Source organism: Taudactylus pleione, unplaced genomic scaffold (assembly GCF_031769625.1).
Source record: "Taudactylus pleione unplaced genomic scaffold, aTauple2 ptg000644l, whole genome shotgun sequence".
NCBI classification, from domain to species: domain Eukaryota; kingdom Metazoa; phylum Chordata; class Amphibia; order Anura; family Myobatrachidae; genus Taudactylus; species Taudactylus pleione.
This window is the reverse complement of record NW_028285046.1, coordinates 2459254-2522389: the sequence shown is the minus strand read 5'-3', so window position 1 is coordinate 2522389 and position 63136 is coordinate 2459254. Positions and strand designations below refer to the sequence as shown.

Below are 63136 nucleotides of genomic sequence, written 5' to 3'. Positions count from 1 at the left end.
AAGAACAGTTTGCATCAAAACCATTTGGAAACAAATAAACTGTATAATGGTGCGTACACAATACACGATATGCTCCCTGAGTCGTTCACTTTATCGCCCAGTGTGTACGCACCATAAATCTTGAACAGAGCCTCCATAACAACAAAAACAAACACAGACAGAGGGAGGGGGGAAAGAAGGAGAGAGAGAGAGAGAGAGACTGACAAGGGTAAAAAAGGATAGTGATACAGTGCTGTAGAAAAGAATGTGGTGTACTGCACTTATGCGGCATGGAAACGCCACTGGAGGGTGGTGGTGCCGCCGCTGCCGCCATTGGTGGTGGTACCTCCACTGCCGCCATTGGTGGTGGTGGTACCTCCGCTGCCGCTGCCGCCATTGGTGGTGGTAGGACTGTGGAAAAAGAACAGTTTCCATCAAAACCATTTGGAAACAAATAAACTGTGTAATGGTGCGTAAACACTACACGATATGCTCCCTGAGTCGTCCACTTTATCGCCCAGTGTGTACGCACCATAAATCTTGAACAGAGCCTCCATAACAACAAAAACAAACACAGACAGAGGGATGGGGGAAAGTGAGAGAGAGAGAGAGAGAGAGAGAGAGAGAGAGAGACTGACAAGGGTAAAAAAGGATAGCGATACAGTGCTGTAGAAAAGAATGTGGTGTACTGCACTTACGCGGCATGTAAATGCCACTGGAGGGTGGTGGTGCCGCCGCTGCCACCATTGGTGGTGGTGGTGCCTCCACCTCCGCTGCCGCCGTTGGTGGTGGTGGTGCCTCCGCTGCCGCTGCCGCCGTTGGTGGTGGTAGGACTGTGGAAAAAGAACAGTTTCCATCAAAACCATGAAAAAGAGAGAGGGAGGGAGAGACAGAGAGGGAGAGAGAAAGAGAGAGGGAAAAAGAGAAAGGGAGGGGGGGAGGAGGGGGGGAGAGGGAGAGAGAAAGACAGAGAGAGGGAGAGAGACAGAAAAAGATACAGTACTCTACTTACGCATACAGAGGCCAGGGAGCTGTGGCTCCGGCTGCTCCTGTTTTAATTTTTTTACTGTGTGTTTAAGAAAAAACGATTATACGGTAGAAAAAATAACACCTCCATACTGTACATAACACCAATACAAACACACAAAAAAGAGAGTGATACAGTAGAAGACAATTTATAGTACTGTATACTGTAGTAGTGTAAGGTACAGTACTTACCCGGGCAAAAACCCTATTTTGGGTCAGTGGGGGACTGGCGCCGAGGCTTTCCTTGTTGCAGAACTGTGGTGGGAAAAAAAAGAATGTTCCTGTTATACAAGTACAGTAGAGAAAGAATTACAGTAGGGCCTGATTCAGATCCGCGCGCAACCGGGTCGATTGTCCGGCAGTGCGCACGCGAGCACCGGAGCAAGTGAGATGGGTCTTTGTAGTACGGGAGGGAGAGAGAGACACTGTGAACGTAAAAAAAAGGAGTGAGATACAGTAGAAGACAATGTACAGTAGTGGACGGTACAGTACTTACACAAAATTGATTTCCTCCTTTTCCAGTCATCCCTGGGAGGCTGGTGCCCTTCTGTGCCTTGCACTGTGGGTAAAAAAAAATTGTCATTTTGCATGAAAACAATATGGAAAAATGTCGCACACGCATCCTTGGTGATTTACTGCATACAGTACACACTAGATGATATGAACAACACTGTATAATGTACTGTACTATATCATTGAACAATATTGTTAGCGTTCATCCAAATCGTCTAGTGTGTATGCACCTAAAGACAGGTCACCGAAACATACTGTACAGTACTGGAAAATAAGAAAAACACAAGGAGAGAAATAATTAGTGTGTATTGAGAAGAGGTTGGAGATGCATGGAGAGATAGAGAGAGACAGTAAGTATATAGTGGTAGAACAATGTAATGTACAGTACACTACTGTACTTACAGATCGGGGCAGGGCTGCTGCCTGCCTCCACGATAAAGCAGTCATCTGTGTGTCAAAGAAAAACAAATGTTGACAAGTCAAAAAATTTATGAAAACACACGACAGAGAAAAAAAAGAGAGAAAGGGAGGGAGAGAGAGAGGGAGAGACAGAGGGAGAGGGAGAGGGAGGGAGAGAAAGAAAGAGAGGGAGGGAGAGAAAAAAAAGAGAGGGAGAGAGAAAGAGAGAAAAAAAAAGAGAGAGAGAGAAACAAAGGAGAGGGAGAGAGAGAGAGAAAGAGAAAGATAGAGGGGGAGAGAGGGATAAAGAAAGAGAGAAAGGGAGAGACAGAGGGAGAGGGAGGGAGAGAAAGAAAGACAGGGAGGGAGAGAAAGAAAGAGGAGAAAGAAAGAGAGGGAGAAAGAGAGAGAGAAAGAGAGAGAAAAAGAGAGAGAGAGAGAGAGAGAAACAAAGGAGAGGGAGAAACAGAGAGAGAGAAAGAGAAAGATAGATGGAGAGAGAGGGATAGAGAAATAGAGAAAGAGAAAGAATGGGAGAGAGAAAAAGAGAGAGACAAAAAGAGAGAAAGAGACAGAGAAAGAAAAAGAGAGAGAGAAAAAGAGAAAGAAAGACAGAGATAAAGAGAGAGAGAGGGGGGAGAGTGAAGGAGAGAAAGAAAGAGGTAGAGAGAAAGAGAGATAGAGGGGGAGAGAGAAAGAAAGAGAGAGAGGGAGAGAGAAAGAGACAGAGAAAGAAAAAGCAAGAGAGAGAAAGAGAAAAAGAGAGAGAGAGAACAATGTACTGTAGTGTACAGTACTGTACTTACGCAGACTCTCGCTGGGGCCAGCTGGGGGTATGGTCTCTGTAACTGTGGGAAAAAACATGTAAAGAGAGAGAAAGAGAGAGAGAGAGAGAGAGAGAAAAAGAGAGAGAGAAAGAGGGAGGGAGAGAAAGAGGGGGAAAGAGAAAGAAAGAGAGAGAGGGAGAAAGAGAGAGAGACTAGGGAAATAAAGCAGAGATTTACAGTACTGTACTTACATGGTATTACATTATTAATACAAAATGTCCTACAGTGTAAAACTGTATACAGTACTTACTTGGCTGGGGAGGGGAGTCTGGGTCCTCCTCTTGCCCTGGGGAGGGCTGAGGCACTTCAATGTCTTCAACTAAAATACACAATGACAGAAACAATTATTGTGTAAGGAGAAGGCGTTGGAGATGTTTTAAGAGAGAGAGAGAGAAACAGAGGGAGACAGGGACAGAAAGAGAGAGAGAGAGAAAAAGAAAGAGAAAAACAGGGAAAGAGAGCGAAAAAGAGAGAGAGAGAGGAAAATTAAAGAGAGAGAAATATAAAGAGAAAGAAAGAGGGAGAGAAAGAGAGAGAGAAAAACAGAGAGAGAGATAAAGAGAGAGAGAGAGATACAGTACTGTAGAAAAAAATGTGGTGTAGTGTACTTACGCGGCCAGATGAGGCCACTGGGCCCGGGAATGTAGGCTTCCGTTGCTGATACTGTTGAAAAAAAATAATGTTACTATTACACTAGTACAGAAAAGAGAGACACTGAGAAAGAGAGAGAGGGATAAAGAGAGAGAGAGAGAAAGAGATACCGTAGGTAGAGAGACACTGACAAGGGAAGAAAAGGAGAGATATACAGTGCTGTAGAAAACAATGTGGTGTACTGTACTTACAGAGCATGGGGCTTCATGCAGCCTCCTCATCAATGACGAGTCTGTCTGTGTGTACAGTATAAGAAAAAAAATATTATACAAAAAATCAAAAAGGCAGTAGCATTACACTATTGTGTCCATACTGTAACTGTTGTAATCATTACCACTGTCATTTGAGGAGGCTGCAGAAGGTGCTGGTGGTCGTGGAGGTAGGACTGTGGAAAAATAACACTGTACTGTCAGTTTCCCTCAAAACCATTTTTAAACAAATAAACTGTACAAATTTTGACCAGAGTCTCCATAACACCAAAAACAAACACACAAATGAGAGAGAGAGAGAGAGAGAGAGAGAGAGAGAGAGAGAGAACAGTGTAGAGTAGTGTGTACTGTACTTACTCCGAAAATTCAGCCCACTGGGCCCGGCTGCTGCCGGTGGTGGTGGTGGTGGTGGTGGCGGCGGTGGTGGCGCTGCCGGGGCAGGGGGGGCTTCTCGCCCTGTGGGGAAAAATACATGTCGTCATTAAGGAGAATTTGAAAACAAGAGTTCAGACCTCTATTCCAAATTGGAAAGGGATTACGGTACAGTACTGTAGATGGCCTTAGGGAATTAGCTATTGATTAAAATACAAACCAATACAGTACACTGTAGTAGAAAAACTACTGTAGTCTGTGAAGCTGGCATTGGGCCCAACATAAAAGAGTATGGTACTGTACTGTACTGTATATAAAAAAATATACAGTCCAGTAAAGTACTGTATGAGCAAGTGGTGCAACGTCACACATAGGCTATGTGGGTGGCACTGTCGCCACCCCACGAGCTGTACAAGATGGCACATGCGCATGACACTGGAGCCCGAACCCAGCGGAGGACCCCGCTGAGGACTTTGCGAGACCTCGCCGGAGGGGTAAGTACGGTATTAATAAATACAGTACCAGTGGAATTTTCGTTTGTATCACAGTGATACCAAACGAAAATTCCCCCTGGTATTTGCCTTCGTTTGTAAATGGAGCACAGAGTGAGAAGTGATAAGATACCAGCCAATAAGCTCCCAAATTTCATTTTTCAAACACAGCCTGTGAGATGACAGTTGGGAGCTGATTGGAGACCCCTGAATCTGTCCATGACGTACAGTAATAATGTCAGACAAAGGGGGCAGGCCCAGCACAGAAAAATAGTGTGTACAGTACTGTAGGTTAACATAGATTTGGTCGACAGACATTAGAATGGTGGATCAAGCAACTTGCCTTTTGTTACTAATTTATTAATCAAACAAGCCATGTCGACCAATAGTGTGTAACCCTTTAGTCCATGTACAGTACTGTAGATTTAATCAGCCTGTCAATCAAATGTCTGCCAGTCATGTCAGTATGTGTTAACAACTGTCAGTCATCGTCAGATACTGTAGTATCCAACACCCTACAGTGCAGTGTACAGTAATGTAGAGTATGTCAGAGTCGTGCATTGTACTGTATTCGTTATTGTACAGTATACTGTATTTCATGTAATTATACAGCAATGCTGTACTTATTTCGAATTATTCGCCTCCGAATTCGCTCTAGGCGAGGCCTGTCCCTCCTCAGCAGGTCCGACCACCTGTGCTGGAGTGAGCGTACTTTTCGCCGTACGCCATATAGGCGATAGATTTCTCTGCTCGTGCTTCTATAGGCGAGCTCTTTCTCTTGGTTTGTGGGGAACGCTTGGTCCCACCACTTCACCAAGACAAAGAGCTCGCCGGACGAGTAGCGTCTTGCCCTCATAGAAGGCATTTTCACTAGCCAGTGACGCACGTGGTACATCGCACGCCGTACATCGCACGACGCACGTCGACACTAATTCACTCGTTACGGCAGGCGTCTGTGGTGCACTGTAATGTAGTCATAACCGTAGTGGCAAAGTAGTGTGGGCATCACGGGATTGAAAAGTTTCTAAAGTCATGAAATCACTATCACTACATTGTCACAAGTTTGTGGTGTAATGCTATACACAGCACCGTCAGCCCTGTCTCTCATTCTAGACAGTAGATTCACTAGCAGTTTCTGCAGTTATGAAATCACTATTCTGTGGCACACTAGTTGTCCTAGCAGACGGGGGATGGTGTCCTTAGCAATGGTCACAATCCGTAGCATTTTTCAGGACACTAGGGCAGAGCTCACTGCTTACAGTAAATGGATTAACAAAGCTTCCTTTATTATGGTAAGGTGAGGCTCTTGCTTGCTTTGGGGGAAGGGACCTGATGCGCACTGTGTATGACTCTCGGCCCCACTGGGCATGCGCCAAAAATCCCATCGCAACCCTCCTACTGGGCATGCGCCCGCCAGAGATGGAAATTCAACAGCATACAGTACTGTACCGACTGCAGTAATACAGAAAACTGCGCATGCTCAGTGATAGCATAGCGCTACATGGCGTATGGCTTGGCGCCACAGATCCCATTGTACCCCCCTCCATTTCTAATCCATCGCAGATGGCTGACAGCCACCATAGCGCCAAACGTGTAATAAAGAGAGCTCTCTCTCATACAGATCCCACTACTACCGTACTTAGTGTGCATGGTCGGAGCAGCATCACCAATGTCATAAGTTTGCTGTGCAACGCTATTTTGCGCTTCAAACGCACTGTCAGCTTTGAACACAGAGCGCTCTCTCACAGTCGGAAACTACTCTCAGACACAGTCCAAGGGACATAGCCATGGTGCATAAGGCTGATACCGCATCTACGCTGTCGCATGTTTGCATTTTGCTTTTTGGGCGCACAGTTTGTGATACAGAGCCTTTCTCTCATTCTAGACAGTAGATTCACTAACAGTTTCTGCAGTTATAAAATCACTATTCTGTGGTGCAAAATTCAACGGCATCGTCAGTTTTTAATATTCAGTACAGGCACATTCATAGCGGCACACTAGTTGTCCTAGCAGACGGGGGATGGTGTCCTTAGCAATGGTCACAATTCGTAGCACTTTTCAGGACACTAGGGCAGAGCTGACTGCTTACAGTAAATGGATTAACAAAGCTTCCTTTATTATGGTAAGGTGAGGCTCTTGCTTGCTTTGGGGGAAGGGACCTGATGCGCACTGTGTATGACTCTCGTCCCCACTGGACATGCGCCAGAAATCCCATCGCAACCCTCCTACTGGGCATGCGCCCGCCAGAGATGGAAATTCAACAGCATACAGTACTGTACCGGCTGCAGTAATACAGCCAACTGCGCATGCTCTGTGATGGCATAGCGCTACATGGCGTATGGTTTGGCGCCACAGATCCCATTGTACCCCCCTCCATTTCTAATCCATCGCAGATGGCTGACAGCCACCATAGCGCCAAACGTGTAATACAGAGAGCTCTCTCTCATACAGATCCCACTACTACCGTACTTAGTGTGCATTCTGTACAAGGCATTCAGTACAAATTACAACAGTGGAGCACTCGCCACCCAGCAGTTAAGCACTGTATTACATGCAATTACAAAAGTGGAGCACTCGCCACCCAGCGGTTAAGCACTGAATTACATGCCGTAGCATATCCTTCGTTGAAGAATACCACAGTATTCCACAAGTCCATGGCGCGACTCAGAGGCCTGCACGCCACGCCACAAGTCCATGGCGCGACTCACGCCACGCCATGAGCAACAAAATAGCTGGGCAGATCTGTACTTATTCAAATCAATACATTTTGCTCCTTTGCCAACTTTACCAGCCTAATTCGTGCCCAAAACCTTGTTGGGCCAGGCAAAATATAAGTGGTTCATATGTAAGTGACCCTTCCATGTTGGTTGGAGGGGTTAAATTTGTGGCCCAAGGCTATTTAACCCTTTTAACTTTACAGTTACTTATTCAAAGTTGTATAATTTGGTGCCTGTGCCAACTTCGCCAACTTATTTCATGCCCAAAACTTTGTTGGGAAAGGCAATATACAAATGGTTCTTATGTAAGTGACCCCCTCTATAGGTTGCAAAAGCCAAATTTGTTGCCCAAGGTTATTTAACCCTTGCTACACTACAGCTACTTATTCAAATGAATACAATTTGTACCAGTGTCTACTTTGCCAGCCTATTTTATGGCCAAAACCTTTTTGGGCCAGGCAAAATAATAGTTGAACATATGTAAGTGACCCTTCTCTGTTTGTTTCAAGTGTAAATTGTGGCCCAATGCTATTTAACCCTTGCAAAACTAGAGCTACTTATTAAAATCAATAAATTTTGCACCTTTGCTACTTTGCCAGCCAAATTTGTGCCCAAAACCATGTTGGGCCAGGCAAAATATAAATGGGTCATATGTAAGTGACCACCCTCTGTTGGTTGCAAGTGTCAAATTTGAGGCCCAAGGCTACTGAAGTCTTGCAAAACTACAGCTATTTATTCAAATCAATACAATCTGCAGCTGTGCCCACTTTGCCAGCCTATTTCATACCCAAAACCTTTTTTTGGCCAGGCAAAACACAAGTGGTTCATATGTAAGTGACCCCCCTCTGTTGGTTGCAAATGTCAAATTTGTGGCACAAGGCTATTTAACCCTTGCAACACTACATGTGCATATTCAGATTAATACAATTTGTACTTTTGCCCATTTTGCCAGCCTATATCATGCCCAAATACTTGTTGGGCCATGCAAAATATAAGTGGGTCATATGTAAGTGACCCCCCTCTTTTGGTTGGAAGTCTCAAATTTGTGGCTCAAGGCTATTTAACTCTTGCAAAACTAAAGCTACTTATTCAAATCAATACATTTTGCTCCTTTGCCCACTTTGCCAGCCTAATTCATGCCCAAAACCTTGTTGGGAAAGGCAATATACAAATGGTTCTTATGTAAGTGGGGTCACCTCTATAGCGTGCAAAGGTCACATTTGTGGCCCAAGGTTATTCAACCCTTACTACACTACAGCTACTTATTCAAATGAATACAATTTGTACAAGTGTCCACTTTGCCAGCCTATTTTATGCCCAAAACCTTGTTGGGTCATGCAATTTTCAAGTGGCTCGTATGTAAGTGACCCTTCTATGTTGGTTGGAGGTATCAAATGTGTAGCCCAAGGCTAATTAACCCTTTTAAGTTTACAGCTACTTATTCAAAATAGTATAATTTGGTGCCTGTGCCAACTTCGCCAACTTATTTCATGCCCAAAACTTTGTTGGGAAAGGCAATATACAATTGGTTCTTATGTAAGTGACCCCCTCTATAGGTTGCAAAGGCCAAATTTGTTGCCCAAGGTTATTTAACCCTTGCTACACTACAGCTACTTATTCAAATGAATACAATTTGTACCAGTGTCCACTTTGCCAGCCTATTTTATGCCCAAAACCTTTTTGGGCCAGGCAAAATAATAGTTGATCAAATGTAAGTGACCCTTCTCTGTTTGTTTCACGTGTAAATTGTGGCCCAATGCTATTTAACCCTTGCAAACTAAAACTACTTATTCAAATCAATACATTTTGCTCCTTTGCCCACTTTGCCAGCATACCTCATGCCCAAAACCTTGTTGGGCCAGGCAAAATATTATTGGGTCATATATAAGTGACCCCCCTCTATAGGTTGCAAATGTCAAATTTGTTGCCCAAGGCTATTTAACCCTTGCACAACTACAGCTACTTATTCAAATATAAAAAATGTCCCTGTGCCCACTTTAATGCCCTATTTCATGCCCAAAACCTTTGAAGACCCCTCTGTGTGAGTTCCAAGTGTCACATTCAATGCCCAAGGCTACTTACCCTTACTACAGCTACTTATTGAAATGTATTAATTGGTGCCTATGCCCACTTTAATTCCCAAAACTTTGTTGTGCAAGGCCAATTGCAAGTGGGTCATATGTAAATGACCCCACTCTGTGAGTTCGAAGTGTCATATTTGTTGCTAAAGGCTATTTAACCCTCGCACAACTACAGCTACTTATTCAAATGTAAATTGATGCCTATGCCCACTTTAATGCCCTATTTTATTCCCAAAACTTTGTTGGGCAAGGCCAATTACACATGGGTCATATGTAAGTTAACCCGCTCTGTGGATTCCAAGTGTCAAATTTGTTGTCTAAAGCTATTTAACCCTTGCACAACTACAGCTACTTATTTAAATATATAAAAATCTGGTGTTTGTGCCTAAATTACCACCATATTTCATGCCCAAAACCTTGTTGGGCAAGAAAAATTGCATGTGGGTTATATATTAGTTAACCCCCTCTGTGGATTCCAAGTTTAACAATTGTTGCCCAAGGCTATTTAACCCTTGCACAACTACATCTACTTATTCAAATATAGAAAATCTGGTTCCTCTGCCCACTTTACCACCCAATTTCATACCCAAAACCTTGTTGGGCTAGGCCAATTGCAAGTGGATAATATGTAAATAACCCCACTGTGTGAGTTCCAAGTGTAAAATTCAATGCCCAAGGCTAATTACCCTTGCACAATTACAGCTACTTATTCAAATGTATTAATTGGTGCCTATGCCCACTTTAATGCCCTATTTTATGCCCAAAACTTTGTTGGGCAAGGCCAATTACAAATGGGTCATATGTAAGTTAACCCCCTCTGTGGATTCATATTTTGTTTATTCAATAAGCTTATTGATTCTCTTTGATAAAAAAATGTTTTAATATAAAATGTTCTGAATAAGAAGCAGGAAAGTGAAGAAGAAGCTGGAGCACGAATAAGAAGCTAACTGCAGCCTCGTCCAGATAACGCTACAGTAAAAGCAAACAAAAATTAGCAGTGTTCTCAGCTCTCCTGGGAAGATATGGGTGGCTCTGAAAAGAGCCTTTGTGGTGATAACAAGGAGCGAGGCTACAACAGCTCTTCCATTACTTCTTTGCCGCAGCTTTCTTAGGCTTAGCTGCCTTCTTGGCCGGGCTTTTTGCGGCTTTGGGCTTCGCTGCTTTCTTGGCCGAACTCTTGGCAGCTTTGGGTTTTGCTGCCTTCTTGGCCGGACTCTTGGCCGCCTTCTTAGGCTTCACGGCTTTCGGCTTCTTTGGGCTTTTGGCAGCAGCCGCCTTTGATGGTTTCTTGACCTTCTTCGGGCTCTTGGCTGCACTTGGAGCTTTCTTGGGCTTCTTCGGGGATTTGGCCACTTTTTTTGCCGCAAGTTTCTTGGGCTTCAGAGACTTCTGAGCGGCTTTCGTGCTTTCCAGCTGCTTCTTGTTGAGTTTGAAGGAGCCGGAAGCGCCGGTGCCTTTCACCTGGGTGAGGGTTCCTTTGGTCACCAGACTCTTCACACCCAGTTTGACGCGGCTGTTATTCTTCTCCACATCATAGCCTCCGGCAGCCAGAGCCTTCTTCAGGGCGGCAAGTGAAACACCACTGCGCTCTTTGGAGGCGGCCACGGCTTTTACGATGAGCTCGGAGACGCTGGGACCAGAAGATTTGGGGCTTTTCTTGACACCTCCTGCAGCTTTCTTCGGCTGCCGCTTCTTTTTGGCTGCGCTCTCTGATGGCGGGACAGCGGCGGCGGCTGGTGCAGTTTCTGCCATTGTAGACTACGACACAACGTAAGAAATATTAATACATTACCTACTGCTGCCGATGTCACTTATATACACTGTCGGCTGTGCTGTGATTGGCTGCTGAGCGTTGCGTGTATTGTGCTCCCATTGGCTGAATAAACAGCTGTGTAAATCCTTCCCTGTCTGTGTGTATGGCACAATCTGCCCTCAGCTTGTGTTTCCCTAGCGCAGAAAAAGAGTATTTTATACGGAACGAGAAGAACATAGAGCTGGCTCTCTGACCCTCACTCGTACGCCAAGATCTTTCCTTACCCTTTATGGCCAATGATGGCTTAGGCGCTGCGAAGGAGACCAGAAATAGTCATCGGCAGCTCACCCACACCAAGCTACATCTGCCAGGCATGTAACACATCTCTCTCTTTCGTGAGGCTAAAATGTCCCATCGTGGTTTTTTTTCTCTCCTCCTGACCCTGGAGATAATGAAGGTGCTCTGCGGCACAACCTGTGCAGAGCAGGCCACCCACTGAATCACATAAAGGTGATGTGTGGACTCTTGTACTCCCGGGGAGATAGCACAGACAGGCTGCCTCACAAGGTAATTGAAGTCTTGTCTAAGAACTGTAGTTATGTAAGTTACAGAGGTAAAGATACATAGCACAGTCAGTTAAAAGGTTAATCCTGCCTGGCATTCCCCTGGTTAGGAAGAATACTGGTGGCATTTCCCCAAAATGTTCTTATAGTGATCCATGTGGATGGTCATTTATGTGTATTTAATAAGACAGATGTGACTGTAAAAAGGATGATAGTGACATCATGGTCCCATTAATGTAAGATTTTAAAAGGAGTAAATGTGAGCAATAGGTAGAGGCATTGGAATATAGGGTAGACTAGGGAATGAAGGGAGATAGACTGAAGAATAGTGGAACCAGAGGAGTAAATGAGACAACACTATAAGGGGAGACAGTATGAATAGTGATAAAAAATAGAGAGAGACAGTAGTAATAAGGGGATAAATAGGATGACCGCTAGGATATGGTCTGGTCGGTAGTCAGAAGTGGGACAGGGAAAAATAAGGGAAGTATAGAGGTGATGGGGTAAAGGGCGTAACAGAGGAAAAATAAATGGAGATGGGAGGATCCTATGAAAAATAAAGGGAGACCTGATGGAACAGAGGGAAGAATAGAGAGCCAATCGTGTGAGATTTTGAGCTATCATTAAGATGGTTCTAGCTCGACTTAGGTATAGGGCACCCAGCAGAGGCATTTGTGCACCTGATGGATGGAAGAGATGAGATCCTGGACAATTGAGTCTTACTGGCTCATTCTCTGCTAAGACTGGCTCCAGAATTCAGAGAGTGGGTGACCGGAAGCAAACCATCCTCCCTAACTTACCCCTAGCAACTCCTGTGTAAGACAATCCACCTGTAATGTACCTTTGTGTCCATTCAATCAATTTTGTATTGGTAAAAAAGAAATTAGGAATTGGGTACTTCGATTATTTTGGTTCAGTCTGACTTCATATTTTCAAATTGCCGCTGTCAGATTGCAAATGAGGAATATTCCCTCACGTGCATTACATGAATCTGTGGGTCACTGGGGTCATGCTTGGCAACTTTTCTGCCATTCATGCAGTGTGACCCTGATCCTTGCTGGGTTCTACAGACCCTGAACCTTTGAGCTAGCTCGCTGGTTCGGCTTGTAACTGCAGAGTTTTGGACGTCAATTGATGATGGCACATCTCCGCCTGTGCAGAGGATCTGGGACAGAGGAGTCTGTCTGACCACAACGAGGTTGGGTAGGAGTCTGTCTGACCACAATGAGGCTGGGTAGGAGCATAGAAATGGAAGGGTGTGGGGGAGGAGGGGGGAGGTTGTAGAAAGGGCGGCTTTAACTGTGACAGGGAGATCTGATCATTTCTTTTGATGTGAGAGGGCCGGGGTGATAATTATTAATGCTATGTATTGTTCTACTGAGTACTAACTGAATGGGTAGTAAAGTGAAAACATCATAAAGAGTTACATAAAGCATTGTATGTTCATTTGGTCGCATGTTTATATGTTATATGATCTGTTGTATAACCATTTATCTTGTTTCCATTTTTCTCATATCATATAAAATTGCATTCCCTATTACTGCTTATATCTCAGTAATTGCATGTTTAAGAGTCATGGACAGTAGAACAAGTCAACAAGAACAATTGAAATAAATATATATATATATATATATATATATATATATATATATATAATTGAATGTGCAGAAATAAAAAAATCAGGGATTAAAATAGAAGAATAATAAGTAATTATCTGAATGTACTGAACCTTTAGTACTGTGTCTGAATTGTATTTCCATCGAGTACAGTATATTATGAGCCCCTACATGTAGTTTCTCAAATTTATGAGGTTTAGCTTGTGGTCTAATTTGGCACAGATTGTATCTACTATTGTTTCATAGAATTGTAACAATAGTAACTGTTTCTCATTAGTATCATATTGTATCTACTGCATGCAGAAGTTCTGATCATACTCCATTGAAAGGAGCAGGATGTGACGCATTGGTGAACGCCTCCCTCACAGCCCAGAGGTTTCCTACTAGGTCCGCTCGCACTGTATAAGAGGAGGACTTCACAGTAGTGAGGGCATTAGAGGTATTTTTTTTTGTTGTTCTTCGTGAAAGCAGAAAGAAACATGTCTGGCAGAGGCAAAGGTGGAAAGGGGCTCGGTAAAGGAGGCGCCAAGCGGCACAGGAAGGTTCTTCGAGATAACATCCAGGGCATCACTAAGCCCGCCATCCGTCGCCTGGCCCGGAGAGGGGGGTGTGAAGCGCATCTCAGGTCTCATCTACGAAGAGACTCGTGGCGTGCTAAAGGTTTTTCTGGAGAACGTTATCCGGGATGCCGTCACCTACACCGAGCACGCCAAGAGGAAAACGGTCACTGCAATGGATGTGGTGTACGCTCTGAAGCGCCAGGGCCGCACTCTCTATGGATTCGGAGGCTAAGCACCGATGCGCATCTAATTCCATTAAACCACACAAAGGTCCTTTTCAGGGCCGCCCATCTTTTCTATCAGAGAGCTGGAATAACGTTGCTGTATACACTCTGCATTATAGTCCTAGCAAGCTCGTCACAGTATGCACCGGCTCCGGACTCCTAATACTTCTCATGGTTGCACCTTCTATTTAGATCCGTGCAAGTAGGAAGTATCGAGTGCAAGGTCATAGTTGAAATCCGTGCCCACGCTGGCTGATGCCGTGTTACATAATACATATGATAAAGCTGCAGTTTAGGCTAGTGTCAGGGGAATTCGCCAAACACTGCGTAAAGGAATAATTCTATGGATAATGTGTGTTTTAAAATCTCACTTACCTTATAAATGCGTCAAAACTGCAATGAAATTGGCTGTGCAACCCACAATAAAACCTGGAAAAAAAACGTTTCATGTGTAGGGGTGATTTATATACTTTGTATTATTCTACTGGATAATAACTCTGTAATTGCATGTTCGGAAGCCAATCCGCCTGAGCTGTAACGCTGTGGTCATTTCCTTGGGGGGGGCAGATCCGTACCCATCAGTTGTTAGGAGGAACTTTAATATATCCCAGAAGAAATGAGAGCATCATTTATGCTGCTGAAGTTGTGATATGGAGGTGTCCCTTTTGTCTATTCAATCGAGTTGGACTTTAGAAAGAGGGATTTGGTTACTTCGATCATTTCGGCCTGACTTCTTCCCTAGGCGCTCAAGAATCACATGGCTCATATTGCCACTGTCAGAGTGCAAATGAGGAACATTCCCGTCATTGGTGCATGTATAGGAACTGCGGGTGACCACTACTCACTGGGGTCATGCTGGGCAAACTTTTTGTCACCACAGTAAGTCATGCAGTGGCCCTGATCCTTGCTAGGTTCTATAGACACTGAATCTTTGAGCTGGCTCTCGGGTGTTGCCAGTATATACAAATATAGGTCGATTGCACGTCAGTTGATGATGTCGCAAATTCGCTGGTGCCGAGGATCTAGAAATGATGAGCCTGTCTGACCACAATGGAGAATTGTACTTTCTTTTGGCCGCATGTTTCTATTGTATATGTTATGTAAATTATTATTGTTGCTTGTTTCATATTTCTCATATTATACAGTGCATTGCCTTTTACTCCATTTATTTTATAGCATTAAGGTACATGTGTGTGGGGAAATAGAGGAACGGGTCTGACAATATAGCCCATTACAATTTTATTGATGGGTATCATACATATAAAATATATTACACGCGGCCCTCGACAGTTTACTAAAGTGTGGTTACCCGACGGCCGCCACCCCCAGAAATGGTTGTCCACCCATGCTCAATGCTCGCCAGTGATGGCAGCACATGCAAGGGGTCCTATTGGGAAGCCGGTGTCCCCTAAATATACCACCTATTCGTATTTAATTAGTAAGCACCAAATACCATATGCACCGGTATGGATTATTAATTTATTATATTATCCACCCTTATTACTAATTATATCTCACTAATAACTACGTAATTGCATGTTCAGGAGTCATGAGAGTGGAAAAGGAACAAGCAAAATATAAATAAGATGATTGAATGTGCAGAACGAAAATACAAATCTGGAATTAATCTAGAACAATAAAAGTGACTGTTTTATATACTGTGCCTTTAGTATAGATTCTGATTTTTATTTCAACTGAGTACAGTATATTGTGAGCCCCTTTGTACTACCCAGTGCCGTAACTAGGGTAGTGCGACTTGTGCCATGGCATAGAGTAGGGGGCGCTGTTTGGGCCTGTTCTACCACTTTATTATCATTCTTACTTGTAGCACAATGCTCTCTCTGGCACAGGGCACTGAAAAGTCTAGTTACGGCTCTGATACTACCCAAATGTAGCCCTGTATTTCTTCATGTAGTATCTCCGATTTCTGAGGTTTAAATTGTGGTCTAAGGCTCAAATTGAATCCACTAATGTTTCATAGAATGGAGACAATTGTAAAATAATATTTACTGTTTCCCATTAGTATCACATTGTGTCCAAAGCATGCTGACGTTCTGATTATACTCTGGTCTAATATTGCTCACAATAGGACAACTGATGCCTACCATATAAATGTATTCTTAATGCTTTAATAATAAAATGATTATCATGTTATTGTGAATGTTGCATCATTTGCTCATATATTGATCTATGCTGTTTATACCGCGATTATATTCTATGATCTCCCGGACAGTAGTGAGTGTAGCTTAAAGAAATCATCTTGTTTAAACACAAAACTTTCCCGTCCTTGGCAGCTATTCAGTACTCTACAGGATTTTATTACGTTATCTCTACACCCGACACTAGTCCTATATTGTAGTGATACAATATCACCATCCGTATGTAGGGAGCCACTCATTGTTTTTTCTCGCTGGAATACAAGAAAATAATTTCTGGTTAAATTACAACGACTGGAATTTGAATTACAAAAAAGAAAAAGCTATTTATTGTAACTCGTGTCATACCCGCGCTGGCCTGTTATATTATATACTTTACGTAACTAATAACGGTAGAAACCAAAATTCTTGGCGGGCTATTTGAAAGTATCAACGGCTTTGTGTCAGCCAATCAGGAAGATGGGCGCCTTTAATTCATCAAATCACAACGCAGCACTGCGCATAAATAGAGTTGTTGCCGGCTGTTCTTCACTCATTCCTTCTAATTTCCTACATAACTGTATTGTATATAGCAGGATGGCCAGGACCAAGCAGACTGCTCGCAAATCTACTGGTGGTAAAGCTCCTCGCAAGCAGCTGGCAACCAAAGCCGCCCGGAAGAGCGCCCCAGCTACCGGCGGCGTGAAGAAGCCTCACCGCTACCGACCAGGGACTGTTGCCCTCCGAGAGATCCGACGCTATCAGAAATCCACCGAGCTGCTGATCCGCAAGCTGCCCTTCCAGCGCCTTGTGAGGGAGATCGCCCAGGACTTTAAGACCGACCTGCGTTTCCAGAGCTCTGCCGTCATGGCCCTACAGGAGGCCAGCGAGGCTTATCTGGTCGGACTTTTCGAGGACACCAACCTGTGCGCCATCCACGCCAAGAGGGTGACCATCATGCCCAAAGACATCCAGCTGGCCCGCAGGATCCGAGGGGAGAGGGCATAGATGATACTCGGCACTCCTATACACGCAACACAAAGGCTCTTTTCAGAGCCACCACATCTTTCTAAATGAGCTGAAGCATAAACTACACCTCAATTCAAGTGGAAGACCGTTGTTAAAATCTCAGCTCCGTTTCACCTCTAGGTGGGGTGGGGTCTACATGACCAGTCCCTTACTAAGTAGCCACACATCACACAGTATTTACTCTCTAGTCCCCCCGCATTTTCCTGTCGCTGCCTTCGACAACGTCAGAAGTCTCTCGTCTCCCCAGCGTCAAGTTATGGCAAAGGGAACAACCAGACTGGAAGACACAAGTAGCCGTTTCAATGCAAGTTATATAGCCTTTAACGTATTGAATCAGAATGTTCGTCTTCCCTGTACAGTTCACGCGGAGCTGCATTCCTGTCCAGAACCATCCCCACGTTCTATACACAGTCATAGCATTATAGGGCTGAAGGTCTCTGCACTATTACAAGACGTACATAAGAGCGTATAATGGCTCTTCCACTAAATCGGCCTCGTTTACTAGCAGTGGTAAACCGTGAATAAGCTCTTTAGGGACGTAGTGGGTGGCTCTGAAAAGAGCCTTTGTGTTGCGGGGACGAGTGTCTAGTAGTAAAATCACTTGCTCTTAGCTGCCTTGTGGCTCTCGGTCTTCTTGGGCAGCAGCACGGCCTGGATGTTGGGCAGGACGCCTCCTTGGGCGATGGTCACCCCACCGAGCAGCTTGTTTAGCTCTTCGTCGTTGCGCACAGCCAACTGTAAGTGGCGGGGGATGATGCGGGTCTTCTTGTTGTCGCGGGCGGCGTTTCCGGCAAGTTCCAGGATCTCAGCCGTCAGATACTCGAGCACTGCGGCCAGGTACACCGGGGCCCCGGCTCCTACACGCTCAGCATAGTTTCCCTTCCTCAGCAGACGGTGAACGCGACCAACTGGGAACTGGAGACCGGCCCGAGATGAGCGAGTCTTTGCCTTAGCCCGGGTCTTGCCGCCTTGTTTCCCTCTTCCAGACATGCTCGGCACACAGAAATTAAAATACACTCAACCTGGTTGAACTAGTAACGAAAATGAGCTTGTGAACTTGCCCTCCTTGTTATATACACACTCTGAACGGATCCACTACGTGCTCTGTGATTGGTCTGCTTAAACAGCAATTCATGTAGTACAAATTCATGGACTGACCAATCAGCAAATGACGGTTGGATGTTTGAGACCGCCTTTACATCACGTGACACGTCTACCCAATAGTGCATCTAGCATGGGTAAAGCCTCATTTGCATGAGCTACTTATAAATGCAACAGGTCTGGGCCCCTTTCGTAATACTTTTTTCTCCTTTATCCGATAAGGTCGTGTTTTGATAATGCCTGAACCAGCCAAGTCTGCTCCGGCGGCCAAGAAAGGCTCAAAGAAAGCGGTGACCAAAACCCAGAAGAAAGATGGGAAGAAGCGTAGGAAGACCAGAAAGGAAAGTTACGCAATTTACGTGTACAAGGTGCTGAAGCAGGTGCACCCTGATACCGGCATCTCCTCCAAGGCTATGGGCATCATGAACTCCTTTGTGAATGATATCTTTGAGCGCATTGCAGGGGAAGCTTCCCGCCTGGCTCATTACAACAAGCGCTCAACCATCACTTCCCGGGAGATCCAGACCGCTGTACGACTGCTGCTGCCGGGAGAGCTGGCCAAGCACGCCGTGTCCGAGGGCACAAAGGCCGTCACCAAGTACACCAGCGCCAAGTGATCTGCTTTCTTTCTCCTTCCCACATAAACACAAAGGCTCTTCTAAGAGCCACCCACCTCCTCTCTAATCGGGCTTTAACTATTGCTGTGATCCCTATTCTGGGCTGATAGTAACGTGCTCTTCCAGTCTTTTATACATTTTTTTTTTATTTATCAAGTTTAAGCAAAAGTATTGCCAAGGCGATTCCACTAATGTACATTCTGTATCCTGTGTTGGCGCTCAGCTAGAACAGCTTTGGAATTTTTGCTCTTTAATAATATGTCGGATATTGAACGTTGGTAGCTGCACTAATCTGTGCAGCAGCAGCGACCTCATGTGGTCACTGGTGGAATAGCATTTATGTATAAAATTCGTTTGTCTCATCTGCAATATCTGTCCCCAGTATTATACTTGTACAGTTTTAAATTTCAGTTAAGCTCAATAAACAATTAGATTATTCCCTTCATTTGCATTAATAAAAGCCACAAACTATTGTGTTCATTTTATTAAAATACATATAAAAATTTATACAATCTGCCTTTAATGTCTTTACAATTTTATATACATCTCACACTGTGCGAGATGAAGTGCAGGGCACAATGGGCCTGATTTAGAGATGGACGCTAATGCAATGGAATCTGATCTTGCACGGAATGCAGCTGCTATAGTATCCTGTTTCCAAAGCTTACCTGAGCATAGGGATAACCACTTCTGCCCTCTCATATCCGTCTGACTTCACGCACCAGCGTAAACATCAGTAATATTGGTGCAAATCGGGCAGCCATGCATCATATTCGGAAAGTCTGACCAGCCGCAAACACTGCAGCTATCCTGACACGCACAGAGCTCTTATGTTGCATAGGAGATCACACTGACTCATTTATGCACGCCCCTGAAACAGTGTTGAAATGGTTAGACACGCCAGCGTTTGCCTACCCACCCCTGCTTACCTCCCCCAAATGCTAACTACCTGGCACTCACTTTGCAGATGAAAATATTGCGTAACAATTGCTGCGCGTGCATCTTACACACATGCACATCGGCAAAAAAACGCTCAATCTACGTAAATATTGGCATGGCGTACATTTCATAATCAGGCCCACTGTGCCAAGGTAAAGTGGATTTAAGCAAGTTCACCTGAGCTGTCTCCGTTGTCTAAAGAAGCTTCCATGTTATACCTTCCGGAGTTAAAGCACTGAAGCATATTTTAGAACTTGGTTTAAAACCCTGACAGCAAATCCCCAAGCATCATAAACCTTTCCTGACATAAAGAATACCACACACAGGACCTGATTCAGAGCTGGTCGCTAAGGCACGATTGCTCGCAGCTGCTACGAGTGACGAAATGCAACACAAGCAATCGCTCGCAATGCACAGCACAAGCGGGTAAACACCCATCCCAAGTAAGACCACTGAGTGCCGCTTATTGGAATGTATATGGATGCTAAACCAGCGGGCACCGTGGCTGATGATTACACGGAAGGAGAGTGCTGTGCCATTGGATCTGATATATACAGTCAGGTCCATAAATATTGGGACATTGACAGAATTTTCAGATTTTGGCCTCTATTCACCACAATGGTTTTGAAATGAAACAAACAAGATGTGCTTTCAGATTTAATTTGAGGGTAATTACATCCAAATCGGGTGAACGGTGTAGGAATTACAACAGTTTCAATATGTGCCTCCCACTTTTTAAGGGGTCAAAAGTAATGGGACTATCAACTCAAAAGCTATTTCATGGACAGATGTGGGCTATTCCCTCGTTATTTCATTATCAATTAAGCAGGTAAATGGTCTGGAGTTGATTCTAGGTGTGACATTTGCATTTGGAATCAGTTGCTGTCAACTCTCAATATGAGATCCAAAGAGCTGTCACTATCAGTGAAGCAAGTCATCATTAGGCTGAAAAATCAAAACAAACCCATCAGAGAGATAGCAAAAACATTAGGTGTGGCCAAATCAACTGTTTGGAACATTCTTAAAAAGAAAGAACGCACTGGAGAGCTCAGCAACACCAAAAGACCCGGAAGACCACGGAAAATAACTGTGGTGGATGACAGAAGAATTATTTCCCTGGTGAAGAAAAACCCCTTCACAACAGTTGGCCAAATCAAGAACACTCTTCAGGAGGTAGATGTATATGTGTCAAAGTCAACAATCAAGAGAAGACTTTACAAGAGTGAATATAGAGGGTTCACCACAAGATGCAAACCATTGGTGAGCCACAAAAACAGGAAGACCAGATTAGAGTTTGCCAAACAACATCTGAAAAAGCCATTACAGTTCTGAAACAAGATCCTATGGACAGATGAGACAAAGATCAACTTGTACCAGAGTGATGGGAAGAGAAGAGAAGGAAAGGAACTGCTCATTATCCAAAACATACCACCTCATCAGTGAAGCATGGTGGTGGTAGTGTCGTGGCGTGTGCAAGTATGGCTGCCAATGGAACTGGTTCCCTTGTATTTATTGATGATGTGACTGCTGACAAAAGCAGCAGAATGAATTCTGAAGTGTTTCTGGTAATATTATATGCTCATATTCAGTCAAATGCTTCAGAACTCATTGGACGGCGCTTCACAGTGCAGATGGACAATGACCCGAAGCATACTGCAAAAGCAACCAAAGAGTTTTTTAAGGCTAAAAAGTGGAATGTTATGCAATGGCCAAGTCAATCCCCTGACCTGAATCCGAGTGAGCAGGCATTTCACTTGATGAAGACAAAACTGAAGGGAAAATGCCCCAAGAACAAGCAGGAACTGAAGACATTTGCAGTAGAGGCCTGGCAGAGCATCACCAGGGATGAAACCCAGCGTCTGATGATGTCTATGCGTTCCAGACTTCAGGCTGTAATTGCCTGCAAAGGATTTGCAACAAAGTATTAAAAAGTGAAAATTAGATTAGGATTGTTTAGTTTGTCCCATTAATTTTGGCCCCTTAAAAAGTGGGAGGCACATATAGAAACCGTTGTAATTCCTACACCGTTCACCTGATTTGGATGTAATTACCCTCAAATTAAATCTGAAAGTCTGCAGTTAAATCACATCTTGTTTGCTTCAGTTCAAAGCCATTGTGGTGGTGAATAGAGGCCAAAATATGAAAATTCTGTCAATGTCCCAATATTTATGGACCTGACTGTGTGTATATATATATATATATATATATATATATATATATATATATATATATATATATATATATATATGTTAAATTAAAATGAACATATAGATAGATGGAGAGGGTTTATTATTTTTTTTAAAAATGTTTTAATTTTTTTAAAGGGCCCTTTGGATAGCAGTGGCAGGATACAATGTCAAGTTATTCCTTGTAGGGTTACGGATACCCTCATCCAGGAGGCACTAGCCAGATTCTCTTTTGGACATAACATTCCAGTACAAGCTCGCAAGAGAATCTGTGTGGAAATAATCAAGATCATCATGTTGATGTTTATTTTGTCAGAAAAAAGTAGGTATTTTATTTATTTTACAAACAAAGGAAAAATGGCTTGAGAATGTTGTTGTTTTTTCATGATTAACAAACACAACAAAGTCTCTTTTGTTGTCCCAATGCTTTAAGCCCAATGGTCAATATATAATTTGTAACATAGCAAGGTGTTTTTTTCCCAAATTAATTGAAGCTGTAAATCTTATTAGGTGGGATGACCACTGAGAGTGCTTCGGTCAAATAAATGCGAGGTGACGTGTACAATGACGTTGTCCTTTAATTATGGACGCCCATGAAATAGGGTGGTAAAGTGGGCACAGGCACCAATTTATGCATTTCAATACGTAGCTATAGTTGAGCAAAGGTTAAATAGCCTTGGGAAACAAAGTTGACACTTGGAATCCGAATCCACAGAGGGGGGTCACTTACATGTGACCCACTTGCAATTGGCATTGCCCAACAAGGTTTTGGGCAAAAAATAGGGTGGTTAAGAGGGCACAGGCACCAATTTATTCATTTTAATACGTAGTTGTATTTGTGCAAAGGTTAAATAGCCTTGGGAAACAAATTTGACACTGTGAACCTATTCAGGAGGGTCACTTACAAAATGCTCTCTTGCAATTGACCTTGCCCAACAAGATTTTGGGCAGGAAATCTGATGGCAAAGTGGGCACAGGGACCATTTTATAAATTAGACTGATCTGCCATCCTAGAGACCGATTTGTAAGCTATACCCACATCAGGCATATAGTGTTACCCACAGCAACCAAGCCCCGGAGTGCATCACTTTCCAGGGCTTCATGCATATGTGAAATGTGGTCAAACCCAGTGGCGGAACTCCTGGAGACAATGGAGTCATTTGCCGCCGGGCTCCAGCCCTTAAGGGGGCACCTGGCTCTATTGTCCCCCAGGCCGTTTCGGGCACTGCTATGGAGATGGAGCGCCGCTGATCGGCGCTCCAACTCCAGCGGCGTCAATATGGGGGGGTGCTGTTGCACCCCCTATTTGCCGGGCACATGCTGAGTGTGTTAAGAGCAGGCGTCCGGCTCATTTTTTCCCACCGGCGGTAGCCGGAGGAACGGAGCTCACTCCTGAGCTCCGCTTCCGGTTCCGCAATGCACTATGGGAGTGATGTCATGACATCACTCCCATAATTCCGAGGAGCAGGCGCTGGGGATGGAAGGTAGCAGCACTGGAGCTGGGCTTCAGGTAAGTATTGTTTTTTGGTGTTTTTTTTTTTTTTTTTTGTATGTGCGCTCGCGGGGGGGCTCACTACAGGGGGCATTATTGGTGGCACACTACAGGAGGTATTACTGGGGGCTCACTACAGGGGGCATTATTGGTGGCTCACTACAGGGGGCTTTACTGGGGACTAACTACAGGGGGCATTACAGGGGGCATTACAGGGGCTTACTACAGGGGGAATACTACAGGGGTTTATTACTGGAGGCTTCCTACAGGGGGCATTACTGGGGGCTTACTACAGGGGGCTTTCTACAGGGTGCTTTCTACAGTGCATTACTGGGGGCTTTCTACAGGGGGCTTACTACAGGAGGCATTACTGGGGGCTTACTACAGGGGGCATTACGGGGGGATTACTACTGGAGGCACTACAGGGATTTTACTACTGGGGGCTTACTACTGGGAGCACTACAGGGGGCTTACTACTGGGGGCACTACAGGTGCCCTTACTACTGGGAGCACTACAGGGGGCTTTCTACAGGGGATATTACTGGGGGCTTACTACTGGGGGCACTACAGGGAGTTTACTACTGGGGGCACTACAGGGGCCCTTTCTACTGGGGCACTGCAAAGGAGGATGTTACGGGGGGGGCACTACATAGGTGGCACTGCATAGGGGGACCTCTACAGAGGGCACTGCACAGGGGGACCACTACTGGGGAACTGCATAGGGGGGCGGCAGCTGGGGCTGGCATAGGTGCTGGGGGGGTGGTACATTTTAATTTTGGGGGGGGGCACCAACATTTATCTTGCCTCCGGGCACCTGGGATGAAGTTACGCCACTGGTCAAACCCGCATTTTCGGGGTTTGAACGCACTTGTCACCTTGCTGCATCCCTCCCACAATGGAGTAGGTACATGTAATTTTGAAATTGCCTGCGACTGTCTTCCCTCTCATTTTCTATATTCAGATCATTTAAGTATCCTTTAATGCAATCTTCTGCATCACTCCATCAATGTAATTAGAGATGGGACAAATGTAATAGTGTCCAAGTCTGTAACATGTGTGTGTATGGAGCTATTCTCCCACATTTTTAGTAACCCTGTGTAAACAGTAATAGGGTACGAGAACATGCAAACTCACGTTTCTTACCCCCCACAACTCACAATGGCAAAAGACCCATCTAGATGTTTTGCCATTGTGAGGATACAAGTTGGGCAATGTAATAGAGTGCGAGTGTTTAACTATATATGTGCAGCCCTCCAACTGCGAGTTCACTCACAGAGCCTCACAGCCGCAGCCTGAATGACAGTCTGTGGCGTTTAGGTGGCGGATCGGGCGCATTCCCAGGCAGCGACCCTGTAAATGAGTGCGCGTTGCCCCCGTTTTCTGGGAGGGAAGTGGCAAAGGTCTGCGTGGGTGCACGTAGACTTCCTGCCCTCGCAAGCTTCAGCTGCTGCAGCCTGGTTGAAGGGGCAACAATCGGGACTGATGGTCGCAGTGCTGAGATCATGCAGATGCAGTAAGGATGTGTCTGACATCTCCTTCTGTATTTGCATTTTAAATGGACGGAATTGCACAGCTGCTTGTGTGCGGCTGTACAATTCCGTCCATCTCTGAATAAGGCCACTGTCTGAGAATGTGAGTCTAGCCTGAGCAGGTCCAAGTTACACAGAAACATGCACAGCTCAGTGAGATCCATGCATGTGTCTGAGTGTAAAAAAAAACAATTATGTGTGCCCCTCCCCCCCATCCACAAGTATAACCAGACCCAAGCTCTGTTGAGCCTGTCCTGGTTCTTAAAATACAGGTGAGAAAATGTGTATGGTTCCCCTGTATCTTATGAACCAGCACAAGTCTCTGTTGAGCCAGTCCTGGTTGTGGAAATACAGGAGACAAAATGACTAGCGGTCCCCTGTATTTTCCATAACCAGCACCTGACTCTTTCTAGTGGTGGTGTAATGCCACAGCTGGGAAACCCTTTCACCGAGTACCCTGGCCAAAGCTTTGTACCTGATCACTAGTCAGCCCAGGCCGGGGATCCCTTGGAAGATGGCAAATCCCAAATAAAAGGGGTTCCACTTCTCCAGGGCACCCTGGGCCTGGCATAATATCCCAGGGCTATCCTTGGCACCCCTGGCTGGTGGGTGTTGGGTTGTACTTGTAAAATAAAGTTTATTTTGAAAGAATGTAATTATAAAGTTATATTTTACTATTTTATTTGCTAACAAGTGCACTGATCTCAACTTCCGATTTGGGCCGATTCCCACAAATATTTCTCAGAAACCGGCCCATGCACATGTGCAAAAAGTGTGCACTAAAGCTACTTATTCAAATAAATACAATTTGTACCTGTGCCCACTTAGCCAGCGTATTTCATGCCCAAAACCTTGTTGGGCCATACAATATGCAAGTTGGTCATATGAAGGTGACCCACTCTATTGGTTGCAATTGTCAAATTTGTTGCCCAAGGCAAAGTACAAGTTGGTCATATGTATGAGACCCCCCTGTTGGTTAATAGTGTCAAGTTATTGGCCCAATGCTGTTTATCCTTTGCAAAAATACAGCTACTTATTCAAAATAGTATAGTTTGGTGCCTGTGCCCACTTTGCCAGCCTATTTCATGCCCAAAAACTTGTTTGACCAGGCAAAGTACAAGTGAGTCATATGTAAGTGACCCCCTCTATTGGTTTCATGTGTCATTGTTATGGCCCAATGCTATTTAACCATTGCAGAAGTACAGCTACTTATTCAAATCAATACAATTTGAACCTGTGCCCACTTTGCCAGCCTATTTCATGACCAAAAACCTTGTTGGGCCAGCAAAATACAAGTGGATCATATGTAAGTGACACCCCGCTGTTGGTTGGAATTGTCAAATTTGTTGCCCAAGACTATTTAACCCTTGCAACACTACATCTACTTATTCAAAATGTTATCATTTGGTGCCTGTGCCCATGTTGCCAGCCTATTTCTTGCCCAAATCCTTGTTGGGCCAGGCAAAATACAAGTGGATCATATGTAATTAACCTCCTTCTGTTTATTTGCAATTGTCAAATTTGTGGCCCAAGGCTATTTAACCCTTGCAACACTACAGCTACCTAATTCAAATAGTACAATTTGTACCTTTGCCTATTTTGCCAGCCTATATCATGCCCAAATACTTGTTGGGCCAGGCAAATTACAAGTGGGTCATATGTAAGTGACCCATCTATGTAGCTTGCAAAAGTCAAATTTGTGGTGCAAGGCTATTTAACCCATGCAACACTACAGCTACTTATTCAAACTTGTAAAATATTGTGCCTTTGCCAGCCTATTTCATGCCCAAAACCTTGTTGGGCCAGGCAAAATACAAGTAGGTCATATGTAATTGACCTCCTTTTGTTGGTTGCAATTGATTCATTTGTGGCCCAAACCTATTTAACCCTTGCAACACTACAGCTACCTAATTTAAAAAGGTAAAATATTATGCCTGTGCCCACTTCGCCAGCCTTTTTCATGCACAGAACATTGTTAGGCCAAGCAAAATACAAGAGGCTCTTATGTAAGTGACCCTCCTCTGTACGTTGTAATCGTCACATTTTTGACTCATGGCTGTTTAACCCTTGCAACACTACAGCTACTTAATTCAAAATAGTAAAATTTGTACCTGTGCCCACTTTGCCAGCCAATTTTATGCCCAAAACCTTTTTGGGCCAGGCAAAATAACAGTTGATCATATGTAAGTGACCCTTCTCTGTTTGTTTCAAGTGTAAATTGTGGCCCAAGGTTTTAACCCTTGCAAAACTACAGTTACTTATTCAAATATAGAAATTCTGGTCCCTGTGCCCACATTACCACCCTATTTCTTGCCAAAATCCTTTTTGGGCCAGGCAAAATACAAGTGGTTCATATGTAAGTGACCCCCATCTGTTGGTTGCAAATGTCAAATTTTTGGCCCAAGGCCATTTAACCCTGGCGACACTACAGCTACATATTCAAATTAATACAATTTGTACCTTTGCCAACTTTGCCAGCCTATATCATGCCCAAATACTTGTTGAGCCAGGCAAAAAAAAAAAGTGGATCACATGTAAGTGACATCCCTCTGTTGGTTGCAATGGTCAAATTTGTGGCCCAAGGCTATTTACCCTGGCAACACTACAGCTACTTGTCCAAAATGAGGAAATTTGGTGCCTGTGAACATTGTGCCAGCCTATTAAATGCCCAAAACCTTGTTGGGCCAGGCAAAATAAAAGTTGGTCATATGTGAGTGACCCTTCTCTGTTTGTTTCAAGTGTAATTTGTGGCCCAAGGCTATTTAACCCTTAAATCACTACAGCTACCTAATTCAAAATGGTGAAATATTGTGCTTGTGCCCACTTCGCCAGCCTTTTTCAGTCCCAGAAAATTGTTGGGCCACGCAAAATACAAGTGGCTCTTATGTAAGTGACCCTCCTCTGTACGTTGTAATGGTCACATTTCTCGCAAAAGGCTATTTAACCCTTGCAACACTACAGCTACTCAATTCAAAATGGTACAATTTGTACATGTACCCAATTTGCCAGCCAATTTTATGCCCAAAACCTTGTTGGTCCAGTCAATACACAAGTGGCTCATATGTAAGTGACCATTCTATGTTGGTTGGATGTGTCGAATTTGTGGCCCAAGGCTATTTAACACTTGCAATACTACAGCTACCTAATTCAAAATGGTAAAATATTGTGCCTGTACCCACTTTGCCAGCCTATTTCATGCCCAAAAACTGGTTGTGCCAGCCAGAGTAATAGTGGATCACATGTAAGTGATACCCCTCTGTTGGATACAAGTGTCACATTTGTGGCCCAATGCTATTTAACCCTTGCAACACTACAGCTACTTATTCAAATAAAGATCATTTGTACCTGTGCCCATTTTGCCAGCCAATTTTTTGCCCAAAACCTTGTTGGTCATGCAAAATTCAAGTGGCTCATATGTAAGTGACTCTTCTATATTGGTTGGAGGGGTTAAATTTGTGGCCCAAGGCTATTTAACCCTTTTAACTTTACAGCTACTTATTCAAAATTGTATAATTTGGTGCCTGTGCCAACTTCGCAAACTTATATCCTGCCCAAAACCTTGTTGGGAAAGGCAATATACAAATGGTTCTTATGTAAGTGACTCCCTCTGTAGGTTGCAAATGTCAAATTTGTGGCCCAAGGCTATTTAACCCTTACAACACTACATCTACATATTCAAAATGGCATAATTTGGTGCCTGTGCCCATGTTGCCAGCCTATTTCTTGCCCAAATCCTTGTTGGGCCAGGCAAAAAACATATGGGTCATATGTAATTAACCGCCTACTGTTTACTGCAACTGTCAAATTTGTGGCCCAAGGCTATTTAACACTTGCAACACTACAGCTACATATTCAATACAATACAATTTGTACCAGTGTCCACTTTGTCAGCGTATATTATGCCAAAAACCTTGTTTTGCCAGTCAAAACACAAGTGGGTCATATGTAAGTTACCCTTCTCTGTTGGACGGAAGTGTGAAATTTGTGGTCTAATGCTATTTAAACCTTTTTAACACTGCAGCTACTTATTCAATATGTTACAATTTGATGCCTGTCCCAACTTCATTAGCATATTTCATGCCCAAAACATTGTTGGGCCAGGCAAAATACAAGTGGGTCCAATATAAGTGCCCCCCTCTGTAGGTGGCAATGGTTACATTTGTGGCATGAGGCTGTTTAACCCTTGCAAAACTACAGCTACTTCTTCAAATCAATACAATCTGTGCCCACTTTGCCAGCCTATTTCATGCCCAAAACATTGTTAAGCCAGGCACTATATTACTGGGTCATATGTAAGTGACCCTGCTCTGTTGATTACAAGTTTCACATTTGTGGCCCACGGCTATTTAAACCTCCCAAACTACAGCTATTCATTCAAATGAATAAAATTTGTACCTGTGCCCATTTTGCCAGCCAATTTTATGCCCAAAACCTTGTTGGGTAATGCAAATTTCAAGTGGCTCGTATGTAAGTGACCCTTCTATGTTGGTTGGAGGTGTCAAATGTGTGGCCCAAGGCTAATTAACCCTTTTAAGTTTACAGCTACTTATTCAAAATGGTATAATTTGGTGCCTGTGCCAAATTCGAAAGCTTATTTCATGCCCAAAACCTTGTTAATCAAGGCAAAATACAGGTGGGTGTTATGTGAGTGACCCCCTTCTGTGGGTTGCAAAGGTCAAATTTGTGGCCCAAAGGCTATTTAACCCTTGCTACACTACAGCTACTTATTCAAATCAATACAATTTGTACCCGTGTCCATTTTGCCAGCCTATTTTATACCCAAAACCTTTTTGGGCTAGGCAAAATAATAGTTGATCATATGTAAGTGACCCTTCTCTGTTTGTTTCAAGTGTAAATTGTGGCCCAATGCTATTTAACCCTTGCAAAACTAAAGCTACTTATTCAAATCAATATATTTTGCTCCTTTGCTTCTTTGCCAGCCTAATTCGTGCCCAAAACCTTGTTGGGCCAGGCAAGATATAATTGGGGCATATGTAAGTGACCTCCCTCTGTTGGTTGCAAGTGTCAAATTTGTGGCCCAAGGCTATTTAACCCTTACTACACTACATCTACATATTCAAAATGGTATAATTTGGTGCCTGTGCCCATGTTGCCAGCCTATTTCTTGCCCAAATCCTTGTTGGGCCAGGCAAAAAACATATGGGTCATATGTAATTAACCGCCTTCTGTTTACTGCAACTGTCAAATTTGTGGCCCAAGGCTATTTAACACTTGCAACACTACAGCTACATATTCAATACAATACAATTTGCACCTTTGCCCTCTTTGCCAGCCTGTATTATGCCAAAAACCTTGTTGGGCCAGTCAAAACAAAAGTGGGTCATATGTAAGTTACCCTTCTCTGTTGGACGGAAGTGTCAAATTTGTGGTCCAATGCTATTTAACCCTTTTAACACTACAGCTACTTATTCAAGATGTTACAATTTGGTGCCTGTGCCCACTTCATTAGCATATTTCATGCCCAAAACATTATTGGCCAGTCAAAATACAAGTGGATCCAGAATAAGTGCCCTCCTCTGTAGGTTGCAATGGTCACGTTTGTGGCTTGAGGCTGTTTAACCCTTGCAAACCTACAGCTAATTGTTCAAATCTGTGCCCAGTTTGCCAGCCTATTTCATGCCCAAAACATTGTTAAGCCAGCCAAAATATTGCTGGGTCATATGTAAGTGACCCTGCTCTGTTGATTACAAGTTTCACATTTGTGGCCCACGGCTATTTAAACCTCCCAAACTACAGCTATTCATTCAAATGAATAGAATTTGTACCTGTGCCCATTTTGCCAGCCAATTTTATGCCCAAAACCTTGTTGGGTAATGCAAATTTCAAGTGGCTCGTATGTAAGTGACCCTTCTATGTTGGTTGGAGGTGTCAAATGTGTGGCCCAAGGCTAATTAACCCTTTTAAGTTTACAGCTACTTATTCAAAATGGTATAATTTGGTGCCTGTGCCAAATTCGAAAGCTTATTTCATGCCCAAAACCTTGTTAATCAAGGCAAAATACAGGTGGGTGTTATGTGAGTGACCCCCTTCTGTGGGTTGCAAAGGTCAAATTTGTGGCCCAAAGGCTATTTAACCCTTGCTACACTACAGCTACTTATTCAAATCAATACAATTTGTACCCGTGTCCATTTTGCCAGCCTATTTTATACCCAAAACCTTTTTGGGCTAGGCAAAATAATAGTTGATCATATGTAAGTGACCCTTCTCTGTTTGTTTCAAGTGTAAATTGTGGCCCAATGCTATTTAACCCTTGCAAAACTAAAGCTACTTATTCAAATCAATATATTTTGCTCCTTTGCTACTTTGCCAGCCTAATTCGTGCCCAAAACCTTGTTGGACCAGGCAAGATATAATTGGGGGAAATGTAAGTGACCTCCCTCTGTTGGTTGCAAGTGTCAAATTTGAGGCCCAAGGCTACTGAAGCCTTGCAAAACTACAGCTACTAATTAAAATCAATACAATCTGCAGCTGTGCCCACTTTGCCAGCCTATTTCATGCCCAAAACCTTTTTTAACCTGGCAAAATGCAAGTGGGTCATTTGTAAGTGACCCCCCTCTTTTGGTTGGAAGTGTCAAATTTGTGGCTCAACGCTATTTAACTCTTGCAAAACTAAAGCTACTGATGTGCCCAGCTATAACGTGGCATCACAGCGTTATCTCTCACGCCACGCATGGCACGCCACACACCACGCCATGAGTCGCGCCACAAAGAAAGTTTAGTAGTGAAATAAGTCATTACGTGTAATACAACATTTTGCCCACCAGATGTCACTTTTCCTAAACTACATAGCGCATGCGTCTGATTTCATTACGTGTAGTCCTTTTAGTGTAGTCCTCGGTCCAGTAGGGCGTATCGGTCGGCATTGAGTAAGGACTGTTCTCACGTCATCTCTTTCCTCCTAGGTACTGTACAGTAGTCATGTCCGTGTCCAGCTCGGAACTCCAGGACATGCCAGCGCAGAAGAAAGAAGCGTGGGACAGTAGAGGACTACTGGGGTGGAAAGCTAAAGAAGTCCCCCCCCCCTCTGTAAAGCATGTTACTGTAGGTTAAATAAAAATTGTCATTAATTTATACAATTGGTGTTTGTACTGTATGTAATTCAGTCTTTAAGTGCGCCTGAGACCCAACACGTGCATCTGTCATTAAAAAGGTACAAAAAGTCAATAACACACAGATGCAGGGGTGTATCGTCATATTGGCCAGGATTTCACTCACCAGGGGCGCGCCGGCCGATGGGGGTTGCCGCCCACAGTCATATACTGTACAGTATCCCTGTTGCCCATCACAGTGATTTCAAGCTGCCCGGCACTTACAGTAGAATACAGTACAGTAGACATACAGTACTGTATACACTGAGGGACGTTTTCAATTTAGGGGTGGTCTATTTACTTTTTTTAGCCGGTCTCGTCTTTTCACTCCAAGGGGTGTATTTACTGTACTAAGCAGTGTTAGGAGACAGAGTGAGAAGTGATAAAAAAGTGATAAGGTGTCAGTCAATCAGCTCCCAACTGTCATTTTTCAAACACCACCTGTGAGATGACAGTTGGGAGCACATTGGTTGGCACTTTTTCACCCATTGAAGCAAAAACACGTGATTAGCTAAAAAAAAGTTTACTCTTGTCGTGTATTTATTTAGTTAAAGCTTAGACAGATAAAATTTTAGATAAATAGCACCAACCAATCAGATCCTAACTGTCACTGTACAGGCTGTGTTTGAAAAATGACAGTTACTGTAGTACAGTAGCTAATTGGTTGGTGCTACTGTATTTACAGTTTCTCGAATTTTTTATCTCTCCAAGCTTTATTAAATCACCCCTTAAGAGTGGTGTGCAATTAATAAAAGTACTGAATGGGTGACTTACTGTACTGTATTTTCTTACCTTTTAGTTGTTACAGTATCAATAAATGTAAATACAGTATACTGTACTTTATCCACAGAACCAAGTAAAGACAGAAAACGTTGTACTGAATAAAACAAATTTTAATAAAAATCATAAATAAACAAAAATAAGGTGACCAAAAAATTAAAAAAAAGATCCACCAGGTGGTGGGCCATCTGCCGGTACAGGCCTAAAAAGAACATAATTTGTTCTGTGGAGAGAAAAAAAAGGGTACAGTATTACAACACTAATATACAATATTGTACAATCTTGACACTAACGTAAATACTGTACTCTACCTCGAGTCAGGCGTGGTCCCTGCCTCCCTTGGGGTCCATGCCTCCCTGAGGGTCCATGACTGAAGACTGTATTGGAAAAAAATATATTCACATTAACAGTGCTGTATTTACCTTTATATGGTATGGTGCTACTGTAAATGGTTTGGCTACTGTAGCTCCTAACAAAGTACTGTACAGTACATAAACAAACAGAACAATACAATGGCTACAGTACGGTACAATGCAGGAAAAGTACTATACAGTGTAAACATTGCTACACCAAAGGTGATTATACTGACTGAAGCTGGCAGACAGAGGGATACTTTTGGTGCGGTGCAGATACAGTACAGTAACCTCCCACAATTTAATGACTATTACTGTACAGTATCTGCAAAACATGTTTGCAAATGAATGATGACCCTGCACTGAACAAGTGCTTGTTCAGAGTAGGCTCATCACTTACTGTACTGACAAACAACTGCATGATTACAATGTCGTAATCATGCAGTGGTTGTCATACCGGTATCTTTAAGTGGATGGGCACCTTTAGAGTAATGTCCTTTATAAAAAAAAATATATATATATACAAAGTCTGTAAGGAGAAGAGGTTGGAGATGCGTCTTTGTAGTAAAGAAGAGAGAGAAAGAGACACTGTGAAAACAAAAAAAAGGAGAGAGAGACAGTACAGAAGAAGACAATATACTGTACAGTTGTGTAGGGTACAGTACTTACACGGCCTGTGAGGCCTGCTTGGCCCAGGTTCTGGCAACTGGCTGGTGGGGGGCTGTGGCCTTCCACGTTCCCGCACTGTGGGGAAAAAAAAATATTCCTGTTACACAAGTACAGAAACAATTAGTGTGTAAGGAGAAGAGGTTGGAGATGGGTCTTTGGAGTACAGGAGGAAGAGAGAGGCACTGTAAAAAGGAGGGCACAATGTACAGTACAGTAGTGCACGGTACTTACTCAGGGCGGCAAGCCGCGTTCTAAATGTGGAAAATGGTGGTGGTGCCGCTGCCGTTGGTGGTGGTGTGACTGTGGAAAAAGAACAGTTTCCATCAAAACCATTTGGAAACAAATAAACTGTATAATGGTGCGTACACAATACACGATATGCTCCCTGAGTCGTCCACTTTATCGCCCAGTGTGTACGCACCATAAATCTTGAACAGAGCCTCCATAACAACAAAAACAAACACAGACAGAGGGAGGGGGGAAAGAAGGAGAGAGAGAGAGAGAGAGACTGACAAGGGTAAAAAAGGATAGCGATACAGTGCTGTAGAAAAGAATGTGGTGTACTGCACTTATGCGGCATGGAAACGCCACTGGAGGGTGGTGGTGCCGCCGCTGCCGCCATTGGTGGTGGTACCTCCACTGCCGCCATTGGTGGTGGTGGTACCTCCGCTGCCGCTGCCGCCATTGGTGGTGGTAGGACTGTGGAAAAAGAACAGTTTCCATCAAAACCATTTGGAAACAAATAAACTGTGTAATGGTGCGTAAACACTACACGATATGCTCCCTGAGTCGTCCACTTTATCGCCCAGTGTGTACGCACCATAAATCTTGAACAGAGCCTCCATAACAACAAAAACAAACACAGACAGAGGGATGGGGGAGAGTGAGAGAGAGAGAGAGAGAGAGAGACTGACAAGGGTAAAAAAGGATAGCGATACAGTGCTGTAGAAAAGAATGTGGTGTACTGCACTTACGCAGCATGTAAATGCCACTGGAGGGTGGTGGTGCCGCCGCTGCCACCATTGGTGGTGGTGGTGCCTCCACCTCCGCTGCCGCCGTTGGTGGTGGTGGTGCCTCCGCTGCCGCTGCCGCCGTTGGTGGTGGTAGGACTGTGGAAAAAGAACAGTTTCCATCAAAACCATGAAAAAGAGAGAGGGAGGGAGAGACAGAGAGGGAGAGAGAAAGAGAGAGGGAAAAAGAGAAAGGGAGGGGGGGGAGGAGGGGGGGGAGAGGGAGAGAGAAAGACAGAGAGAGGGAGAGAGACAGAAAAAGATACAGTACTCTACTTACGCATACAGAGGCCAGGGAGCTGTGGCTCCGGCTGCTCCTGTTTTAATTTTTTTACTGTGTGTTTAAGAAAAAACGATTATATGGTAGAAAAAATAACACCTCCATACTGTACATAACACCAATACAAACACACAAAAAAAGAGAGTGATACAGTAGAAGACAATTTATAGTACTGTATACTGTAGTAGTGTAAGGTACAGTACTTACCCGGGCAAAAACCCTATTTTGGGTCAGTGGGGGACTGGCGCCGAGGCTTTCCTTGTTGCAGAACTGTGGTGGGAAAAAAAAGAATGTTCCTGTTATACAAGTACAGTAGAGAAAGAATTACAGTAGGGCCTGATTCAGATCCGCGCGCAACCGGGTCGATTGTCCGGCAGTGCGCACGCGAGCACCGGAGCAAGTGAGATGGGTCTTTGTAGTACGGGAGGGAGAGAGAGACACTGTGAACGTAAAAAAAAGGAGTGAGATACAGTAGAAGACAATGTACAGTAGTGGACGGTACAGTACTTACACAAAATTGATTGGCTCCTTTTCCAGTCATCCCTGGGAGGCTGGTGCCCTTCTGTGCCTTGCACTGTGGGTAAAAAAAAATTGTCATTTTGCATGAAAACAATATGGAAAAATGTCGCACACGCATCCTTGGTGATTTACTGCATACAGTACACACTAGATGATATGAACAACACTGTATAATGTACTGTACTATATCATTGAACAATATTGTTAGCGTTCATCCAAATCGTCTAGTGTGTATGCACCTAAAGACAGGTCACCGAAACATACTGTACAGTACTGGAAAATAAGAAAAACACAAGGAGAGAAATAATTAGTGTGTATTGAGAAGAGGTTGGAGATGCATGGAGAGATAGAGAGAGACAGTAAGTATATAGTGGTAGAACAATGTAATGTACAGTACACTACTGTACTTACAGATCGGGGCAGGGCTGCTGCCTGCCTCCACGATAAAGCAGTCATCTGTGTGTCAAAGAAAAACAAATGTTGACAAGTCAAAAAATTTATGAAAACACACGACAGAGAAAAAAAAGAGAGAAAGGGAGGGAGAGAGAGAGGGAGAGACAGAGGGAGAGGGAGAGGGAGGGAGAGAAAGAAAGAGAGGGAGGGAGAGAAAAAAAAGAGAGGGAGAGAGAAAGAGAGAAAAAAAAAGAGAGAGAGAGAAACAAAGGAGAGGGAGAGAGAGAGAGAAAGAGAAAGATAGAGGGGGAGATAGGGATAAAGAAAGAGAGAAAGGGAGAGACAGAGGGAGAGGGAGGGATAGAAAGAAAGACAGGGAGGGAGAGAAAGAAAGAGGAGAAAGAAAGAGACGGAGAAAGAGAGAGAGAAAGAGAGAGAAAAAGAGAGAGAGAGAGAGAGAGAGAGAAACAAAGGAGAGGGAGAAACAGAGAGAGAGAAAGAGAAAGATAGATGGAGAGAGAGGGATAGAGAAATAGAGAAAGAGAAAGAATGGGAGAGAGAAAAAGAGAGAGACAAAAAGAGAGAAAGAGACAGAGAAAGAAAAAGAGAGAGAGAAAAAGAGAAAGAAAGACAGATATAAAGAGAGAGAGAGGGGGGAGAGTGAAGGAGAGAAAGAAAGAGGTAGAGAGAAAGAGAGATAGAGGGGGAGAGAGAAAGAAAGAGAGAGAGGGAGAGAGAAAGAGACAGAGAAAGAAAAAGCAAGAGAGAGAAAGAGAAAAAGAGAGAGAGAGAACAATGTACTGTAGTGTACAGTACTGTACTTACGCAGACTCTCGCTGGGGCCAGCTGGGGGTATGGTCTCTGTAACTGTGGGAAAAAACATGTAAAGAGAGAGAAAGAGAGAGAGAGAGAGAGAGAAAAAGAGAGAGAGAAAGAGGGAGGGAGAGAAAGAGGGGGAAAGAGAAAGAAAGAGAGAGAGGGAGAAAGAGAGAGAGACTAGGGAAATAAAGCAGAGATTTACAGTACTGTACTTACATGGTATTACATTATTAATACAAAATGTCCTACAGTGTAAAACTGTATACAGTACTTACTTGGCTGGGGAGGGGAGTCTGGGTCCTCCTCTTGCCCTGGGGAGGGCTGAGGCACTTCAATGTCTTCAACTAAAATACACAATGACAGAAACAATTATTGTGTAAGGAGAAGGCGTTGGAGATGTTTTAAGAGAGAGAGAGAGAGAAACAGAGGGAAACAGGGACAGAAAGAGAGAGAGAGAGAAAAAGAAAGAGAAAAACAGGGAAAGAGAGCGAAAAAGAGAGAGAGAGAGGAAAATTAAAGAGAGAGAAATATAAAGAGAAAGAAAGAGGGAGAGAAAGAGAGAGAGAGAGAAAAACAGAGAGAGAGATAAAGAGAGAGAGAGAGATACAGTACTGTAGAAAAAAATGTGGTGTAGTGTACTTACACGGCCAGATGAGGCCACTGGGCCCGGGAATGTAGGCTTCCGTTGCTGATACTGTTGAAAAAAAATAATGTTACTATTACACTAGTACAGAAAAGAGAGACACTGAGAAAGAGAGAGAGGGATAAAGAGAGAGAGAGAGAAAGAGATACCGTAGGTAGAGAGACACTGACAAGGGAAGAAAAGGAGAGATATACAGTGCTGTAGAAAACAATGTGGTGTACTGTACTTACAGAGCATGGGGCTTCATGCAGCCTCCTCATCAATGACGAGTCTGTCTGTGTGTACAGTATAAGAAAAAAAATATTATACAAAAAATCAAAAAGGCAGTAGCATTACACTATTGTGTCCATACTGTAACTGTTGTAATCATTACCACTGTCATTTGAGGAGGCTGCAGAAGGTGCTGGTGGTCGTGGAGGTAGGACTGTGGAAAAATAACACTGTACTGTCAGTTTCCCTCAAAACCATTTTTAAACAAATAAACTGTACAAATTTTGACCAGAGTCTCCATAACACCAAAAACAAACACACAAATGAGAGAGAGAGAGAGAGAGAGAGAGAGAGAGAGAGAGAGAGAGAGAGAGAAAGAGAGAAAGAGAACAGTGTAGAGTAGTGTGTACTGTACTTACTCCGAAAATTCAGCCCACTGGGCCCGGCTGCTGCCGGTGGTGGTGGTGGTGGTGGCGGCGGTGGTGGCGCTGCCGGGGCAGGGGGGGCTTCTCGCCCTGTGGGGAAAAATACATGTCGTCATTAAGGAGAATTTGAAAACAAGAGTTCAGACCTCTATTCCAAATTGGAAAGGGATTACGGTACAGTACTGTAGATGGCCTTAGGGAATTAGCTATTGATTAAAATACAAACCAATACAGTACACTGTAGTAGAAAAACTACTGTAGTCTGTGAAGCTGGCATTGGGCCCAACATAAAAGAGTATGGTACTGTACTGTACTGTATATAAAAAAATATACAGTCCAGTAAAGTACTGTATGAGCAAGTGGTGCAACGTCACACATAGGCTATGTGGGTGGCACTGTCGCCACCCCACGAGCTGTACAAGATGGCACATGCGCATGACACTGGAGCCCGAACCCAGCGGAGGACCCCGCTGAGGACTTTGCGAGACCTCGCCGGAGGGGTAAGTACGGTATTAATAAATACAGTACCAGTGGAATTTTCGTTTGTATCACAGTGATACCAAACGAAAATTCCCCCTGGTATTTGCCTTCGTTTGTAAATGGGGCACAGAGTGAGAAGTGATAAGATACCAGCCAATAAGCTCCCAAATTTCATTTTTCAAACACAGCCTGTGAGATGACAGTTGGGAGCTGATTGGAGACCCCTGAATCTGTCCATGACGTACAGTAATAATGTCAGACAAAGGGGGCAGGCCCAGCACAGAAAAATAGTGTGTACAGTACTGTAGGTTAACATAGATTTGGTCGACAGACATTAGAATGGTGGATCAAGCAACTTGCCTTTTGTTACTAATTTATTAATCAAACAAGCCATGTCGACCAATAGTGTGTAACCCTTTAGTCCATGTACAGTACTGTAGATTTAATCAGCCTGTCAATCAGCCTGCTTCTATAGGCGAGCTCTTTCTCTTGGTTTGTGGGGAACGCTTGGTCCCACCACTTCACCAAGACAAAGAGCTCGCCGGACGAGTAGCGTCTTGCCCTCATAGAAGGCATTTTCACTAGCCAGTGACGCACGTGGTACATCGCACGCCGTACATCGCACGACGCACGTCGACACTAATTCACTCGTTACGGCAGGCGTCTGTGGTGCACTGTAATGTAGTCATAACCGTAGTGGCAAAGTAGTGTGGGCATCACGGGATTGAAAAGTTTCTAAAGTCATGAAATCACTATCACTACATTGTCACAAGTTTGTGGTGTAATGCTATACACAGCACCGTCAGCCCTGTCTCTCATTCTAGACAGTAGATTCACTAGCAGTTTCTGCAGTTATGAAATCACTATTCTGTGGCACACTAGTTGTCCTAGCAGACGGGGGATGGTGTCCTTAGCAATGGTCACAATCCGTAGCATTTTTCAGGACACTAGGGCAGAGCTCACTGCTTACAGTAAATGGATTAACAAAGCTTCCTTTATTATGGTAAGGTGAGGCTCTTGCTTGCTTTGGGGGAAGGGACCTGATGCGCACTGTGTATGACTCTCGGCCCCACTGGGCATGCGCCAAAAATCCCATCGCAACCCTCCTACAGGGCATGCGCCCGCCAGAGATGGAAATTCAACAGCATACAGTACTGTACCGACTGCAGTAATACAGAAAACTGCGCATGCTCAGTGATAGCATAGCGCTACATGGCGTATGGCTTGGCGCCACAGATCCCATTGTACCCCCCTCCATTTCGAATCCATCGCAGATGGCTGACAGCCACCATAGCGCCAAACGTGTAATAAAGAGAGCTCTCTCTCATACAGATCCCACTACTACCGTACTTAGTGTGCATGGTCGGAGCAGCATCACCAATGTCATAAGTTTGCTGTGCAACGCTATTTTGCGCTTCAAACGCACTGTCAGCTTTGAACACAGAGCGCTCTCTCACAGTCGGAAACTACTCTCAGACACAGTCCAAGGGACATAGCCATGGTGCATAAGGCTGATACCGCATCTACGCTGTCGCATGTTTGCATTTTGCTTTTTGGGCGCACAGTTTGTGATACAGAGCCCTGTCTCTCATTCTAGACAGTAGATTCACTAACAGTTTCTGCAGTTATAAAATCACTATTCTGTGGTGCAAAATTCAACGGCATCGTCAGTTTTTAATATTCAGTACAGGCACATTCATAGCGGCACACTAGTTGTCCTAGCAGACGGGGGATGGTGTCCTTAGCAATGGTCACAATTCGTAGCACTTTTCAGGACACTAGGGCAGAGCTGACTGCTTACAGTAAATGGATTAACAAAGCTTCCTTTATTATGGTAAGGTGAGGCTCTTGCTTGCTTTGGGGGAAGGGACCTGATGCGCACTGTGTATGACTCTCGTCCCCACTGGACATGCGCCAGAAATCCCATCGCAACCCTCCTACTGGGCATGCGCCCGCCAGAGATGGAAATTCAACAGCATACAGTACTGTACCGGCTGCAGTAATACAGCCAACTGCGCATGCTCTGTGATGGCATAGCGCTACATGGCGTATGGTTTGGCGCCACAGATCCCATTGTACCCCCCTCCATTTCTAATCCATCGCAGATGGCTGACAGCCACCATAGCGCCAAACGTGTAATACAGAGAGCTCTCTCTCATACAGATCCCACTACTACCGTACTTAGTGTGCATTCTGTACAAGGCATTCAGTACAAATTACAACAGTGGAGCACTCGCCACCCAGCAGTTAAGCACTGTATTACATGCAATTACAAAAGTGGAGCACTCGCCACCCAGCGGTTAAGCACTGAATTACATGCCGTAGCATATCCTTCGTTGAAGAATACCACAGTATTCCACAAGTCCATGGCGCGACTCAGAGGCCTGCACGCCACGCCACAAGTCCATGGCGCGACTCACGCCACGCCATGAGCAACAAAATAGCTGGGCAGATCTGTACTTATTCAAATCAATACATTTTGCTCCTTTGCCAACTTTACCAGCCTAATTCGTGCCCAAAACCTTGTTGGGCCAGGCAAAATATAAGTGGTTCATATGTAAGTGACCCTTCCATGTTGGTTGGAGGGGTTAAATTTGTGGCCCAAGGCTATTTAACCCTTTTAACTTTACAGTTACTTATTCAAAGTTGTATAATTTGGTGCCTGTGCCAACTTCGCCAACTTATTTCATGCCCAAAACTTTGTTGGGAAAGGCAATATACAAATGGTTCTTATGTAAGTGACCCCCTCTATAGGTTGCAAAAGCCAAATTTGTTGCCCAAGGTTATTTAACCCTTGCTACACTACAGCTACTTATTCAAATGAATACAATTTGTACCAGTGTCTACTTTGCCAGCCTATTTTATGGCCAAAACCTTTTTGGGCCAGGCAAAATAATAGTTGAACATATGTAAGTGACCCTTCTCTGTTTGTTTCAAGTGTAAATTGTGGCCCAATGCTATTTAACCCTTGCAAAACTAGAGCTACTTATTAAAATCAATAAATTTTGCTCCTTTGCTACTTTGCCAGCCAAATTTGTGCCCAAAACCATGTTGGGCCAGGCAAAATATAAATGGGTCATATGTAAGTGACCACCCTCTGTTGGTTGCAAGTGTCAAATTTGAGGCCCAAGGCTACTGAAGTCTTGCAAAACTACAGCTATTTATTCAAATCAATACAATCTGCAGCTGTGCCCACTTTGCCAGCCTATTTCATACCCAAAACCTTTTTTTGGCCAGGCAAAATACAAGTGGTTCATATGTAAGTGACCCCCCTCTGTTGGTTGCAAATGTCAAATTTGTGGCACAAGGCTATTTAACCCTTGCAACACTACATGTGCATATTCAGATTAATACAATTTGTACTTTTGCCCATTTTGCCAGCCTATATCATGCCCAAATACTTGTTGGGCCATGCAAAATATAAGTGGGTCATATGTAAGTGACCCCCCTCTTTTGGTTGGAAGTCTCAAATTTGTGGCTCAAGGCTATTTAACTCTTGCAAAACTAAAGCTACTTATTCAAATCAATACATTTTGCTCCTTTGCCCACTTTGCCAGCCTAATTCATGCCCAAAACCTTGTTGGGAAAGGCAATATACAAATGGTTCTTATGTAAGTGGGGTCACCTCTATAGGGTGCAAAGGTCACATTTGTGGCCCAAGGTTATTCAACCCTTACTACACTACAGCTACTTATTCAAATGAATACAATTTGTACAAGTGTCCACTTTGCCAGCCTATTTTATGCCCAAAACCTTGTTGGGTCATGCAATTTTCAAGTGGCTCGTATGTAAGTGACCCTTCTATGTTGGTTGGAGGTATCAAATGTGTAGCCCAAGGCTAATTAACCCTTTTAAGTTTACAGCTACTTATTCAAAATAGTATAATTTGGTGCCTGTGCCAACTTCGCCAACTTATTTCATGCCCAAAACTTTGTTGGGAAAGGCAATATACAATTGGTTCTTATGTAAGTGACCCCCTCTATAGGTTGCAAAGGCCAAATTTGTTGCCCAAGGTTATTTAACCCTTGCTACACTACAGCTACTTATTCAAATGAATACAATTTGTACCAGTGTCCACTTTGCCAGCCTATTTTATGCCCAAAACCTTTTTGGGCCAGGCAAAATAATAGTTGATCAAATGTAAGTGACTCATCTTTGTTTGTTTCACGTGTAAATTGTGGCCCAATGCTATTTAACCCTTGCAAACTAAAACTACTTATTCAAATCAATACATTTTGCTCCTTTGCCCACTTTGCCAGCATACCTCATGCCCAAAACCTTGTTGGGCCAGGCAAAATATTATTGGGTCATATATAAGTGACCCCCCTCTATAGGTTGCAAATGTCAAATTTGTTGCCCAAGGCTATTTAACCCTTGCACAACTACAGCTACTTATTCAAATATAAAAAATGTCCCTGTGCCCACTTTAATGCCCTATTTCATGCCCAAAACCTTTGAAGACCCCTCTGTGTGAGTTCCAAGTGTCACATTCAATGCCCAAGGCTACTTACCCTTACTACAGCTACTTATTGAAATGTATTAATTGGTGCCTATGCCCACTTTAATTCCCAAAACTTTGTTGTGCAAGGCCAATTGCAAGTGGGTCATATGTAAATGACCCCACTCTGTGAGTTCGAAGTGTCATATTTGTTGCTAAAGGCTATTTAACCCTCGCACAACTACAGCTACTTATTCAAATGTAAATTGGTGCCTATGCCCACTTTAATGCCCTATTTTATTCCCAAAACTTTGTTGGGCAAGGCCAATTACACATGGGTCATATGTAAGTTAACCCGCTCTGTGGATTCCAAGTGTCAAATTTGTTGTCTAAAGCTATTTAACCCTTGCACAACTACAGCTACTTATTTAAATATATAAAAATCTGGTGTGTGTCTAAATTACCACCATATTTCATGCCCAAAACCTTGTTGGGCAAGAAAAATTGCATGTGGGTTATATATTAGTTAACCCCCTCTGTGGATTCCAAGTTTAACAATTGTTGCCCAAGGCTATTTAACCCTTGCACAACTACATCTACTTATTCAAATATAGAAAATCTGGTTCCTCTGCCCACTTTACCACCCAATTTCATACCCAAAACCTTGTTGGGCTAGGCCAATTGCAAGTGGATAATATGTAAATAACCCCACTGTGTGAGTTCCAAGTGTAAAATTCAATGCCCAAGGCTAATTACCCTTGCACAATTACAGCTACTTATTCAAATGTATTAATTGGTGCCTATGCCCACTTTAATGCCCTATTTTATGCCCAAAACTTTGTTGGGCAAGGCCAATTACAAATGGGTCATATGTAAGTTAACCCCCTCTGTGGATTCATATTTTGTTTATTCAATAAGCTTATTGATTCTCTTTGATAAAAAAATGTTTTAATATAAAATGTTCTGAATAAGAAGCAGGAAAGTGAAGAAGAAGCTGGAGCACGAATAAGAAGCTAACTGCAGCCTCGTCCAGATAACGCTACAGTAAAAGCAAACAAAAATTAGCAGTGTTCTCAGCTCTCCTGGGAAGATATGGGTGGCTCTGAAAAGAGCCTTTGTGGTGATAACAAGGAGCGAGGCTACAACAGCTCTTCCATTACTTCTTTGCCGCAGCTTTCTTAGGCTTAGCTGCCTTCTTGGCCGGGCTTTTTGCGGCTTTGGGCTTCGCTGCTTTCTTGGCCGAACTCTTGGCAGCTTTGGGTTTTGCTGCCTTCTTGGCCGGACTCTTGGCCGCCTTCTTAGGCTTCACGGCTTCTTTGGGCTTTTGGCAGCAGCCGCCTTTGATGGTTTCTTGACCTTCTTCGGGCTTTGGCTGCACTTGGAGCTTTCTTGGGCTTCTTCGGGGATTTGGCCACTTTTTTTGCCGCAAGTTTCTTGGGCTTCAGAGACTTCTGAGCGGCTTTCGTGCTTTCCAGCTGCTTCTTGTTGAGTTTGAAGGAGCCGGAAGCGCCGGTGCCTTTCACCTGGGTGAGGGTTCCTTTGGTCACCAGACTCTTCACACCCAGTTTGACGCGGCTGTTATTCTTCTCCACATCATAGCCTCCGGCAGCCAGAGCCTTCTTCAGGGCGGCAAGTGAAACACCACTGCGCTCTTTGGAGGCGGCCACGGCTTTTACGATGAGCTCGGAGACGCTGGGACCAGAAGATTTGGGGCTTTTCTTGACACCTCCTGCAGCTTTCTTCGGCTGCCGCTTCTTTTTGGCTGCGCTCTCTGATGGCGGAACAGCGGCGGCGGCTGGTGCAGTTTCTGCCATTGTAGACTACGACACAACGTAAGAAATATTAATACATTACCTACTGCTGCTGATGTCACTTATATACACTGTCGGCTGTGCTGTGATTGGCTGCTGAGCGTTGCGTGTATTGTGCTCCCATTGGCTGAATAAACAGCTGTGTAAATCCTTCCCTGTCTGTGTGTATGGCACAATCTGCCCTCAGCTTGTGTTTCCCTAGCGCAGAAAAAGAGTATTTTATACGGAACGAGAAGAACATAGAGCTGGCTCTCTGACCCTCACTCGTACGCCAAGATCTTTCCTTACCCTTTATGGCCAATGATGGCTTAGGCGCTGCGAAGGAGACCAGAAATAGTCATCGGCAGCTCACCCACACCAAGCTACATCTGCCAGGCATGTAACACATCTCTCTCTTTCGTGAGGCTAAAATGTCCCATCGTGGTTTTTTTTCTCTCCTCCTGACCCTGGAGATAATGAAGGTGCTCTGCGGCACAACCTGTGCAGAGCAGGCCACCCACTGAATCACATAAAGGTGATGTGTGGACTCTTGTACTCCCGGGGAGATAGCACAGACAGGCTGCCTCACAAGCTAATTGAAGTCTTGTCTAAGAACTGTAGTTATGTAAGTTACAGAGGTAAAGATACATAGCACAGTCAGTTAAAAGGTTAATCCTGCCTGGCATTCCCCTGGTTAGGAAGAATACTGGTGGCATTTCCCCAAAATGTTCTTATAGTGATCCATGTGGATGGTCATTTATGTGTATTTAATAAGACAGATGTGACTGTAAAAAGGATGATAGTGACATCATGGTCCCATTAATGTAAGATTTTAAAAGGAGTAAATGTGAGCAATAGGTAGAGGCATTGGAATATAGGGTAGACTAGGGAATGAAGGGAGATAGACTGAAGAATAGTGGAACCAGAGGAGTAAATGAGACAACACTATAAGGGGAGACAGTATGAATAGTGATAAAAAATAGAGAGAGACAGTAGTAATAAGGGGATAAATAGGATGACCGCTAGGATATGGTCTGGTCCGTAGTCAGAAGTGGGACAGGGAAAAATAAGGGAAGTATAGAGGTGATGGGGTAAAGGGCGTAACAGAGGAAAAATAAATGGAGATGGGAGGATCCTATGAAAAATAAAGGGAGACCTGATGGAACAGAGGGAAGAATAGAGAGCCAATCGTGTGAGATTTTGAGCTATCATTAAGATGGTTCTAGCTCGACTTAGGTATAGGGCACCCAGCAGAGGCATTTGTGCACCTGATGGATGGAAGAGATGAGATCCTGGACAATTGAGTCTTACTGGCTCATTCTCTGCTAAGACTGGCTCCAGAATTCAGAGAGTGGGTGACCGGAAGCAAACCATCCTCCCTAACTTACCCCTAGCAACTCCTGTGTAAGACAATCCACCTGTAATGTACCTTTGTGTCCATTCAATCAATTTTGTATTGGTAAAAAAGAAATTAGGAATTGGGTACTTCGATTATTTTGGTTCAGTCTGACTTCATATTTTCAAATTGCCGCTGTCAGATTGCAAATGAGGAATATTCCCTCACGTGCATTACATGAATCTGTGGGTCACTGGGGTCATGCTTGGCAACTTTTCTGCCATTCATGCAGTGTGACCCTGATCCTTGCTGGGTTCTACAGACCCTGAACCTTTGAGCTAGCTCGCTGGTTCGGCTTGTAACTGCAGAGTTTTGGACGTCAATTGATGATGGCACATCTCCGCCTGTGCAGAGGATCTGGGACAGAGGAGTCTGTCTGACCACAACGAGGTTGGGTAGGAGTCTGTCTGACCACAATGAGGCTGGGTAGGAGCATAGAAATGGAAGGGTGTGGGGGAGGAGGGGGGAGGTTGTAGAAAGGGCGGCTTTAACTGTGACAGGGAGATCTGATCATTTCTTTTGATGTGAGAGGGCCGGGGTGATAATTATTAATGCTATGTATTGTTCTACTGAGTACTAACTGAATGGGTAGTAAAGTGAAAACATCATAAAGAGTTACATAAAGCATTGAATGTTCATTTGGTCGCATGTTTATATGTTATATGATCTGTTGTATAACCATTTATCTTGTTTCCATTTTTCTCATATCATATAAAATTGCATTCCCTATTACTGCTTATATCTCAGTAATTGCATGTTTAAGAGTCATGGACAGTAGAACAAGTCAACAAGAACAATTGAAATAAATATATATATATATATATATATATATATATATATATATATATATATATATAATAATTGAATGTGCAGAAATAAAAAAATCAGGGATTAAAATAGAAGAATAATAAGTAATTATCTGAATGTACTGAACCTTTAGTACTGTGTCTGAATTGTATTTCCATCGAGTACAGTATATTATGAGCCCCTACATGTAGTTTCTCAAATTTATGAGGTTTAGCTTGTGGTCTAATTTGGCACAGATTGTATCTACTATTGTTTCATAGAATTGTAACAATAGTAACTGTTTCTCATTAGTATCATATTGTATCTACTGCATGCAGAAGTTCTGATCATACTCCATTGAAAGGAGCAGGATGTGACGCATTGGTGAACGCCTCCCTCACAGCCCAGAGGTTTCCTACTAGGTCCGCTCGCACTGTATAAGAGGAGGACTTCACAGTAGTGAGGGCATTAGAGGTATTTTTTTTTGTTGTTCTTCGTGAAAGCAGAAAGAAACATGTCTGGCAGAGGCAAAGGTGGAAAGGTGGAAAGGGGCTCGGTAAAGGAGGCGCCAAGCGGCACAGGAAGGTTCTTCGAGATAACATCCAGGGCATCACTAAGCCCGCCATCCGTCGCCTGGCCCGGAGAGGGGGTGTGAAGCGCATCTCAGGTCTCATCTACGAAGAGACTCGTGGCGTGCTAAAGGTTTTTCTGGAGAACGTTATCCGGGATGCCGTCACCTACACCGAGCACGCCAAGAGGAAAACGGTCACTGCAATGGATGTGGTGTACGCTCTGAAGCGCCAGGGCCGCACTCTCTATGGATTCGGAGGCTAAGCACCGATGCGCATCTAATTCCATTAAACCACACAAAGGTCCTTTTCAGGGCCGCCCATCTTTTCTATCAGAGAGCTGGAATAACGTTGCTGTATACACTCTGCATTATAGTCCTGGCAAGCTCGTCACAGTATGCACCGGCTCCGGACTCCTAATACTTCTCATGGTTGCACCTTCTATTTAGATCCGTGCAAGTAGGAACTATCGAGTGCAAGGTCATATTTGAAATCCGTGCCCACGCTGGCTGATGCCGTGTTACATAATACATATGATAAAGCTGCAGTTTAGGCTAGTGTCAGGGGAATTCGCCAAACACTGCGTAAAGGAATAATTCTATGGATAATGTGTGTTTTAAAATCTCACTTACCTTATAAATGCGTCAAAACTGCAATGAAATTGGCTGTGCAACCCACAATAAAACATGGAAAAAAAAACGTTTCATGTGTAGGGGTGATTTATATACTTTGTATTATTCTACTGGATAATAACTCTGTAATTGCATGTTTGGAAGCCAATCCGCCTGAGCTGTAACGCTGTGGCCATTTCCTTGGGGGGGGCAGATCCGTACCCATCAGTTGTTAGGAGGAACTTTAATATATCCCAGAAGAAATGAGAGCATCATTTATGCTGCTGAAGTTGTGATATGGAGGTGTCCCTTTTGTCTATTCAATCGAGTTGGACTTTAGAAAGAGGGATTTGGTTACTTCGATCATTTCGGCCTGACTTCTTCCCTAGGCGCTCAAGAATCACATGGCTCATATTGCCACTGTCAGAGTGCAAATGAGGAACATTCCCGTCATTGGTGCATGTATAGGAACTGGGGGTGACCACTACTCACTGGGGTCATGCTGGGCAAACTTTTTGTCACTACAGTAAGTCATGCAGTGGCCCTGATCCTTGCTAGGTTCTATAGACACTGAATCTTTGAGCTGGCTCTCAGGTGTTGCCAGTATATACAAATATAGGTCGATTGCACGTCAGTTGATGATGTCGCAAATCCGCTGGTGCCGAGGATCTGGAAATGAGGAGCCTGTCTGACCACAATGGAGAATTGTACTTTCTTTTGGCCGCATGTTTCTATTGTATATGTTATGTAAATTATTATTTTTGCTTGTTTCATTTTTCTCATATTATACAGTGCATTGCCTTTTACTCCATTTATTTTATAGCATTAAGGTACATGTGTGTGGGGAAATAGAGGAACGGGTCTGACAATATAGCCCATTACAATTTTATTGATGGGTATCATACATATAAAATATATTACATGCGGCCCTCGACAGTTTACTAAAGTGTGGTTACCCGCCGGCCGCCACCCCCAGAAATGATTGTCCACCCATGCTCAATGCTCGCCAGTGATGGAAGCACATGCAAGGGGTCCTATTGGGAAGCCGGTGTCCCCTAAATATACCACCTATCAGTATTTAATTAGTAAGCACAAAATACCATATGCACCGGTATGGATTATTAATTTATTATATTATCCACCCTTATTACTAATTATATCTCACTAATAACTACGTAATTGCATGTTCAGGAGTCATGAGAGTGGAAAAGGAACAAGCAAAATATAAATAAGATGATTGAATGTGCAGAACGAAAATACAAATCTGGAATTAATCTAGAACAATAAAAGTGACTGTTTTATATACTGTGCCTTTAGTATAGATTCTGATTTTTATTTCAACTGAGTACAGTATATTGTGAGCCCCTTTGTACTACCCAGTGCCGTAACTAGGGTAGTGCGACTTGTGCCATGGCATAGAGTAGGGGGCGCTGTTTGGGCCTGTTCTACCACTTTATTATCATTCTTACTTGTAGCTTCCTCTTCTTTTATCACCAGCATCTCTTGGTTGCCCAAGGAGTACCCCTATCTCTTCCCCATGAAGCCATGGCCCTTTTTCAGGTTATGTCCCTAATTTAAAAATGCTGGGGGGGTGGGGGGCGCACAATGCTCTCTCTGGCACCCAAATGTAGCCCTGTATTTCTTCATGTAGTATCTCCGATTTCTGAGGTTTAAATTGTGGTCTGAATCCACTAATGTTTCATAGAATAGAAACAATTGTAAAATAATATTTATTGTTTCCCATTAGTATCACATTGTGTCCAAAGCATGCTGACGTTCTGATTATACTCTGGTCTAATATTGCTCACAATAGGACAACTGATGCCTACCATATAAATGTATTCTTAATGCTTTAATAATAAAATGATTATCATGTTATTGTGAATGTTGCATCATTTGCTCATATATTGATCTATGCTGTTTTTACCGCGATTATATTCTATGATCTCCCGGACAGTAGTGAGTGTAGCTTAAAGAAATCATCTTGTTTAAACACAAAACTTTCCCGTCCTTGGCAGCTATTCAGTACTCTACAGGATTCTATTACGTTATCTCTACACCCGACACTAGTCCTATATTGTAGTGATACAATATCACCATCCGTATGTAGGGAGCCACTCATTGTTGCTTCTCGCTGGAATACAAGAAAATAATTTCTGGTTAAATTACAACGACTGGAATTTGAATTACAAAAAAAGAAAAAGCTATTTATTGTAACTCGTGTCATACCCGCGCTGGCCTGTTATATTATATACTTTACATAACTAATAACGGTGGAAACCAAAATTCTTGGCGGGCTATTTGAAAGTTTCAACGGCTTTGTGTCAGCCAATCAGGAAGATGGGCGCCTTTAATTCATCAAATCACAACGCAGCACTGCGCATAAATGGAGTTGTTGCCGGCTGTTCTTCACTCATTCCTTCTAATTGCCTACATAACTGCATTGTATAAAGCAGGATGGCCAGGACCAAGCAGACTGCCCGCAAATCTACTGGAGGGAAAGCACCCCGCAAGCAGCTGGCAACCAAAGCCGCCCGGAAAAGCGCCCCAGCTACCGGCGGCGTGAAGAAGCCTCACCGCTACCGACCCGGGACTGTTGCCCTCCGAGAGATCCGACGCTATCAGAAATCCACCGAGCTGCTGATCCGCAAGCTGCCCTTCCAGCGCCTGGTGAGGGAGATCGCCCAGGACTTTAAGACCGACCTGCGTTTCCAGAGCTCTGCCGTCATGGCCCTACAGGAGGCCAGCGAGGCTTATCTGGTCGGGCTTTTCGAGGACACCAATCTGTGCGCCATCCACGCCAAGAGGGTGACCATCATGCCCAAAGACATCCAGCTGGCCCGCAGGATCCGAGGGGAGAGGGCATAATGATACTCGGCACTCCTCTACACGCAACACAAAGGCTCTTTTCAGAGCCACCACATCTTTCTAAATGAGCTGAAGCATAAACATCTCAATTCAAGTGGAAGACCGTTGTTAAAATCTCAGCTCCGTTTCACCTCTAGGTGGGGTGGGGTCTACATGACCAGTCCCTTACTAAGTAGCCACACATCACACAGTGTTTACGCTATAGTCCCCCCGCATTTTCCTGTCGCTGCCTTCGACAACGGCAGAAGTCTCTCGTCTCACCAGCGTCAAGTTATGGCAAAGGGAACAACCAGACTAGAAGACACGAGTAGCCGTTTCAATGCAAGTTATATAGCCTTTAACGTATTGAATTAGAATGTTAGGCTTCCCTGTACAGTTCACGCGGAGCTGCATTCCTCTCCAGAACCATCCCCACGTTCTATACAGTCATAGCATTATATGGCTGCAGGTCTCTGCACTATTACAAGACGTACATAAGAGCGTATAATGGCTCTTCCACTAAATCGGCCTCGTTTACTAGCAGTGGTAAACCGTGAATAAGCTCTTTAGGGACGTAGTGGGTGGCTCTGAAAAGAGCCTTTGTGTTGCGGGGACGAGTGTCTAGTAGTAAAATCACTTGCTCTTAGCTGCCTTGTGGCTCTCGGTCTTCTTGGGCAGCAGCACGGCCTGGATGTTGGGCAGGACGCCTCCTTGGGCGATGGTCACCCCACCGAGCAGCTTGTTTAGCTCTTCGTCGTTGCGCACAGCCAACTGTAAGTGGCGGGGGATGATGCGGGTCTTCTTGTTGTCGCGGGCGGCGTTTCCGGCAAGTTCCAAGATCTCAGCCGTCAGATACTCGAGCACTGCGGCCAGGTACACCGGGGCCCCGGCTCCTACACGCTCAGCATAGTTTCCCTTCCTCAGCAGACGGTGAACGCGACCAACTGGGAACTGGAGACCGGCCCGAGATGAGCGAGTCTTTGCCTTAGCCCGGGTCTTGCCGCCTTGTTTCCCTCTTCCAGACATGCTCGGCACACAGAAATTAAAATACACTCAACCTGGTTGAACTAGTAACGAAAATGAGCTTGTGAACTTGCCCTCCTTGTTATATACACACTCAGAACGGATCCACTACGTGCTCTGTGATTGGTCTGCTTAAACAGCAATTCATGTAGTACAAATTCATGGACTGACCAATCAGCAAATGACGGTTGGATGTTTGAGACCGCCTTTACATCATGTGACACGTCTACCCAATAGTGCATCTAGCATGGGTAAAGCCTTATTTGCATGAGCTACTTATAAATGCAACAGGTCTGGGCCCCTTTCGTAATACTTTTTTCTCCTTTATCCGATAAGGTCGTGTTTTGATAATGCCTGAACCAGCCAAGTCTGCTCCGGCGGCCAAGAAAGGCTCAAAGAAAGCGGTGACCAAAACCCAGAAGAAAGATGGGAAGAAGCGTAGGAAGACCAGAAAGGAAAGTTACGCCATTTACGTGTACAAGGTGCTGAAGCAGGTGCACCCTGATACCGGCATCTCCTCCAAGGCTATGGGCATCATGAACTCCTTTGTGAATGATATCTTTGAGCGCATTGCAGGGGAAGCTTCCCGCCTGGCTCATTACAACAAGCGCTCAACCATCACTTCCCGGGAGATCCAGACCGCTGTACGACTGCTGCTGCCGGGAGAGCTGGCCAAGCACGCCGTGTCCGAGGGCACAAAGGCCGTCACCAAGTACACCAGCGCCAAGTGATCTGCTTTCTTTCTCCTTCCCACATAAACACAAAGGCTCTTCTAAGAGCCACCCACCTCCTCTCTAATCGGGCTTTAACTATTGCTGTGATCCCTATTCTGGGCTGATAGTAACGTGCTCTTCCAGTCTTTTATACATTTTTTTTTTTTTTTTATTTATCAAGTTTAAGCAAAAGTATTGCCAAGGCGATTCCACTAATGTACATTCTGTATCCTGTGTTGGCGCTCAGCTAGAACAGCTTTGGAATTTTTGCTCTTTAATAATATGTCGGATATTGAACGTTGGTAGCTGCACTAATCTGTGCAGCAGCAGCGACCTCATGTGGTCACTGGTGGAATAGCATTTATGTATAAAATTCGTTTGTCTCATCTGCAATATCTGTCCGCAGTATTATACTTGTACAGTTTTAAATGTCAGTTAAGCTCAATAAACAATTAGATTATTCCCTTCATTTGCATTAATAAAAGCCACAAACTATTGTGTTCATTTTATTAAAATACATATAAAAATGTATACAATCTGCCTTTAATGTCTTTACAATTTTATATACATCTCACACACTGCGAGATGAAGTGCAGGGCACAATGGGCCTGATTTAGAGATGGACGCTAATGCAATGGAATCTGATTTTGCACGGAATGCAGCTGCTATAGTATCCTGTTTCCAAAGCTTACCTGAGCATAGGGATGCCCACTTCTGCCCTCTCATATCCGTCAGACTTCACGCACCAGCGTAAACATCAGTAATATTAGTGCAGATCGGGCAGCCATGCATCATATTCGGCAAGTCTGACCAGCCGCAAACACTGCAGCTATCCTGACACGCACAGAGCTCTTATGTTGCATAGGAGATCACACTGGCTCATTTATGCACGCCCCTGAAACAGCGTTTAAATGGTTAGACACGCCAGCGTTTGCCTACCCACCCCTGCTTACCTCCCCCAAATGCTAACTACCTGGCACTCACTTTGCAGATGAAAATATTGCGTAACAATTGCTGCGCGTGCATCTTGCACACATGCACAACGGCAAAAAATCGCTCAATCTACGTAAATATTGGCATTGCGTACATTTCTGAATCAGGCCCACTGTGCCAAGGTAAAGTGGATTTAAGCAAGTTCACCTGAGCTGTCTCCGTTGTCTAAAGAAGCTTCCATGTTATACCTTCCGGAGTTAAAGCACTGAAGCATATTTTAGAACTTGGTTTAAAACCCTGACAGCAAATCCCCAAGCATTATAACCCTTACCTGACATAAAGAATACCACATACAGGACCTGATTCAGAGCCGGTCGCTAAGGCACGATTGCTCGCAGCTGCTACGAGTGACGAAATGCAACACAAGCAATTGCTCGCAATGCACAGCACAAGCGGGTAAACACTCATCCCAAGTAAGACCACTGAGTGCCGCTTATTGGAATGTATATGGATGCTAAACAAGCAGGCACCGTGGCTGATGATTACACGGAAGGAGAGTGCTGTGCCATTGGATCTGATATATACAGTCAGGTCCATAAATATTGGGACATTGACAGAATTTTCAGATTTTGGCCTCTATTCACCACCACAATGGTTTTGAAATGAAACAAACAAGATGTGCTTTCAGATTTAATTTGAGGGTCATTACATCCAAATCGGGTGAACGGTGTAGGAATTACAACAGTTTCAATATGTGCCTCCCACTTTTTAAGGGGCCAAAAGTAATGGGACTATCAACTCAAAAGCTATTTCATGGACAGATGTGGGCTATTCCCTCATTATTTCATTATCAATTAAGCAGGTAAAAGGTCTGGAGTTGATTCTAGGTGTGACATTTGCATTTGGAATCAGTTGCTGTCAACTCTCAATATAAGATCCAAAGAGCTGTCACTATCAATGAAGCAAGTCATCATTAGGCTGAAAAATCAGAACAAACCCATCAGAGAGATAGAAAAAACATTAGGTGTGGCCGAATCAACTGTTTAGAACATTCTTAAAAAGAAAGAACGCACTGGAGAGCTCAGCAACACCAAAAGACCCGGAAGACTACGGAAAATAACTGTGGTGGATGACAGAAGAATTATTTCCCTGGTGAAGAAAAACCTCTTCACAACAGTTGGCCAAATCAAGAACACTCTTCAGGAGGTAGATGTATATGTGTCAAAGTCAACAATCAAGAGAAGACTTCACAAGAGTGAATATAGAGGGTTCACCACAAGATGCAAACCATTGGTGAGCCACAAAAACAGGAAGACCAGATTAGAGTTTGCCAAACAACATCTAAAAAAGCCATTACAGTTCTGGAACAACATCCTATGGACAGATGAGACAAAGATCAACTTGTACCAGAGTGATGGGAAGAGAAGAGAAGGAAAGTAACTGCTGATGATCCAAAACATACCACCTCATCAGTGAAGCATGGTGGTGGTAGTGTCGTGGCGTGTGCATGTATGGCTGCCAATGGAACTGGTTCCCTTGTATTTATTGATGATGTGACTGCTGACAAAAGCAGCAGAATGAATTCTGAAGTGTTTCGGGCAATATTATATGCTCATATTCAGTCAAATGCTTCAGAACTCATTGGACGGCGCTTCACAGTGCAGATGGACAATGACCCGAAGCATACTGCAAAAGCAACCAAAGAGTTTTTTAAGGCTAAAAAGTGGAATGTTATGCAATGGCCAAGTCAATCCCCTGACCTGAATCCGATTGAGCATGCATTTCACCTGATGAAGACAAAACTGGAGGGAAAATGCCCCAAGAACAAGCAGGATCTGAAGACATTTGCAGTAGAGGCCTGGCAGAGCATCACCAGGGATGAAACCCAGCGTCTGGTGATGTCTATGCATTCCAGACTTCAGACTGTAATTGCCTGCAAAGGATTTGCAACAAAGTATTAAAAAGTGAAAATTAGATTTAGGATTGTTTAGTTTGTCCCATTACTTTTGGCCCCTTAAAAAGTGGGAGGCACATATAGAAACCGTTGTAATTCCTACACCGTTCACCTGATTTGGATGTAATTACCCTCAAATTAAATCTGAAAGTCTGCAGTTAAATCACATCTTGTTTGTTTCATTTCAAAGCCATTGTGGTGGTGAATAGAGGCCAAAATATGAAAATTCTGTCAATGTCTCAATATTTATGGACCTGACTGTATATATATATATATATATATATATATATATATATATATATATATATATATGTTAAATTAAAATGAACATATAGACAGATGGAGAGGGTTTTTTTTTTTTTTTTTTTTTTTCAAATACCTAATGGATTATCTTAAACAAAAAACATGTGTTCTGTTTTTATTATATTTTTTTTCAAAATGTAAATTTTTTTAAAGCTCCCTTTGGATAGCAATGGCTGGATACAATGTCAAGTTATTCCTTGTAGGGTTACGGATACCCTCATCCAGGAGGCACTAGCCAGATTCTCTTTTGGACATAACATTCCAGTACAAGCTCGCAAGAGAATCTGTGTGGAAATAATCAAGATCATCATGTTGATGTTTATTTTGTCAGAAAAAAGTAGGTATTTTATTTATTTTACAAACAAAGGAAAAATGGCTTGAGAATGTTGTTGTTTTTTCATGATTAACAAACACAACAAAGTCTCTTTTGTTGTCCCAATGCTTTAAGCCCAATGGTCAATATATAATTTGTAACATAGCAAGGTGTTTTTTTCCCAAATTAATTGAAGCTGTAAATCTTATTAGGTGGGATGACCACTGAGAGTGCTTCGGTCAAATAAATGCGAGGTGACGTGTACAATGACGTTGTCCTTTAATTATGGACGCCCATGAAATAGGGTGGTAAAGTGGGCACAGGCACCAATTTATGCATTTCAATACGTAGCTATAGTTGAGCAAAGGTTAAATAGCCTTGGGAAACAAAGTTGACACTTGGAATCCGAATCCACAGAGGGGGGTCACTTACATGTGGCCCACTTGCAATTGGCATTGCCCAACAAGGTTTTGGGCAAAAAATAGGGTGGTTAAGAGGGCACAGGCACCAATTTATTCATTTTAATACGTAGTTGTATTTGTGCAAAGGTTAAATAGCCTTGGGAAACAAATTTGACACTGTGAACCTATTCAGGGGGGTCACTTACAAAATGCTCTCTTGCAATTGACCTTGCCCAACAAGATTTTGGGCAGGAAATCTGATGGCAAAGTGGGCACAGGGACCATTTTATAAATTAGACTGATCTGCCATCCGAGAAACCGATTTGTAAGCTATACCCACATCAGGCATATAGTGTTACCCACAGCAACCAAGCCCCGGAGTGCATCACTTTCCAGGGCTTCATGCATATGTGAAATGTGGCCAAACCCAGTGGCGGAACTCCTGGAGACAATGGAGTCATTTGCCGCCGGGCTCCAGCCCTTAAGGGGGCACCTGGCTCTATTGTCCCCCAGGCCGTTCCGGGCACTGCTATGGAGATGGAGCGCCGCTGATCGGCGCTCCACCTCCAGCGGCGTCAATACGGGGGGGTACTGTTGCACCCCCTATTTGCCGGGCACATGCTGAGTGTGTTAAGAGCAGGCGCCCGGCTCATTTTTTCCCACCGGCGGTAGCCGGAGGAACGGAGCTCACTCCTGAGCTCCGCTTCCAGTTCCGCAATGCACTATGGGAGTGATGTCATGACATCACTCCCATAATTCCGAGGAGCAGGCGCTGGGGATGGAAGGTAGCAGCACTGGAGCTGGGCTTCAGGTAAGTATTGTTTTTTGGTGTTTTTTTTTTTTTTTTTTGTATGTGCGCTCGCGGGGGGGGCTCACTACAGGGGGCATTATTGGTGGCACACTACAGGAGGTATTACTGGGGGCTCACTACAGGGGGCATTATTGGTGGCTCACTACAGGGGGCTTTACTGGGGGCTAACTACAGGGGGCATTACAGGGGGCATTACAGGGGCTTACTACAGGGGGAATACTACAGGGGTTTATTACTGGAGGCTTCCTACAGGGGGCATTACTGGGGGCTTACTACAGGGGGCTTTCTACAGGGTGCTTTCTACAGTGCATTACTGGGGGCTTTCTACAGGGGGCTTACTACAGGAGGCATTACTGGGGGCTTACTACAGGGGGCATTACGGGGGGATTACTACTGGAGGCACTACAGGGATTTTACTACTGGGGGCTTACTACTGGGAGCACTACAGGGGGCTTACTACTGGGGGCACTACAGGTGCCCTTACTACTGGGAGCACTACAGGGGGCTTTCTACAGGGGGTATTACTGGGGGCTTACTACTGGGGGCACTACAGGGAGTTTACTACTGGGGGCTTACTACTGGGGGCACTACAGGGGCCCTTTCTACTGGGGCACTGCAAAGGAGGATGTTACGGGGGGGGCACTACATAGGTGGCACTGCATAGGGGGACCTCTACAGAGGGCACTGCACAGGGGGACCACTACTGGGGAACTGCATAGGGGGGCGGCAGCTGGGGCTGGCATAGGTGCTGGGGGGGTGGTACATTTTAATTTTGGGGGGGGGGCACCAACATTTATCTTGCCTCCGGGCACCTGGGATGAAGTTACGCCACTGGTCAAACCCGCATTTTCGGGGTTTGACCGCACTTGTCACCTTGCTGTATCCCTCCCACAATGGAGTAGGTACATGTAATTTTGAAATTGCCTGCGACTGTCTTCCCTCTCATTTTCTATATTCAGATCATTTAAGTATCCTTTAATGCAATCTTCTGCATCACTCCATCAATGTAATTAGAGATGGGACAAATGTAATAGTGTCCAAGTCTGTAACATGTGTGTGTATGGAGCTATTCTCCCACATTTTTAGTAACCCTGTGTAAACAGTAATAGGGTACGAGAACATGCAAACTCACGTTTCTTACCCCCCACAACTCACAATGGCAAAAGACCCATCTAGATGTTTTGCCATTGTGAGGATACAAGTTGGGCAATGTAATAGAGTGCGAGTGTTTAACTATATATGTGCAGCCCTCCAACTGCGAGTTCACTCACAGAGCCTCACAGCCGCAGCCTGAATGACAGTCTGTGGCGTTTAGGTGGCGGATCGGGCGCATTCCCAGGCAGCGACCCTGTAAATGAGTGCGCGTTGCCCCCGTTTTCTGGGAGGGAAGTGGCAAAGGTCTGCGTGGGTGCACGTAGACTTCCTGCCCTCGCAAGCTTCAGCTGCTGCAGCCTGGTTGAAGGGGCAACAATCGGGACTGATGGTCGCAGTGCTGAGATCATGCAGATGCAGTAAGGATGTGTCTGACATCTCCTTCTGTATTTGCATTTTAAATGGACGGAATTGCACAGCTGCTTGTGTGCGGCTGTACAATTCCGTCCATCTCTGAATAAGGCCACTGTCTGAGAATGTGAGTCTAGCCTGAGCAGGTCCAAGTTACACAGAAACATGCACAGCTCAGTGAGATCCATGCATGTGTCTGAGTGTAAAAAAAACAATTATGTGTGCCCCTCCCCCCCATCCACAAGTATAACCAGACCCAAGCTCTGTTGAGCCTGTCCTGGTTCTTAAAATACCGGTGAGAAAATGTGTATGGTTCCCCTGTATCTTATGAACCAGCACAAGTCTCTGTTGAGCCGGTCCTGGTTGTGGAAATACAGGAGACAAAATGACTAGCGGTCCCCTGTATTTTCCATAACCAGCACCTGACTCTTTCTAGTGGTGGTGTAATGCCACAGCTGGGAAACCCTTTCACCGAGTACCCTGGCCAAAGCTTTGTACCTGATCACTAGTCAGCCCAGGCCGGGGATCCCTTGGAAGATGGCAAATCCCAAATAAAAGGGGTTCCACTTCTCCAGGGCACCCTGGGCCTGGCATAATATCCCAGGGCTATCCTTGGCACCCCTGGCTGGTGGGTGTTGGGTTGTACTTGTAAAATAAAGTTTATTTTGAAAGAATGTAATTATAAAGTTATATTTTACTATTTTATTTGCTAACAAGTGCACTGATCTCAACTTCCGATTTGGGCCGATTCCCACAAATATTTCTCAGAAACCGGCCCATGCACATGTGCAAAAAGTGTGCACTAAAGCTACTTATTCAAATAAATACAATTTGTACCTGTGCCCACTTAGCCAGCGTATTTCATGCCCAAAACCTTGTTGGGCCATACAATATGCAAGTTGGTCATATGAAGGTGACCCACTCTATTGGTTGCAATTGTCAAATTTGTTGCCCAAGGCAAAGTACAAGTTGGTCATATGTATGAGACCCCCCTGTTGGTTAATAGTGTCAAGTTATTGGCCCAATGCTGTTTATCCTTTGCAAAAATACAGCTACTTATTCAAAATAGTATAGTTTGGTGCCTGTGCCCACTTTGCCAGCCTATTTCATGCCCAAAAACTTGTTTGACCAGGCAAAGTACAAGTGAGTCATATGTAAGTGACCCCCTCTATTGGTTTCATGTGTCATTGTTATGGCCCAATGCTATTTAACCATTGCAGAAGTACAGCTACTTATTCAAATCAATACAATTTGAACCTGTGCCCACTTTGCCAGCCTATTTCATGACCAAAAACCTTGTTGGGCCAGCAAAATACAAGTGGATCATATGTAAGTGACACCCCGCTGTTGGTTGGAATTGTCAAATTTGTTGCCCAAGACTATTTAACCCTTGCAACACTACATCTACTTATTCAAAATGTTATCATTTGGTGCCTGTGCCCATGTTGCCAGCCTATTTCTTGCCCAAATCCTTGTTGGGCCAGGCAAAATACAAGTGGATCATATGTAATTAACCTCCTTCTGTTTATTTGCAATTGTCAAATTTGTGGCCCAAGGCTATTTAACCCTTGCAACACTACAGCTACCTAATTCAAATAGTACAATTTGTACCTTTGCCTATTTTGCCAGCCTATATCATGCCCAAATACTTGTTGGGCCAGGCAAATTACAAGTGGGTCATATGTAAGTGACCCATCTATGTAGCTTGCAAAAGTCAAATTTGTGGTGCAAGGCTATTTAACCCATGCAACACTACAGCTACTTATTCAAACTTGTAAAATATTGTGCCTTTGCCAGCCTATTTCATGCCCAAAACCTTGTTGGGCCAGGCAAAATACAAGTAGGTCATATGTAATTGACCTCCTTTTGTTGGTTGCAATTGATTCATTTGTGGCCCAAACCTATTTAACCCTTGCAACACTACAGCTACCTAATTTAAAAAGGTAAAATATTATGCCTGTGCCCACTTCGCCAGCCTTTTTCATGCACAGAACATTGTTAGGCCAAGCAAAATACAAGAGGCTCTTATGTAAGTGACCCTCCTCTGTACGTTGTAATCGTCACATTTTTGACTCATGGCTGTTTAACCCTTGCAACACTACAGCTACTTAATTCAAAATAGTAAAATTTGTACCTGTGCCCACTTTGCCAGCCAATTTTATGCCCAAAACCTTTTTGGGCCAGGCAAAATAACAGTTGATCATATGTAAGTGACCCTTCTCTGTTTGTTTCAAGTGTAAATTGTGGCCCAAGGTTTTAACCCTTGCAAAACTACAGTTACTTATTCAAATATAGAAATTCTGGTCCCTGTGCCCACATTACCACCCTATTTCTTGCCAAAATCCTTTTTGGGCCAGGCAAAATACAAGTGGTTCATATGTAAGTGACCCCCATCTGTTGGTTGCAAATGTCAAATTTTTGGCCCAAGGCCATTTAACCCTGGCGACACTACAGCTACATATTCAAATTAATACAATTTGTACCTTTGCCAACTTTGCCAGCCTATATCATGCCCAAATACTTGTTGAGCCAGGCAAAAAAAAAAAGTGGATCACATGTAAGTGACATCCCTCTGTTGGTTGCAATGGTCAAATTTGTGGCCCAAGGCTATTTACCCTGGCAACACTACAGCTACTTGTCCAAAATGAGGAAATTTGGTGCCTGTGAACATTGTGCCAGCCTATTAAATGCCCAAAACCTTGTTGGGCCAGGCAAAATAAAAGTTGGTCATATGTGAGTGACCCTTCTCTGTTTGTTTCAAGTGTAATTTGTGGCCCAAGGCTATTTAACCCTTAAATCACTACAGCTACCTAATTCAAAATGGTGAAATATTGTGCTTGTGCCCACTTCGCCAGCCTTTTTCAGTCCCAGAAAATTGTTGGGCCACGCAAAATACAAGTGGCTCTTATGTAAGTGACCCTCCTCTGTACGTTGTAATGGTCACATTTCTCGCAAAAGGCTATTTAACCCTTGCAACACTACAGCTACTCAATTCAAAATGGTACAATTTGTACATGTACCCAATTTGCCAGCCAATTTTATGCCCAAAACCTTGTTGGTCCAGTCAATACACAAGTGGCTCATATGTAAGTGACCATTCTATGTTGGTTGGATGTGTCGAATTTGTGGCCCAAGGCTATTTAACACTTGCAATACTACAGCTACCTAATTCAAAATGGTAAAATATTGTGCCTGTACCCACTTTGCCAGCCTATTTCATGCCCAAAAACTGGTTGTGCCAGCCAGAGTAATAGTGGATCACATGTAAGTGATACCCCTCTGTTGGATACAAGTGTCACATTTGTGGCCCAATGCTATTTAACCCTTGCAACACTACAGCTACTTATTCAAATAAAGATCATTTGTACCTGTGCCCATTTTGCCAGCCAATTTTTTGCCCAAAACCTTGTTGGTCATGCAAAATTCAAGTGGCTCATATGTAAGTGACTCTTCTATATTGGTTGGAGGGGTTAAATTTGTGGCCCAAGGCTATTTAACCCTTTTAACTTTACAGCTACTTATTCAAAATTGTATAATTTGGTGCCTGTGCCAACTTCGCAAACTTATATCCTGCCCAAAACCTTGTTGGGAAAGGCAATATACAAATGGTTCTTATGTAAGTGACTCCCTCTGTAGGTTGCAAATGTCAAATTTGTGGCCCAAGGCTATTTAACCCTTACAACACTACATCTACATATTCAAAATGGCATAATTTGGTGCCTGTGCCCATGTTGCCAGCCTATTTCTTGCCCAAATCCTTGTTGGGCCAGGCAAAAAACATATGGGTCATATGTAATTAACCGCCTACTGTTTACTGCAACTGTCAAATTTGTGGCCCAAGGCTATTTAACACTTGCAACACTACAGCTACATATTCAATACAATACAATTTGTACCAGTGTCCACTTTGTCAGCGTATATTATGCCAAAAACCTTGTTTTGCCAGTCAAAACACAAGTGGGTCATATGTAAGTTACCCTTCTCTGTTGGACGGAAGTGTGAAATTTGTGGTCTAATGCTATTTAAACCTTTTTAACACTGCAGCT

At 43.9% G+C, this 63136-nt stretch overlaps 9 protein-coding genes and 1 pseudogene across 9 annotated transcripts; 6 read left to right on the top strand and 4 right to left on the bottom strand.

The window, feature by feature from the left end:
• Window positions 1-10067: 10067 nt before the first annotated feature.
• LOC148478972 (histone H1.01-like) lies at window positions 10068-11034 on the bottom strand. The gene has a single exon (XM_088455167.1). The coding sequence runs from the start codon at window positions 11015-11017 to the stop codon at window positions 10352-10354; it is 666 nt and encodes a 221-aa protein (XP_088311293.1). The 5' UTR covers window positions 11018-11034; the 3' UTR covers window positions 10068-10351.
• A 2488-nt stretch (window positions 11035-13522) lies between these two features.
• Window positions 13523-16080, top strand: LOC148478971 (histone H4-like; annotated as a pseudogene).
• Window positions 16081-16687: 607 nt separating this feature from the next.
• On the top strand, window positions 16688-17178 carry LOC148478970 (histone H3). The gene has a single exon (XM_088455177.1). It carries the CDS (start codon window positions 16714-16716, stop codon window positions 17122-17124), a length of 411 nt encoding a protein of 136 aa, XP_088311303.1. The 5' UTR covers window positions 16688-16713; the 3' UTR covers window positions 17125-17178.
• A 509-nt stretch (window positions 17179-17687) lies between these two features.
• On the bottom strand, window positions 17688-18171 carry LOC148478969 (histone H2A type 1-like). Its single transcript, XM_088455157.1, has one exon. The coding sequence runs from the start codon at window positions 18133-18135 to the stop codon at window positions 17743-17745; it is 393 nt and encodes a 130-aa protein (XP_088311283.1). The 5' UTR covers window positions 18136-18171; the 3' UTR covers window positions 17688-17742.
• A 291-nt stretch (window positions 18172-18462) lies between these two features.
• LOC148478968 (histone H2B 1.1-like) lies at window positions 18463-18916 on the top strand. Its single transcript, XM_088455138.1, has one exon. It carries the CDS (start codon window positions 18483-18485, stop codon window positions 18861-18863), a length of 381 nt encoding a protein of 126 aa, XP_088311264.1. The 5' UTR covers window positions 18463-18482; the 3' UTR covers window positions 18864-18916.
• A 25519-nt stretch (window positions 18917-44435) lies between these two features.
• LOC148478967 (histone H1.4-like) lies at window positions 44436-44951 on the bottom strand. The gene has a single exon (XM_088455213.1). It carries the CDS (start codon window positions 44949-44951, stop codon window positions 44436-44438), a length of 516 nt encoding a protein of 171 aa, XP_088311339.1.
• A 1192-nt stretch (window positions 44952-46143) lies between these two features.
• On the top strand, window positions 46144-47943 carry LOC148478966 (histone H4-like). Its single transcript, XM_088455212.1, has 2 exons — window positions 46144-46163; window positions 47616-47943. Exons 1-2 carry the CDS (start codon window positions 46144-46146, stop codon window positions 47941-47943), a joined length of 348 nt encoding a protein of 115 aa, XP_088311338.1.
• Window positions 47944-50719: 2776 nt separating this feature from the next.
• On the top strand, window positions 50720-51196 carry LOC148478965 (histone H3). The gene has a single exon (XM_088455178.1). The coding sequence runs from the start codon at window positions 50747-50749 to the stop codon at window positions 51155-51157; it is 411 nt and encodes a 136-aa protein (XP_088311304.1). The 5' UTR covers window positions 50720-50746; the 3' UTR covers window positions 51158-51196.
• A 518-nt stretch (window positions 51197-51714) lies between these two features.
• Window positions 51715-52198, bottom strand: LOC148478964 (histone H2A type 1-like). Its single transcript, XM_088455165.1, has one exon. It carries the CDS (start codon window positions 52160-52162, stop codon window positions 51770-51772), a length of 393 nt encoding a protein of 130 aa, XP_088311291.1. The 5' UTR covers window positions 52163-52198; the 3' UTR covers window positions 51715-51769.
• A 290-nt stretch (window positions 52199-52488) lies between these two features.
• LOC148478963 (histone H2B 1.1-like) lies at window positions 52489-52943 on the top strand. Its single transcript, XM_088455136.1, has one exon. The coding sequence runs from the start codon at window positions 52510-52512 to the stop codon at window positions 52888-52890; it is 381 nt and encodes a 126-aa protein (XP_088311262.1). The 5' UTR covers window positions 52489-52509; the 3' UTR covers window positions 52891-52943.
• Window positions 52944-63136: the final 10193 nt, after the last annotated feature.

Coding starts and splice junctions, on each gene's coding strand:
- LOC148478972 (XM_088455167.1), bottom strand. CDS start 11,017: ATGGCAGAAACTGCACCAGCCGCCGCCGCTGTCCCGCCATCAGAGAGC.
- LOC148478970 (XM_088455177.1), top strand. CDS start 16,714: ATGGCCAGGACCAAGCAGACTGCTCGCAAATCTACTGGTGGTAAAGCT.
- LOC148478969 (XM_088455157.1), bottom strand. CDS start 18,135: ATGTCTGGAAGAGGGAAACAAGGCGGCAAGACCCGGGCTAAGGCAAAG.
- LOC148478968 (XM_088455138.1), top strand. CDS start 18,483: ATGCCTGAACCAGCCAAGTCTGCTCCGGCGGCCAAGAAAGGCTCAAAG.
- LOC148478967 (XM_088455213.1), bottom strand. CDS start 44,951: ATGGCAGAAACTGCACCAGCCGCCGCCGCTGTTCCGCCATCAGAGAGC.
- LOC148478966 (XM_088455212.1), top strand. CDS start 46,144: ATGGTTCTAGCTCGACTTAG. Junction 46,164..47,615: donor ATGGTTCTAGCTCGACTTAG/GTATAGGGCACC, acceptor TCGTGAAAGCAG/AAAGAAACATGTCTGGCAGA.
- LOC148478965 (XM_088455178.1), top strand. CDS start 50,747: ATGGCCAGGACCAAGCAGACTGCCCGCAAATCTACTGGAGGGAAAGCA.
- LOC148478964 (XM_088455165.1), bottom strand. CDS start 52,162: ATGTCTGGAAGAGGGAAACAAGGCGGCAAGACCCGGGCTAAGGCAAAG.
- LOC148478963 (XM_088455136.1), top strand. CDS start 52,510: ATGCCTGAACCAGCCAAGTCTGCTCCGGCGGCCAAGAAAGGCTCAAAG.